Here is a 72089-nt window from a genome sequence, read left to right on the forward strand (position 1 = left end):
TATAACCTCAAGCGGTCTATTCCTCTAGTCTCACTTGCCTAACCACTCTCGCACGGGGCTTTCCCACGGGTCTCAACCAACCATACTACTGAGCGATCCTGCTCCTAGCTCTCACCCATACTGCTCCCAGCATACGGGCCTCGCCCATGTGTCTCACCCAGCTACATCCTAGAGCGGCCTCTCCCAAGGTCTCACCTCTCTAGGGATTTACAGGGTAACTACATACTAATCTCAACAAACTACCCTTCCTGATCTCTACCTTGATCACTAGGAGGTAAGGGCCTCACCCAAATTCCGCTAACTAAAAGGTACAGGCCTCCGCCCAATCTCTGCTAACTAAGCTGCTAGGGAAAGATACGACTTACCCATAGTCTTACAATGCCTTCCTTGCTAACTAGCCGCTAGTGAATGCTACGTCTATCCCCGTAGTCTTACAACACTTTCTATACTACTGGCTGCTAGTTAATGTTACGGCTTACTCTCACACCCCCAAACTAGAATGGTGGAAACATTCGGAGGTGGATGACATCACGTACTATCATAACAATTGAATATCGTAAAGAAAGTAACACAACCATCATATATATAATAAAAACGTACATTGTTACGTTATACATGTTTCCAAAAGAATATTAGAATATGATGATTTAAAATGTTTGATAATAAATGCCTTAGCGTTCCTTCTTCAAAAGCTGGTAGTTACCTGTATTACTCATTCCCTGAGAAATACAAGTGGTTTCGAAAAAGTGTCAACAATAAAGTTGGTGATTTCATAAGTGTTTTTGTACTGACAAAGTATGTCTTTTTGGATGAAAATAGATGAACGTAGTTTTCAGAAAATCCAATATTTTTCACATATAGTTCGAAAAGTTGACAAAGTTGGAGGGCGTTAGTATCTTTCGTACTTAAATGATAAAGATAAGTTTTGTACTCAAAATAATGTAAACACTGAATGCATATATGAATCTCGTAAATCAAGCTTGTTTTTATACTTTTGTGTGAGTCTTATAACCATACTATTGATACAGACTGCCTGTAACAACATTCTTCAGGTGTTGTAGTGTTATGACATCTGTCACCCCTGACCTGCCGGTCTAACTGTAGCTAACAGTTTTGGTGCGGGGTTGTCAATCCCGTATAGATCTAAACACAAGTAACATGCTCTCCCTCCAAGAGATTATGGCTTATAATACAGGACTTGAAATGCATACATAAGAGTACGTTGAAGTTTGAATATCTCACATCACTTAGTATAAATAGATTTGCGATAAGAAAGTCTTTATTTCACTTTAGATGAAAGTATTTCGTTTTTCAAGATGTATACGTAAGAATGTATGAATAACTCTCAAACTATACCCATTATAGTTTTTCAGAAAGTAGGTTACATTTGGTGAAAATAACTTGGTGATATACTAAACTTCATACGTAAAGTAAGATGTTGGTATCGAATAATAATAAGATAGATGTTGCATTTATATTTATATAAAAGGATACGTTTTCTTGTATTGTACTTGTATCCCCCCCCCCCCCCTAAAACATGAAAAGGTTTGAAAAGTATGGTTATGAACTCACTTGTTCGGTTTGAAGAGAGTGAGACTGAAGTCGAGCAGAACTTCAACCGCGGAAAGCTGCGTCTTCGAGCTTCTCGGGGATCTCGGCAGCGTAGAACCTTCGTCGGGGGCTCGGGTGTGGAATCAAGGGTGTCGGGACGGCCTCTGGTGCTTACAAGTGTGTGGAAGTGAGTGAGAGTTTGAGAAAAGTGTGCCAAAATCTGGAGTTCATGCCCTCTATTTATAGGGTGGAAGGTGTGAGTATGTTGGGCGTACTTCGGTTATGCTGGGCGTAACTTTGCATCATGGCTTACGACTTGGGTCTAGCTAGCCATAGAGCTTGCAGCCGATGGGACTCGACCCTGCACCTGAGTACGCAGGGCGTACTTTTGAATTACGTTGGGCATAAACCCAACTTCAATTTTCTAAATTCCATAACTTTCGCGCACGAGCTTTGTTTTTTGCGTTCTTTATATCCACGCGTAGGTGAGACTATGCTCTACAACTTTTATTTAAACTTCGTCGGCTAGTTTTGATTTATTTTTAATAGGCCGGGACTGCTAAAATCCGTTAAAAATTCATAACTTCTTTATCCGACGTTTGTTTTCGTTTGTCTTTTTATCATCTTACTCCTATTGTGGAGACCTCCAACTCTCGTTTAGGTTGCGTTAGCTAAATATCGTTTGATCTTTAATTCGAGTTTTAGCTCTCTACCGCTGTTACGAAACTTAGAAAATTCGTAACTTCTTCATACAAGGTCCAATTTGGGCAATCTTTTTATGTACGTTTACAGTTTAACGAACTCTACGACTTTTGTTTAGATACTTAAGGCTAAAATGCATTTTATTGGAATTTCACTTTTTACGTTAAATAATGTTTTACCGGGTGTGTCGTGAATAATTGAGTGGTCTTAGTTTCTTCATTATAACCCGATTTCGAATGTTCTTTATGTTTTTGGAAACCTTGGTACGATATCTAACATTTGATGCATCCCAATTTAGATATTTGAACACTTTATTTTTAAGGAAGATTTCATTGATTCCAAATAGTTTCATTGTATTTGACTTTTGAGTGTTACATTGCTTTTGGAAAAATATAGGGTTGTCACGCTTACCCGTAATCTTACAACACTTTCCATACTAACTGGCTGCTGCTGGAAAATGCTGCGGCTCTCTCGCCGCTCTACCATGCTCTGCATGCTGTCTTTGCCACTGACTACTAACACAGAAGCATCTCTTGCTAGCCGTTCTTAAGATCCTCATTCTGACTCACTAGATCCCTACAGGCGGTTCCCCAACCTGGTTTCCCAACAAGTTACAACCATCTCGATTACATGAAATAACTGTGGGGAAGTTCCTCAAACTCCCAATCTTGAACTCCTCAATCCATCAATCGCTGTGCTACTTTCTTTTCTTCTTAGAGGTCGCATACTCATTGTGGATCTACGTACTCTTGCTCTTGTATACTCGGAGGGTTCTCCCCCACTTTGATCCAGCTTATACCTCACTACTCAAAGCTTGGCAAGAATTCCCAATCCTTACCACCATCCAATAACCAATCTGCTACACACCCTAGCTTACCACAACCAGGGATCTAACCGATCTCTCACTCAACCACACCTTCTTGAACTAGCGGGACACCTCTGAGCCCAACACAGATATGCTACAGTTACTGCACTCTATGTAACTTGCTCTAGAAAGGAGCATCCTTTAACTATCATTCTAAAGACCTCGGTATGCAGATGGCATAAATAATACTCACAAACATGTTACACAATTTACGAAATACAAATACCAATAACGATGCAGAACCATAACAATATAATCATAAATAAAAGTCAACAAGGAATAGAAGATACACACCTGCAACATCCGTCGCTGCTCACGTCTCCATGGTTGTCATCTGGAAAGCCCTGCCTCCTACCACAGACGCCTCTACTCGGCCCCGACGGCCGTCCGTGACCCTCAATGTCGCAGGGGCAGGTGCTATCACCCATCCTGCTGAAAGTAAACTCGAACACTAGGCCTTCTTGTGGCCCCGCTGACTGCAGTGAAAACATATCACGTCTGAACTCTAAGTGGTGGTCGTAGTAGAATCTCTGCTAAAATGACCAGTCCGGCTGCACTTGAAGCAGCCAGAATCACCACTACTACCACTCCCGCACGCACCCTCGTGCGTCCTACCACACTGTAACGTCCCAAAAATACGACCCAAAAATTTTTGTTTTTATAATACTAAAATCATAACACTGAATGCTATAACATAAAACCATACGTCAAAAATCTCAAAACATAATAAAAATGTCGTATCAAGACTATATCAAATCATATATAAATGTTTGAACAAACCTCCCAGGAAATAAGCTGAAGCTGTGGTGTGTGCGATACCTTCATGTCTCGCTCTTCCATTGGCTTGCGGAAGTACCTGAAACCAAAACTGAAACTGTAAACACGAAGCTTAGTGAGCTCCACCAAACTACTGGGCCTTGCCCACTGCATATGATACAAACATATAACAACTACTGGGCCTTGCCCACTGCATCAGACCAAAGTCTGGAAACTACATCGGACCGAAGTCCGGAACTAACCAGGGCCTTGCCCTCTACATCGGACCGAAGTCCAGAAACTGCATCAGACCGAAGTCCGGAACTAACTGGGGCCTTGCCCCTGCATCGGACCGATGTCCGGAAACTGCGTCGGACTGAAGTCCGAAACTAACTGGGGCCTTGCCCCTGCATCGGACCGAAGTCCGGAAACTGCATCGGACCGAAGTTTCGAACTAACAGGGGCCTTGCCCTCTGCATCTGACCGAAGTCCGGAAACTGCATCAGACCAAAGTCCGGAACTAACTGAACATAGGATAGCATAAACACCGATACTACATACTGCATCAGACCGAAGTCCGGGACATGTAACACAAAAACCCTGCCTGAATCACGGAGACCTCAGGCAGACTAACTACTGCATCGGACTAAAGTCCAAAAACTACTGCTAACTAAACGGGCCGACATTGTGGCCTTAAACCCGTTCCTACTGGAATGAAACTGACCTCGTAATCTGGCTGCTGAACGAACTGCTCGGGAAACTCTCTGCTAATGCTCCGGTATCCCCCCGACTATAATTTCCCATAAATACAATCAATCAAATGCTAATAACTATAATGAGGGTAACATGACTATTTTACCCCTGGTCAAAGTCAACATACAGTTGACCCGACTCGTCGAGTTGGGCTGCCAACTCGTCGAGTCCCTACTCTCATTTCTCATTCCTACCCGCTACTACGCGTCGAGTTTGGCATAGACTCGACGAGTTCCTCTTCGATACTAACACTCAGTAAATCCTCATCTGATTCGCTGAGTTGTATGAACAACTCGTCAAGTTCTCCTTCATCATATGAACACTCTGGCTGTGACTCGTCGAGTTGTATGAACAACTCGCCGAGTCTGTTCTTGAGGTATGAAGATTGTCTTGGACTCGCCGAGTCAGGGCATTGACTCGCTGAGTCTCCCCAAGAATGAGTCTGTCCTTCAACTCACTGAGTCCACCTCTCACTCATTGGCTCCACTCGGCATAACTCAAAAGGGGAAAAATCAGGGACTCACGACTGAACTCACCGAGTCGGTTGCATGTATATCCTATACAACTGATTCTGCTCAAATCCATTGCGTACAACTTATAGATCTGGGTTCCTAAGGTGGGTTTTACACGTAAAGTTTGTAACTTCATGTGTATATATGCAGAAAAAGGAGATTAAAAGGGTTAACTAGAACTAAAAGAGTAGATCTAGGTCTTTCATGCAAAATGGTTCAATAAAGACAATAGATCTGAGCTTCTGAAGCTCAAACCCAGCTAGATTCAATGGCTATTCAACTCAATATGATCTCTATACTACCATCAAGCTAGGAAGTGGATAAAAATGGCTTTAATGGGATTTTTAATAGTAGATCAACATGGAAACATAAGAGATTCGAATTATACCTCAATAATCTATGGATTGGGCTCTAGATCTTTACTCTTCTCCTTCCCCTTTAGTCCTTCCTTCTTTCTTTTCTTCAAACTTCAAAAGTTACACAAGAATTGCTCAAAATACTCAAAGAATAGCTAGGGTTTGCTAAATGATGCTCTGAGGGTGAAGGAGGCGAGTTTGGGGCTCATAAGAGGGTTTAAATAGGGTGCAAACCCTTGAAATTAGGGTTTCATCCACACTGGCGGACTCGCCGAGTCCGAGCATATGGACTCGTCGAGTCGCCTACTTACACGTGCTCGAAATCCCTTCTCTACTCGGCGATTCAGGCTACGGACTCCTCGAGTTCCTTTTGAAAATTGAATAAAACATAATTAAATAACATACCAGAATTTGGGGTGCTACAACTCTCTCCCACATGTCTCAGACTTCGTCCTCGAAGTCTGCTGCTGTTGAATCTGGAAACAACTCTAGGTAGTTCTCCCTCATCTCCTCCTCTGCCTCCCACGTCCACTCAGACCCCTTCCGGTGCTACTACTGCATCTTCACCAACTGAACCACCTTGTTCCTCAAGGTCTTCGTCTTCCGATCCAAGATCGCCACAGATCTCTCAATATAATTTAGGCTGTTATCAACCTGATTGTCCTCTAAGGGTACAACTGCTGACTCGTCTAGCAAACACTTACATAACTAAGAAACATGGAAACTGTTGTGGATCTTGCTAAGCTCTGCCGGAAGGTCCAACCGATAAGCTACCCGACCCACCCGGGCCAAAACCCTCAAAGGACTGCTGAAACTGGGGCCCAACTTGCCCCTCTTTCGGAACCTGATTACACCCTTCTAGGGTGATACCTTCAAGAGGACCATGTCGCTCACCTGAAACTTCAAGTCCAAACGCCTCTTGTCGGCGTAACTCTTCTGCCGACTCTGCCCAGTCTGCAGTCTCCTACGAACCTGTTGGATCAACTCTGTCGTCTTGAGCACCACTTCGGTGCTCCCAATGACTCGTTGACCGACCTCGCCCCAACAAGTCGGGGTACTACACTTCCTCCCATAAAGCATCTCGAAGGGGGGGGCGGTCAATAATCGCGTGGTAATTATTGTTCTACGAAAATTCCGCTTACAGAAGATACGTATCCCAACTGCCACATAAATCTAGGACACATGCCCGGAGCATGTCCTCAAGAGTCTGGATCGTCCTCTCGCTCTGCCCGTCCATCTGAGTGTGGAAGGCGGTGCTGAAATGCAGACGAGTACCCAACTCATCATGAAACTGCTTCCAGAATCTAGAAGTAAAACGGACGTCTCGGTCTGACACCTCCGAAAAAGGCACTCCATGCCGTGCCTCGACCTCTCACACATAAATATCGACTAGCTTCTCAGCCGATATGGTCTCCTGGATCGGTATAAAATAAGCAATCTTGGTCAACCGATCCACTATAACCCAAATCGAATCCACTCCACGCGCAGTCTTGGGAAGCTTAGTGATAAAATCCATGGTGATATCCTCCCATTTCCACACTGGAATGTCTAACGGCTGCATCTTGTCGTGAGGCCTCTGGTGCTCCGCCTTAACCTTCCTGCAGGTCAGGCACCTCTCCAAATACCAGGCAACATCCCGCTTCATGCAGGGCCACCAATAATCGAGTCGAAGATCTCTATACATCTTCGTTTCCCCCAGGTCGATTAGCACTTGCCGTACTCCGCCTTAGTACGGTACCCAAAATCTCCCATGAAGGGTCAACAAGCCTCAACTATCATTGTCAAAGGAAGCTACTCGGCCCACGATCCTCTCACACTTATGCCTCTCATCCTTGAGGCCCTTGACCTGTGCCTCTCTGATCTGCTCCAACAATGGAGTAATCACTGTCATCCTCAGACATATATTCCTGATCGGGGCTGCTGCCGCCTTGCGTCTCAGGGCGTCGGCCACTACGTTGGCCTTCCTCGGATGATAAAGAATATCACAGTTATAATCCTTCAACACATCTAATTAACCATCGTCTCTGCCTCATGTTAAGATTCGGCTGATGCATGATGTACCTCAAACTCTTGTGATCCGTGTAAACAGTATAACGGACCCCATAGAGGTAATGTCTCCAAATCTTGAGGGCAAACACCACTGCCCCCATCTCTAAATCATGCGTAGGATAGTTAGCCTCGTGAGGCTTCAACTGTCTAGAGGCGTAAGCTATCAGACGGCCTCGCTGCATCAACACTGCTCCCATACATGTGAACGAAGCATCACAGTAGACTACAAAAGCCTCTACTCCCTCTGGCAGGGTAAGGATCGGTGCCTCGCACAATCTCTGCCTGAGAGTCTCAAATGCTGCCTACTGCTTAGATGTCATCTATGAATACTATCACCGACCGATCCAGCATCGGCCTGCATACGCGGTTAATGAGATCCATGAACGCGGCTGGGGTGTTAGTGAGCCCAAACGACATCACCACAAACTCATAATGACCATAGCGGGTCCTAAAAGCAGTCTTCTGCACATCCTCATCTCTGACCCGCATTTGATGATATCCAGAGCGCAAATCGATCTTGGAAAACCATGTCGCTCCCTGAAGTTGATCAAACAAATAATCTACCCTCGGAAGTGGGTAACGGTTCTTCACCGTTACCTTGTTCAACTCCCGGTAATCTATACACATACGGTGCAACCCATCCTTCTTCTTCAAGAACAAAATCAGTGCTCCCCAGGGCGAACTAGTCGGCTTGATAAAACCCTTGTCTAGTAGCTCTTGCAGCTGCGTAGACAACTCCTGCATCTCTGGGGGAGCCAACCGATATGGTGCCTTCGTTATCGGAGCTGCACCAGGAATCAAGTCAATCCTGAACTTGACCTGTCTCTCGAGAGGTATTCCAGTAAAATCCTCTGGAAATACATCCGGGTAGTCTCGTACTATCAGAACATCATCAACTGTCGTCTCGCCCTTCTCCCAGGCATCTAACACATAGGCAATACACCCGACGCAACCCTGTTGAAAGTAGTGCCTCGCTCTCGCTGCTGAACAAAGAACTGGTCCGCGCTATGGCTTGTCGCCCTGAATCACTAACTCTCCCCACTGGGAGTGCGAAACCTAACTAAATGTAGCTCACAATCTATCACTGCCCCATTGGAGGTTCAGCCAATCCATGCCTACTATGACCTTATTCCCTCACAGGGGAATATGGACCAAGTCCATCGGAAACTGCTCATCGAACAACTGTAGAGAACATCCTCTGTTTACTCTCGCGACCCTAACAGTCCTGTCATCTGCTATCTCGACCTCAAGTGGACAATCCAACCCCCCTGGAGCTCTGCTAAACCTCTTGCTAAGCGCAAGTGAGACGAATGATCAGGTAGCCCCTAAATCAAACAATATTGTGGCTGAAATGTCGTTCACTAAGAACGACCCTATACAAAAAATATAACCATAAGAAACAATCAATATTAAATGTAGAGATAAGGGAAAAAGACATACCCGTCACCACATCAGGAGTCGCTCGCGCCTCCTCTGCTGTCAGCTGAAAAGCCCTACTCTTCGCCACCAGCGTCTCAACTCGGCCCTAACGGCCGTCTGTAATCCTCATGGTAGCAGGGGCAGGTGCTGCCACCTTCCCTGTAGCAGCTAAGCTCGGACACTGGGACTTTTTATGTCCCCTCTGATTGCAGTGAAAGCAAATCAGATCTGATGTCGCAATGGCGCTAGTAGTGGTTGTACAATCTCTGCTCATATGCCCAGTCTGACTGCACATGTAGCAGCCGACACTCCCTACCTTGCAATCCCCATCACGCAATCTCCCGCACTTGCCACACCGACCGTGGCTCTGCTGACTCTGGGATCTGTGATCTGAAACCTTGGGCTTTTTTCCCGAACTCCCTGTACCCGAAGCCACCCCTGGTTTCCTCTTCCTCTCCATCTCAAGGTCAATATCTCTCTCTCTCTCTCTCTCTCTCTCTCTCTCTCTCGCCTTAGCAATCATGTCATCCAACGTTTTACAGTTGGACGGGCTCACAAACTTGCGGATATCACTCTGCAACATCTCATGATAACAAGCCTTCTTCATTTCCTTATTCGCTGCGCACTGAGGAACGAGAAATGCCCTCTCCCTGAACTTGGCAGTGATCTCCACCACAATCTCAGTAGTCTGTGTCAAATCCTAAAACTCTCGTGCCAACTGTTGCACCTCAATAACCGTTGCAAACTCAGCCCTAAACCTGGAAGTAAAGTCAGCCCAGGTCATAGCATCCGAACCTGCGTCATCCCTGATGACATGTCCATTCTCCTCCCACCAATCCCGTGCCCTGTCCTTCAAAATACAGGACGCCAATCTGACCTTGTCCCCCTCGGGACACCTGCTCGTGCAGAATGCGTTGGCCACATCCGCCAACCACCTAGTGCTCGCAATGGGGTCCCGCGCCCTGTGATAATTTCGAGCTCCACATGCTCGGAACTCCCTAAAAGTGAGCGTGCGCGACCCCATCATGGCCGCCACCTCTGCATGGAAAGTGCCCAATATATCATCTATCAGCTCTAGGATACCCTCCTTGATCGAACCGAAGATCACAGGAGTCTTCTCAAGTATGATGCAAGTAATCTTTGAAGAGAGAAACTCCTTAGTCTGCTCATCTAGACGCTTGGCTCCTGAGCCTGATCCTGATCCTTCTCTGGCACCTGAACTGCCGGCTACTGGTCCAGGTCGCAAAACCACCATTCTGAAAACACATCATGACAAACGTCAGAATACTGAAACATCTCAAGGGATCGCTACTACTACAAGTTTCCTGGTCTCATCTCAGCCTTCCTTGATTCGAGTACGGATGCTCTGCTTTTAGTAGTACGGGCCCATACTACCTCCTACATCTATCCGTACTTTCTTCAAGAACTGCCATGACTCCACCAAGTCCCTTCTACTACTACTGATCTCTGCTACTCTCATCCTAGGCTTTCCTTAGGGTGTCACACCCCAAAACCGGAACGGCGGAAACGTTCTGGGGTGGATGACGTCATGTCAACTATCACAACATATGCAGTATAGTAATCAAAGTACAACAACCATTTCATTAATAGTAATAGTTTTACATAGTTACATTATATAGAGACATCAAAGTAATACTGAAACTAGTATAGATGCAGCTCGGTACTAAACTGTCTTCAACAAAAGCTCCTGGGATGTACCTGTCTATTCCTTACATTAGAATACAAGTTATTTTGAAAGCGAGTATCAGCATTTTTATAAATGTTGGTGAGTTCATATGTTTTTAGTGTCATTTGTGTAAGCAAGCATTTTATCCAAAATAACTTTATAAAAAGTAGTAATTTAGAGTCTACAGTGTATTAGAGTCCTTTCCAGAAAATCCTATATTTTCTACATAAAAGCAGTCTTCTACCAAGACTCGACAGAGTTATGTTTTAAAGAGTAATTTTCCCTGAAATACTATCATTACAAAAATACGGTATTAGATTTTAAAGGAAGTAGGAGAATATCACAACTAAAAACATTAGGGAAAATAAGATATGCCTCAGCAGGAAAATACTGCTGACTAAGGCAAAAGAAATCATAGACTCCAGGAGAGTATCAAATGAATGATACGCCTGGCTTAGTCTAATATAAGGAAACACAGACCCTAGACGGTATCAAATGTAGAATACGGCTAGCAAGGTCTAAAACAAAGAAATATAGACCCCAAACAATATCAAATGAAAGATACAACTTGCAAGGTCTAAAACGAAAAACACAGACCCCAGACAGTATCAAATGAAAGATACAACTAGCAAGGTCTAAAACAAAGAGTGATCCTAAGAGTGTTGTTTCAGAAATACAGTGTTAATTCTCGTTACCTTAAGGTCATGAATTATAAGGCAAACGTGGAGATACTCGTAACCATATTGATTGCAAATAGAGTACTTGACGCCCTGCAAGCGTCGGAATAAATGTGACATTTGTCACCCGTTGGCTTGGTAAGTCGTGGAATGTAGCTAGCAGTCAGGGTGCGGGAGTGTTAGTCGCATATAGATCTATACACACAATGCCCACTCTCCCTACATGAGACTCTTGTTACCAACTCGACAACGGGGAGATCTGTGTCTTGAAGATGCGTCTCAGATTCTGAATTCTATTAGAGGCACTAGAGAAATGATATAGACTCGCGTGAGAACCGAATCCTGTTGAATTCTCGTACTAGAAAGAGTGAATAGAGCTTCCTAACTATTCCTATAATAGATACTAGTGTCTCTGATCTATGAGTGACGAGTGGGAGGATGCCCTTGCTACCCAAGGGAAATGAACTGATCGATGTAACCTTTATGTCTATAAATGTATACATGATATATAATTAATGATTAAACGACCTTCGGACGGATATCCGATCCTACCAGACCACATCCAAATGAGGAAAAGGAAATAAGGCGAACTAGCCTTCCTAAGTCCTTTAAACATTATTTATATAACTATACAAGTACAGTCATGCGTTTAACAAAGTAGAAGCGTTTAACGAAGTAGAAGCGTTTAATGAAGTATTTGCGTTTAATGAAGTAGAAGCGTTTAACGAAGTAGAAGCGTTTAACGAAGTAGAAGCGTTTAATGAAATAGAAACGTTTAACGAAGTAGAAGCGTTTAACGAAGTAGAAGCGTTTAATGAAGTAGAAGCGTTTAACGAAGTATAAGCGTTTAACGAAGTAGTAGCATCTAAAGAAGTAGAAGCATAACGAAGTAGTAGCATCTAACGAAGTAGAAGCATTTAACGAAGTAGAAGCATATAAGCATGGAAGAAAACTTTGACGAAAACTTTGTAAAACCTTTACACTTAAGAAAATCATGACTTGATATCCTTTTGTAAAATAAGTTTGAAGACCTTTCGAAATCCTTGAAAATCTTTCATAAACAGGTTTTGAATATAACTTTGATAAAAAAATATAAGTAAAGAAAAACCTTTGTTTAAAAATACTGTTATAACTGGTTTTGAAGTAAAACATACATCACGAGAGATAATTTGAGAAGAAATCTAAACAAGTAAAAACGTTTTGGAAAACCATTTATGGCATCATATTTTGTAAAACAGCTGAAAGTGTAATAAATCCTTGTGCATGCGGGTTATTAATCACATATGATTGATATGATAACTCGCATGTTTTAGGTTGTATTCGCCCCCCCCCCATAAAAGCATGTAAAAACATTTAAAAAGTTAATTCATGGGTATGAACTCACCTGATGTTGGCGTTTCGGATGAATGCACGATATAGGATGCTAAGTGTCAAGTGAGGACTTGACTACCCACGCAAATTCTATTTAACATGTAATGATACATTTAAGTATCTAATTAGTCATTTAATAACTAATTAAGCAAGTAAGGATGTCTTACTACATAAAAATACTTTGCTACAAGTGCTAGAAGTACCAAGGGTTGCATAAAAGGTGTGCATGGACTCACATTGGAGTTTACTCTTCAAATAAAGGCCCTTATGGGTGTTTACGGTTTCAAGACCTTTTCCCCCATGAGTTTACGGCCGTAAACTCATGGTAGTGGTGTCATGGGATGTTTAAAGGTCTTAACTCACTCATGGAATCATGCTAGAGTTGAATCAAGGGCTAAGGAAGTGAGTGGGGCTCAAAATGGACACAATAGGGAGTTTACGGTCCATTGACCACTCCTTGAGGAGTTTACGGCCATAAACACATGACTTTACGGTAGTAAAGTCATGTTAGTCCATTTCTTTTGTTGTTTGGTGGTTCTAACTCATGCATGCAAGGTTCTAGTCACTTATACGAGCATAGGAAGGTGTTTTGGGGAGTTTACTACCTTAAGCACACGAGTTTATGGCAGGTAAACTCATGTTAGTCCATGAATCATGTGTTTTGGTGGTTGTAGGTTAAGCATACAAAGTTCTAGGTCCAATTCTAAGCCATACAAACTGTTAAGGGCACTTTAACACCCTTTCGGGTTTATGGTCTAACAGGAGGTGTTTACGGTGCAAGAACCTCCTTGGGCCATAAACTCAAGTGTGACATACTTGTGTATGGTTTGGTGCATCTCAAGAAGGAATATAAGGTTCTATGCACTCAAGGAAGTTCATAGAAGTTCTTCGAGGTGTTTAAAGGGAAGTTGAACACCTTAAAAGGTGTTTATGGTCCTTGAAGATGGGTTTATGGTATAAGGATGTTCTTAGACCGTAAAATCATGTTTCCTCCCCTTTTGCTACGATTTTGGTGTTCTAGGTCCTTTCATGCAAGCCTCTAAGTCATTGCTAAGCACTAGAAGTGGTTTGGAGGGGTTTTTGGGCATTAAAACCCCATTTATGAGTGTTTACGGTCCATGAAGGTGTTCTTGGACTGTAAACTCATGTTATTGAGGGTTTTAGGTAATTTAAACATGAATTTGTAAGCTAGATAAGATAAACAACAAGCTAGGAAGGTTAACTTACCGATTTGAAGCTCGAAGGGCGATTTTTGACCAAAACCCGTTTTGTAGAGAGAGAAAGTAGAAAGAGAGAGTGTATAAGGTGGGAAAAAGTTGGGAATGAAACCCAATCCACCCTTATATAGGGTGGAGTTTATGGCCTGGTTAGGGTTCACCTGGCACTAACCGCGAACGGGGTTTTTCACGACTATCCTTAATCACGGCAAAATTTAAAATTATACCACCTTAATTTTGGTTCGCTTGACGAATATTATTTAGAATATTCCAACGGGTTTAAATCCGGTCAAAAATATTTTCGGGATAAATATGGCTAATTTTTGACGTAATTAATTTCGACATTAAAACCAACGGAAATTTTTGGGTTGTCACATCATCCCCCCGTTAGAGGGAATTTCGTCCCAAAATTCTAGTTTAAGCAAGGAAGTAGGTATGAATGATCGAGTAGAGGTATGAGAGCACTTCCTATTCGGTTGGTGTTTGCACTCCCAAGTGAACTCTAGCCATTGCTTGGTGTTCTAACAACCTTCTCTTACGGGATGCAGATTTTGATTCGTGCAGTTAGCGATTCCTACTGGTTCGTCTACAAAGTTAGGGTTCCCAATGGTTTCTATCAAGATGAGTGGGATACAAAGAGTGACGTCGGGCAAACACTTATCAAGTCTAAGAAGTGGATTGATTTGGGGTGAAACTTGTGGAATTTCTGAACGTAGTAGTGGTCTGATGAGGGTTGGACCAATCTTCGTAAAGAATCCCGGATGGTCCTAAGCTCTTGGAAGGGTAGAGTGTAACAACCCGTTATTTCCGGGCATTATAAATCGAGTCTTGTAACCTCTTTGGAATGTAATAGGAATATCATCGATAAATGAATTATTCAAAAGCTCTGATTGGAGTACACTATGTAGTAGATATCGTCTTAAGGTTTTCAAATATATAAAGAACACTAAAATCCGAGTTATGACGAACAAGTTATGAATTTTCAAAGAAATTCCTTAAACACGTTGAGTTATAAAATAAATAATAAAAATAATTTCAGAATTTGCCAACGGAGTCTAAACGAAAGTTGTAGAGCGTAGTCTCACCTACGCGTGGATATAAAGACCATCGAAAACGGAGTTCGTATGAAGAAGATATGAATTTTTGAAGTTTATTAAATAAATTATATATTTATTTAAATCAAAATTTCAGACCTTATCCGAAGAGGAGTGAGCGTCCTCATCCGGGTACGCGCTGCGTACCCCTGTACGCCCCGCGTACCCGAGAGACTTGGCCTCTGATCGTCCACGTCGCCCTATCCGAGCCATCCGACCCGTCCGACCCGCTGTCCCGTCCGACCCGCCGTCCCATCCGACCCGCGTACCCAGCAACCCGTCCCATCCGAAGCCGAGGCAGTCGAGGCTTCGGTCATGCATGACGTATGCGTACGCGCTGCGTACGGGCGTACGCCCCGCATTCGGAGGCGGTTCAGCCTTCCTATAAATAGGATGCGAGGGCTTCCGAGAAAAATGCTCATTTCTCTCCTCTCTCTCACAATCTTGCCTCGTTTTCTATGCCCGTTCAAACCCGAAGCTCTGGTCTTTTTGCTCGAGTCCCGAGGGTCGATTTTACTCCCGAGATTCCCGAGATTCCCGAGAATCCCGAGGAAAATCCGTTTCCCAAGACGAAACTCTGTCCGGTTTTCCATCTCGCTATCTTCAAACTATCAGGTAAGTTCATACCCCTGCAAGCACACTTTAAATGCGTTTTTAAATGCTTTTTATACTCTTTTAGGGGGGGGGGGATACAAGTAAACACACGACTAAAATCGTGTGAAACATCGATCTTTTTATATACTTTTCATACTGTTGTTTTAACTCTCTTATGAAGTCATTATCATGCAAAACGCCTCACAACACAACTTTACCCTCTTGGGATACAATATGTTTATAAATAAAAGTATGTTTTATTTATACGTTTGCATACAAATACATCATATCAAGGGTAACATTCTTTACTAAATCATTTTATGCATTCAAAGAACTTATGATTTATGCTTTGTCAAACATTGTGAAAAAGGATAAACTTTGCATACAAACTACTACTTAAATACAGACTTAGTTGAGAATCCATGAGACGTGTACATCTTCAAACACTGCCTTTTTGATAAAAGGTATCGGTACAAGTCCTGTCTATAACCAGAGTCTCCCGTTTGGAGAACGTGTCAAATGTGTATAGATCTATACGGGAAGTCATGATCCCGCGCCCTGACTGTTAGCTACAGTCCGTCTTTTGGGGTGACAGTTGTCATAACGCTACGACGCCTGAAGAACGTCGCTACAGGCATATTATGTTTAGTATGGTTATAAAACTCATCGGATATACAATTATTATGGTATTATGCTTTTATGAACGAGTAGCTATTAAAACTATTCTTCATCTAACAAGTGCGATCTTCGTATAACTTTACTATGTAAAACTATGACACATCTTACAAGCACGTCGTTTGCTTGCGATTTTCGGTCTTGGAGACTGCCAGTTATGTCAGGAAAATAAGGGTTTTTCCTGTATACAAACCAAACAACTAATAGGAAAATAAGGGATTTTCTCGGTACAATTAGTTGCAACTTATATCACGAAGATTCATATGCATTTCATACTTTTATAAGAAAATAAGGGTTTTTCTTGGAAAACACAACAAATCATATCTCAACTATTAGGGAAAATATGGGATTTTCTGGATCTAATACATTCATTTTCAACACACGAATCATAACTCATTACAATTGAAATACTACATTTTCTGGAAAATAAACAAACACTTTCGAATGGCATACATTTTCTCAAAACACCACTTATGAACTCACCAACTTAAATGTTGACACTTTTTCTTTGAAATAACTTGTATTCTCAGGAAACCGCTAGACCAGGTAGCAACTACTTGTGAAGACTAACGCGCTGGCGTTAGTAATATATTTTGGATCACCATTTTGTATTTGATTTCTTTTGCAAACATGTAACATATACAATCATGTAAACTTTTCAAATATATTTATATTATGGTGGTGTGTACTTTCCTTTCTATGAACTGTTATGATACTGAATATGACGTCCTCCGCACCCGAACGTTTCCGCCGTTCTGGTTTGGGGGTGTGACATAGAGCTTTTCAGTACTTAGAACATAGTGTACTTCTATGGCGAGATCATCACTGGCGTGATCGCCATTCTGATGTTCCAAACGTTCTCTCTCATACTGGAAGTGTAGTCCTTCAGGTTGGTTCTTAGAAAGCTTGGGTTGTCCTTGGATTCGTGTTTCCTACTGATTGGCTTTTAGGGGTTTTCTGGACCATCGGATGTATTGGCCACACACTGGCATGTAATTGGTTTTGTGGAATCTATCTCAACTTAGTGAAAAATGGACCTGTCCTTCTGATTTCTTGAGACGTTCTATCAGAAACTCTCAGGGTCGGGGAGATAGGGTTTCAGCAGACGAGTGCTTAGAAAGTTTTTAAACTTTACATTATCGTCTAGTTAGCGCTTCCACAATATGATCCTCAACGGGAATGGATCATGCTCTTACTTGTCTTGCTGTTTCATGAATAGCAGGCTCTGCTCCGGGCTAACTCAGTCCTTAGAGATTTTCTGAAGTGTTGGAATATCTCGGGAGGTGGTTCTACCATTTCTATGTGAGATAGTATTCTTGGAACATCTATTAGTCCAGTGAATCTCTAAGACATGCCCTATTGTCTAAGGCGTTGGTTTATTTCGGTTGCAGAAAGCGCGTCATCTTGTATAACCCATCGACTAACACCTAGACTGGTGTCAAGTCTATAATCTCTTCGGGATATGGGTTATAAGGCTTAAGACAACCTACTTTCGCACTTTATTTCGGTATTCTTGGCTGCGGAGGTTATCTTGTGGTTCTCGGTATTCTAGTGTTCACTTCGGAGAATGCAATCTAGCATCTACTGGGCGATGGTGACTTCTTCCACGTAAGGGGTGGAGTGTCCTAGGAACTTCTCTTCGGTAACGGGGTGGACGAAGTGCCTGAGTAGTGCGAACATCTTCTACAACTACTCTCCCGAAGGTTCTGAGTTTTCTCGATCTAGGTCAAATCTAGTGAGTATAGGGTTCCATCACTCGGAACTTTTAATCTCCTCATCCACTCTTCTCAGAGTTTAACTTATCGTAGCTTCCAGGGTTTCGTGATATTCGCTGAGATGCTTAATTCGTGGGATTAAGCGTGAATGGATGGTCGTAGTCAATGTCCTTGACTCTTACTACTCAGATTTCTTTACCAATCGAGGGTGTTAGCTACTATGTTGGCTTAACCGGGATGACAACAAATTTTGGATTTGTGGTCACTATAGTAGCTCAACCCGCCATAGTTCTCTTGACTTTAGCTCCTATTCTATGGAATAGGATGAAGGGTTTTACAATGAGGTTCTTGGTAGAGCTCATACTTGGCTTAACTACTAATACTTGCTGTATGCAAGCCGTATATAATTGAAGTCGGCAGGATGTTCAGTTGTGCTACTCCACCCCAGACCCACAACCCAACAAGGAATAGGGAGTAGGGAGGAAGCACACATTTTAAATCTTTTTCATCTCAATTATATACCACCTTTTTGCATATACTCAGTTATAGTAGTCAGTCCCATGAGTTCTATCCTCTTGATTCACGAACCTGATTGCGAGGTGCGAAGGGTCTTTCTGGGGGACCTATGGAGTGTGCTTCGGGTGGTTATCGTCTTCTGGAAAACCTGCAGTGTCTTTCGCTTCGGTTTCTATCTTTCTAAGAAGGGTTGGTTAACAGCGTGCGGTACCCTTCTCCTGGGTACTTTAGAAGGTTTGAAATAAGAGTGACGACTAACGGATCGCATTAGTCTTTATTATTTTTGTTATGTTTAGGTTCGGAAGAACCTTTATTTGCCGAAATGGCTATGGTGAAAGTTCTTTTTAAACAGCACTAGCGATTTGCACATGGTTGCACGAAGTCGAACCATGATTGATAGAGGCGTAGAAGTTGGCATACTTCGACATGATATAGAATGAGGATCGACAGGGTCATGTGCTGAACGGGCACACCAGTTCTTGGCGTCTCGAGTTTTGTCCCGTGTATCACTGTCACGGATACTTGGACCGATAGAGTCGACGCGAAACTATAGAGGGTCCTGAGTGTTTCTGAGTAGAGTACCTTTCATGAATGGATTCTCACGAGGCCTTTCTATAATCGTCTAACATATACTAGTCATGTATAATTTAGATGGGGAGGACTGTTGACTGAGCGACTCCGCCCTAAATCCACAACCAAACGAGGAACACGAAATGAGGCGGCATTCACTCACTCTAGGTCTATCCATCTCAATTATACATGGTCGTAACGTATATATCTAGCCATTATAGTTTTACCTGATGAAATTTTAAATTTTATAACAGTGCTGCGACTTTCGCCTTAACGGGAGAGTATTTACATTTTGAATTAGCCTTTTAATGTTTTCAATTAGTTATCTGAGATTGAGAGACGATGGTTAACCCTGGACATATTTGTCCTTATTATATTAGGCATAAATTTTTCCCGTGCCTCGGATATTGGTTGTCTGAGTGTCGACCTACATCTCTATGATGTAGTCCGGGTATTTAAGGTAGGAGTATAAGTATCGGAAAAAGCCATAAGATGGGAGTCCTTCTTACTAAGTTACCTTTATACTGGGAAAGGTTCACTCTCCGGTTTGGAAAGATCGGAGAAGAGTTCGGAACGAAGACCGCCGGAAGAGGGGCTCATGAAGACTTATGGCTAAACACCCTCAATAGAGGTGTGGGGAGCCGCTCTAATCGTATTACTCACAACGGGAAAAAGGCGATTTACCTAACACATAGCGTGAGTAGTGTAATAACTAACTCACTAAATTGTATTATTTTATGGGTGTATTAGCTTGACGAACACGAGGAAAAGACACTTCTCGGGTTCCATGTACTGGCTCCCTCTGCCTACCTCGTATCTTTGTCTGGGACCGGTGTTGGTTTCCTTCAGGTAGTTACCTAGGGTTCTCTTCTCCTATAGACATATTGAATTTCTACTCCGTCTTACTTCTGATTCCGACTCTAAGTTTCATCACTTCATTATGGATGACTGGAAATCTCAGAGGTTTAGGCAAATTTCCCACCATGTCCCTAAAAAGATATAGGCACTTGGTGATTTCAATAGTCTCGGCCTAGATCATTTATTTCCGAACTGGAAATCATCTCAATGACCCTCTTCTGGGTTTGAACCAACTCTTCTGTCGAATACTGAAATGGATAGGGTTTTCTATAGGGTTCGTGCGAGAAAGGAAATGTTTAAAGAATCCTAAGAGATTATTAACATTTCACTGGGTGATCCATATTGAGTCCTGCTACAATTATGTAGGGTACACAAATCATATACAGCTTAGATCCGATAGGCCTTAGCCTACGGGATCCTTATTACATATAACCTTGGGAGTATACCCTCTATAATTGTAGGTATATCAATAAGGATCTTTTTAGTTCTTCACAGAAGGTTATCTATGGTTCCTAAAATACCCCTATGGTACTTTAATTTCTTTTTTTTTTCTTATCTTCTGAATTTGATTCTGGGATTAATGTGAGTCTTTTAGTATTCCAAAATACTCCCATAGTATTTTTAAACTTTATGTTTGGCTCTAGCATTCCTAGTTGGTAAGTTTTAGACCTGTTGCAACACCACTATCACTCCCAAGCACACGTTCATCGCATCTCGAATAAATGTAGTTGATCAGGTTACATTTATTCCAGCTTACGATTACATAACTGCCCAGGTTTGACGGTAATGCTCAACATCCAAAGACTTTTATTCTTGTTCTTCTTGTGATATTTGTGCTCGAGTGTTTAGATTGTGGATGTTCTTATACTTTGGTAAAATATGGTTATATTTTAAAGTATAATTTTTGGTCAGAGTGTTTTATCCCTATGTATTTATAGGCTGTATAAGTTTTATGAATTGATATACTGAGCTCACTATAAACAATGCTCTGATACCAATCTGTCACACCCCAAAACCGGAACGGCGGAAACGTTCTTTGGTGGATGACGTCATGTCAAGTATCACAACATATGCAGTATAGTAATCAAAGTACAACAACCATTTCATTAATAGTAATAGTTTACGTAGTTACATTTTATAGAGACATCAAAGTAATACATAAACTAGTATAGACGCAGCTCGGTACTAAATTGTCTTCAACAAAAGTTCCTGGGATGTACCTATCTATTGCTTACCTGAGAATACAAGTTATTTTGAAAGCGAGTATCAACATTTTTATAAATACTGGTGAGTTCATACATTTTTAGTGTCATTTGTGTAAGCAAGCATTTTATCCAAAATAACTTTATAAAAAGTTGTAGTTTAGAGTCTATGGTGTATTAGAGTCCTTTCCAGAAAATCCTATATTTTCTACATAAAAGCAGACTTCTACCAAGACTCGACAGAGTTATGTTTCAAAGAGTAATTTTCCCTGAAATACTATCATTACCAAAATACGGTATTAGATTTTAAAGGAAGTAGGAGAATATCACTAGTAAAAACATTAGGCAAAATAACATATGCCTCGGCAGGAAAATACTGCTGACTAAGGCAAAAGAAATCATAGACTCCAGGAGAGTATCGAATGAATGATACGCATGGCTCAGTCTAACATAAGGAAACACATACCCCAGACGGTATCAAATGTATGATATGGCTAGCAAGGTCTGAAACAAAGAAACACAGACCCAGACAGTATCAAATGAAGGATACAACTAGCAAGGTCTAAAACGAAGAAACACAGACCCCAAATAGTATCAAATGAAAGATACAGCTAGCAAGGTCTAAAACAAAGAGTGATCCTAACAGTGTTGTTTCAGAAATACAGTGTAAATTCTCGTTACCTTAAGGCCATGAATTATAAGGTAAACGTGGAGATACTCGTAACCATACTGATTGACACTAGAGTACTTGACGCCCTGCAAGTGTCGGAATAAATGTGACATTTGTCACCCCTTTGCTTGGTAGGCCGTGGACAGTAGCTAGCAGTCAGGGTGCGGGAGTGTCAGTCCCGTATAGATCTATACACCCAATGCCCGCTCTCCCTACAGGAGACTCTAGTTACTAACTCGACAATGGGGAGATCCATGTCTTGAAGATGCGTCTCGGATTCTGAATTCTATTAGAGGCGCTGGAGAAATGATATAGACTCGCATGAGAACTGACTCTTGTGGAATTCTTGTACTAGAAAGAGTGAATAGAGCTTCTTAAATATTCCTATAATAGTTACTAGTGTCTCTTATCTATGAGTGACGAGTGGGAGGATGCCCTTGCTACCCAAGGGAAATTTACTGATCGATGTAACCTTTATGTCTATACATGTATACATGATATATAATTAATGATTAAACAACCTTTGGATGGATATCCGATCCCACCAGACCACAACCAAACGAGGAAAATGAAATAGGGCGAACTAGCCTTCCTAAGTCCTATAAACATTATTTATATAACTATGCAAGTACAGGCATGCATTTAACGAAGTAGAAGCGTTTAACGAAGTAGAAGCGTTTAACGAAGTAGAATCGTTTAACGGAGTAGAAGCGTTTAATGAAATAGAATCGTTTAACGAAGTAGAAGCGTTTAACGATGTAGAAGCGTTTCACGAAGTAGAAGCGTTTAACGAAGTATAAGCGTTTAACGAAGTAGAAGCATTTAATGAAGTAGTAGCATCTATGAAGTAGAAGCATAACGAAATAGTAGCATCTAATGAAGTGAAAGCATTTAACGAAGTAGAAGCATAGAAGCCTGGAAGAAAACATTGACAAAAAATTTGTAAAACCTTTACACTTAAGAAAATCATGACTTGATATCCTTTTGTAAAATAAGTTTGAAGACCTTTAGAAATCCTTGAAAATCTTTCATAAACAGGTTTTGAATATAACTTTGATAAAACAATATAAGTAAGGAAAAACCTTTGTTTAAAATATTGCTGTAACTGGTTTTGAAGTAAAACTTACAGCACGAGAGATAATTTGAGAAGAGATCTAAACATGTAAAAACGTTTTGGAAAACCATCTATGGCATCATATTTGGTAAAACAGCTGAAAGTGTAATAAATCCTTGTGCATGCGGGTTATTAATCACATATGATTGATATGGTAACTGGCATGTTTTAACTTGTATTCCCCCCATAAAAGCATGTAAAAACATTTAATAAGTTAATTCATGGGTATGAACGCACCTGACGTTGGCGTTTCGGACGAATGCACGGTACAGGATGCTAAGTGTGAAGTGAGGACTTGACTACACATGCGAATCCTATTTAGCATGTAATGATACATTTAGGTATCTAATTAGTCATTTAATAACTAATTAAGCAAGTAAGGATGGCTTACTACATAAAAACACTTTGCTACAAGTGCTAGAAGTATCAAGGGTTGCATAGAAGGTGTGTATGGACTCACATTGGAGTTTACTCTTCAAATGAAGGCCCTTATGGGTGTTTACAGTTTCAAGACCTTTTACCCCATGAGTTTATGGCCATAAACTCATGGTAGTGGTGTCATGGGATGTTTAAAGGTCTTAACTCACTCATGGAATCATGCTAGAGTTGAATCAAGGGCTAAGGAAGTGATTGGGGCTCAAAATGGACACAATAGGGAGTTTACAGTCCATTGAGCACTCCTTGAGGGGTTTACGGCCGTAAACACATGAGTTTATGGTAGTTAACTCATGTTAGTCCATTTCTTTTGTTGTTTGGTGGTTCTAACTCATGCATGCAAGGTTCTAGTCACTTATACGAGCATAGGAAGGTGTTTAAGGCACTTAAACACCATGGAAAGGTGTTTACAGTCTATGAAGATGTCCTTGGGGAGTTTACTACCTTAAACACATGATTTTATGGCAGTAAGCTCATGTTAGTCCATGAATCATGTGTTTTGGTGGTTGTAGGTTAAGCATACAAAGTTCTAGGTCCAATTCTAAGCCATACAAACTGTTAAGGGCACTTTAACACCCTTTGGGGGTGTTTATGGTCTAAGAAGAGGTGTTTACGGTCCAAGAACGTCCTTGGGCCTTAAACTCAAGTGTGATATACTTGTGTATGCTTTGGTGCATCTCAAGAAGAAATATAAGGTTCTATGCACTCAAGGAAGTTAATAGAAGCTCTTGGAGGTGTTTAAGGGGTAGTTTAACACCTTAAAAGGTGTTTATGGTCTTGAGGACGGGTTTACGGTCTAAGGATGTTCTTAGACCGTAAACTCATGTTTACTCCCCTTTTTTTATGATTTTGGTGTTCTAAGTCCTTTCATGCAAGCCTCTAAGTCATTGCTAAGCACTAGAAGTGGTTTGGAAGGGTTTTTGGATGTTAAAACCCCATTTATGAGTGTTTGTGGTCCATGAAGGTGTTCTTGGACCGTAAACTCATGTTCTTGAGGGTTTTGGGTAATTTAAACACGAATTTGTAAGCTAGATAAGATAAAAAATAAGCTAGGAAGGTTAACTTACCGATTTGAAGCTCGAAGGCGCAATTTTTGACCGAACCCTGTTTTGTAGAGAGAAAGTAGAGAGAGAGTGTGTGTAAGGTGGGAAAAAGGTGGGAATGAAACCCACTCCATCCTCATATAGGGTGGAGTTTATCGCCTGGTTGGGGTTCACCTGACACCAACCACGAACGGGGTTTTTCATGACTATCATTAATCGTGGCAAATTTTAAAATTATACCGCCTTAATTTTGGTTCGCTTGATGAATATTATTTAAAATATTCCAACGGGTTTAAATCCGGTCAAAAATATTTTTGGGATAAATTTGACTATTTTTTGACGTAATTAATTTCGACGTTAAAACTAACAGAAATTTTTGGGTCGTCACATAGGGAAACCTCTGACTCGGATAATCCTTCGAGTAAGGGACTCATCCCTTCAACAGTTAAGACTCAAACGAGAGCTGCGAAATAGGGTCAAATCCAATCCTATAAGATTATTCAACCCTGATCGCATGAGACTTTAATGTATTCACCTAATAGCTAACTCCCATCACTCAAAGTCCCACAAGCACAAAGCAAGCAACATTCAGACAAAGGAACACATTCATGCAAAACTATTCTCATAACAAGAAAATGTACTAGCATACAATGCTAAGCTCATACTATCAGGCATAACCTACACATGCTATCCTACTACTGTCTACTCAATACTAGCATGCAATTCTCATAAAGCTGTAACACATAAAGCAGGCACATAAGGCATCCTCCTAGATCCTTAGTCGTATACTAGCATGCTGTTCTACTGAAACTGAAACTGAAACTGATACATAAACTTGTAGGGGTAATTTGGGAGTACTTACTTGAGCTCGGCTGAACGAGTGCACCACACCCTTTTCTATTTATCAAAACTCTTTTTCTGTCTAAGTTCTTTTTCAAAAATCCTTTTCGAAAATGTTTTTCTTTTGAAAATCTTTTACCATTTTCTTAGTTTGAGTTCAGAAACAACCGAAGTGTATTTGAATCCCTCAAACCAAGGCTAGGATACCAAGTTGTAACGTCCCAAAATACGACCTAATTTTTTTTTTATAATACTAAAATCATAACACTGAATGTTGTAACATAAAACCATACGTCATAAATCTTAAAACATAATAAAAATGTGGTATCAAGACTATATCAAATCATATATGAATGTCTGAACAAAACTCCCAGGAAATAAGCTAAAGCTGTGGTGTGTGCGATGCCATCATCCCGAGCTCTTCCCTTTGCTTGCGGAAGTACCTGAAACCAAAACTGAAACTGTAAGCACGGAGCTTATTGAGCTCCCCCAAACTACCACATACCATACAAACATATAACAACTACTGGGCCTTGCCCGCTGCATCGGACCGATGTCCGGAAACTACATCAGACCGATGTCCGGAACTAACCAGGGCCTTGCCCTCTGCATCGGACCGATGTCCGGAAACTGCATTGGACTGAAGTCCGGAACTAACTGGGGCCTTGCCCCTGCATCGGACCGAAGTCCGGGAAATGCATCGTACTGAAGTCCGGAACTAACTGGGGCCTTGCCCCCTGCATCGGACCAAAGTCTGGAAACTGCATCGGACCGAAGTCTGGAACTAACGGGGGCCTTGCCCCTTGCATCGAACCGAAGTCCGGAAACTGCATCGGACCGAAGTCCGGAACTAACTGAACATAGCATAGCTTAAACACAACAAATAGTATAAACACTGATACTGCATACTTCATCGGACTGAGGTCCGGGACATGTAACAGAAAAACCCCGCCTGAATCGTGAAGACCTCAGGCAGACTAACTACTGCATAACACCGAAGTCCGAAAACTACTACTAACTAAACAGGCCGACATTGTGGCCTTAGACCCATTCCTACTGGAAGGAAACTCTCCTCGTAATTTGGTTGCTGAATGAACTGCTCGGGAAACTGTCTGCTACTGCTCCGGTATCTCCCCGGCTATAATTTCCCATAAATACACTCAATCAAATACTGATAACTATACTGAGGGTAACAAGACTATTTTACCCCTGTTCAAAGTCAACCTCCTGGTCAAAGTCAACATACAATTAACCTGACTCGTCGAATTGCGCCGCCAACTCGTCGAGTCCCTACTGTCATTTCTCATTCTTGCCTGCTACTACTCGTCGAGTTTGGCATAGACTCGACGAGTTCCTCTTCGATACAAACACTAAGTAAATCTTCATCTGACTCGCCGAGTTGTATGAACAACTCGTCGAGTTCTCCTTCATCATATGAACACTCTGGCTGATACTCGCCGAGTTGTATGAACAACTCGCCGAGTCTGTTCTTTAGGTATGAAGATTGCCTTGGACTCGCCGAGTCAGGGCATTGACTTTCCGAGTCCCTCCATGAATGAGTCTATCCTTCAACTGACTGAGTCCACCTCTCACTCACTGGTTCCACTCGGCATAACTCAAAAGGGGAAAAATCAGGGACTCGCGACTCGAATCGCCGTGTCCGAAGAACGACTCGCCGAGTCTATTGCATGCGAATCCTATACAACCGATTCTGCTCAAATCCATTGCATACAACTTATAGATCTGGGTTCCTCAGGTGGGTTTCACACGTGAAGTTTCCAACTTTATGTGTATACATGCAGAAAAAAGGGATTAAAAGGCTTAATAAGAACTAAAAGAGTAGATTTAGGGCTTTCATGCAAAATGGTTCCATAAAGACAATATATCTAAGATTCTGAAGCTCAATATGATCTCTATACTACCATCAAGCTAGGAAGTGGATAAAAATTGCTTTAATGGAATTTTTAATTGTAGATCAACATGGAAACAGAAGAGATTCAAATTATACCTCAATAATCTCTGGAATGGGCTCTAGGTCTTTGCTCTTCTCCTTCCCCTTTAGTCCTTCTTTCTTTCTTTTCTCCAAACTTCAAAAGTTACAGAAGAATTGCTCAAAATGCTCAAAGAATGGCTAGGGTTTTCTAAATGATGCTCTACGGGTGAAGGAGGCGAGTTTGGGGCTCATAAGAGGGTTTAAATAGGGTGCAAACCCTTGAAATTAGGGTTTCTTCCAGACTGGCGGACTCGCCGAGTCCACACATATGGACTCGTCGAGTCGCCTACTTACAAGTGCTCGAAATCCCGTCTCTACTCGACAAGTCGGGCTACGGACTAGTCGAGTTCCTTTTGAAAATTGAATAAAACATAATTAAATAACATACCAGAATTTGGGGTGTTACACACACTTCCCGCATTGACTGCGGCTTTGGTAGTTTCTCGATCTCGAATATGACCCCTTGGGCCTCTTGCCCGAACCTGCGGCTACCTGAATCTCATTTAGCTTCCTCTTCTGGATCTGCTCCAAATCGTTCTCCCTCTCCCTGTTCTGCGAGATCATGTCCTCCAGCGTCTTGCAGGCGGACCTGCTCACAAACTTCATAATGTCACTTCTCAGCATCTCGTGGTATCGGGCCTTCTTCATCTCCTCATCCGCGACATACTGCGGTACAAGAAGAGCCCTCTCCCTGAACTTGGCGGTGATCTCTGCCACAGTCTCAGTGGTCTTTGTCAAATCCTAAAACTCCCGTGCCAACTGTTGCACCTCAATAGTCGGTGAGAACTTGTCACACCCCAAAAACCAAACGCGGAAACATTTCCGGGGTTGACTCCACGTTGAGTATCAAATCCAATGTACATAGTAATCACAGTAAACAACCATTACATTACATATATTTGAAAGTTTACATTTGTTTCAAAAGTAAATTGTACAAGTGTTATACATATATCATATGAACAAAAGTTGAGACGAGTCTTCTGAGCAATCCGTCTTCACCAAAAGATATCACCGAGTACCTATTTAACGTGGACCTGAGAATACAAGCGGTTTGAAAATCAGAATAAAGCTAGTGAGTTCATAAGATGTTTGTTTTCTGAAAAATGTACCAGTTTCCTTTAGTTTTCTGAAAAAGGTTTGTTATCCAAGAAAAATCCCATATTTTCTTATGTTAAACAGTTTAGTTATCCTTCATTACAGTTCAATTACGCGTTATATGTTAACCCATGAAAATCCCATATTTTCCTAAATGCAAGACCGATTGAATAACACAGAGTATAGCTTAATACACAAAACTATATATTGAGAATCATGGGATTACTATCCCGAATTAGATAAAAAATACTTTAATATACACAAACTGTAGATATAAAGTAGTTTGAAAACCTTGGGACTAACATCCCAAACTAGATACAAGATAGTTTGATATACTTGAAAATATAGACTGAAAACCATGGGATTGCTATCCCGGACTAGATACAAAATAGTTTGATAAAACCATGGGATTACTATCCCGAAATATATATAAGACAGTTTGATAAAACCATGGGATCACTATCTCGAACTAGATATAAGATAGTTTTGTTAAAACCATCGGATTACTATCCCGAACTAGATATAGATTCTAACCATAGGAATAACATCCTGCAATAGATATGAACCCTATTGACTATAAACCATGGGATTACCATCCCGTACTAGATATAAGATCTAAAAATAGAAGATTGATATAAAATCAAATCTAAAACCAAAGTCGTGAATAAACTTATATTAATACATATTGTGAATCAGGTAACCATGCTGATACGACAACGAGACCTCCTTGACGCTTGTCAGACGTCGGACGATATCCAAAATTTGCCACCCCAGGCGTGCGCGCCTAACTGTAGCTAGCAGTTAAGGTGTGGGAATATCAGCCCATAATAGATCTATTCACAAATTCCTCGCTCTCCCTTCAGGAGACTCTGGTTACACTTCCGGGGAGGATTTACTGATAATCCATAAAGGGTAGTGACGAACTCACAAACTAATACTAAACTATTCACAGGGTTCTCATACGATATCATACATTCAAAAGATTATGAAGCATAATACATAGAATATAGATACATACAATGAAACTATTTGACAATACATTCAAATGATATGGAGATAAACTGAATCAAACATAGTTTATCTAATAACTCAATATACATATCAGTACATGATAAAATGAACACTAAAGAACCCCAAATTATTCCCATAATAATTTGATTAGTTTGGTTATTTTCTTAACTAAAATCCATTTATTTGCAGTTGATAAATCATCCCTTATGCTCAGCATAATACATAAGGGGCTAAAGTGTTTATAAGCTTGTCAGATATTATTTGAAACATATCAATCTATAATTCAAAAACAGTTATAGTTTGCTTGTATTCCCCCCCCCCCCCCCCCCCGAAAACATTGAAAAACACGGAAAAAGCGTAGGGGTATGAACTCACCGGACGAGAAACGTGACGATTTAGGATGCTAAACATTGGTTCGAGGCTTGCAAACGCACGAGGTTCCTATGTATAATGAAAAGAGACACATTTGCATCTAATTAGGACTTATATTATCTATTAGTTAGGGACAAACACTTCTAGTTGTGGGAACACTCCATTACAAGTGTTTGGAAGGACCCGGTTGGCATTTAAGGACATATAAAGCTTAGATATGTAGTTTACTCTTCAAGAGTGAACTTGCAAGAGGGTTTTCGGCCCTAATGACCATTCCCCATTAGTTTACGGTCGTAAACTCATGGGTGGTATGTTATTGGATGCCAAATGGCCTTACCTTACTTGGGAAGATTAGCAAGGATCAAAACTAAGGAATCGGGATGGATTAAACTTACATATGGACCATATAATGGAGTTTACGGCCTAAGAAGATGTTCTTGGGAGGTTTATGGCCGTAAATATCCAAGGGGGTAGTGTTGGCATGATTTAAGGTCCTTTACTTGATTGAGGTTGCTTCTAGACTCATTTCTAAGGCTCATGGTGTGATTAAGTAGCATCTTAACACACAAAAATGAGTTTAAGGCCTAAGGAGATGAGTTTACTCCCTAAGGAGGTGTTTTTACAGTCCAAGCATGTTCTTGTACCGTAAACTCATGTTCATGCCCTAAATCATGAGTTTAAGGTATTCATGCAAGTCCTTTAAGCAAATGTAGGCTCCAAAAGATGTTTGAAAGGGTTTTAAGGCTAAAACCCCACATTTTATGTGTTTGCGGCCTAAGGAGATCTTAAGGACGTGAACACATGTTCATGGTTCCAAATCCTCATATATTTTATGAATTTGAATGCTAAAAATGCTAAACTAAAGGCTAGGGTAGTTACCTTAGAGATTTGGAGCTTGATTTGGATGTTATGGCTTGATTTCGAGTTCTAGAGACAGAAAGTTAGAGAGAGAGTAGAGAGAGTGGAAAAGATTCAAATGAGGCTCCCTCAACTTTATATATGCTCAAAGTTTAGGACACGGAGGAATTCTACTCGATACCGACGCTATATGATGCTTTTGGTCGCACCCGACAAAGTTGCCACATTTATGATTTATATAAAATTAAATATTTTCTAAATGAAAATAGAAAATATTTTAAAGAATCTAAAATATATCCCAAAAATTATTTAATTTAATAAAAGTCAAAATAAATTAAATTAAATTAAATCAAAGTTAATGGAAAAATTTGGGACGACACGGCTTAACTAACGGAATCCGGTTAAAAGCGATGGAATAAATTTACGGGGAGTTACATTATCCCCCCGTTAGAGAGAATTTCGTCCCGAAATATAAAATTTAGATGCGACTCACGGATTGAAAGGAGAATACGGATACTTCCGTCCTTTTGGATCATCACACTACTAAGTGAAATCAGATCCTCTCACGGCATTCGGGGAACCATTCGCTTATCAGAATACGGCTTGATCAAACGTTTGACTTCTTGATCTATGAATTCGATCGATTCTACAGTGATGCTCAAATCTTCCTTCATTCTTATCTCATCAAGGGGATTACCAGAGTTTCTTCAGGTGGTACTTCTTAAAGACAGAGACGTGATGTACCGGATAGATGTTACCAAGCTCTAAGGGCATCCGAAATTTGAAGATTGGAGAATCGATTTCTACGAAGATCTCGAAAGGTCTGATGTCGGACTAAGCTAGACGTTTGGAAGAAATCCTATGGAATCCTTCAGAAAAGAAATTTAGAGGAAAGAGCTGCTAACTTCCCGTTTCTCGATGATCATAGAAACGAGGGATGCGTGGTAATTCATATCGGGAAAAACTTTTGAGCTTTAAGGCATGGAATGATATGAAGGTTTGATGCCGAAGATCACGAGAGTCGGGTCGGGAAAAGATCTAGACGAGCGACCCTTTCGAAACCAAGGATAACAACATGAATGAGACTCAGTCATTTCATGTCAAACCTAGCATCAAAATATTTCGTGAAGAGTTTCTCCCATTTAAATCGAATGGAACAGAATAATCCTCCGGACTGAGGATACAATCTATAGGTATGAAGTTAGTGTTCTCTATCTCACTGGTTAGTCATCTCGACGGTGCACATTTCGATTACATACGAAGGATTAAGCTTAGAAAATGTTCGAATGGATGGGTAACAGGTTTCCCTTTTTGTTCTAATATTGAAAAGAATTGAAGGTATAAGAATTATCAAAGAGGAGTATACCTGCAGCGACAGAGGGATCAGTGGTTGAAGCTGCTTTTGGGGAATTCCTTTTGAAGTGCCCTACTTCGCCACAATTGTAGCAAGCCGGACTGATTCCCGCTCCAGATGATTGGTTTGTTGATTTGGCTGGTTTTCTGCAGGTTCGAGTAAGGTGGACCTTACTGCCACAGTTGTCACAAATTCTTTCGCGACATGGACCTGGAATACGGTGATGGTAGTTGCACTTACTACACCAAGGAAGAGTACCGGTATATCCACTGGTAGGAGTTTGGGCCGTGGACCCGACAGCTGAAACAGCAACAGGTGCAGTAGCAGCATGGACTGCTACTGTTTGCTATTTCTTACAAGACCCTTGCATACTCTAGGCCTTCCGCTTGTTCCAGAATTTCTTTTTGCTTTCACCTCCACTTGTGACTGGCTCGAGGGTGGTAGCCTCCAGATCAGAGTTGTCTTCGTGATCGATCAAGATTTTCGCAAGACATTTAGTGCTGTCATAGGTGTCTGGCTTCGCAGCTAAGACATTCCCTTTGGTTGGTTGGGTCAACCCGCACATGAACCTCTCAATCTTTTTACTCTCCAGGGTAACCATTCCCGGACAAAGTAACGCCAGATCATCGAATCTTGAAGTATAAGAGGCTATGTCGGAACCCTTCATCTTTAGGTTCCAGAGTTCGTGTTCTAGCTTCTGTATTTCGCCCCGAGGGCAATACTCTGCAAGCAGAAGCTCCTTCATAGCTTCCCAACCCATAGCATTTGCTACAGGTAGAGTCAAGGATTTGACTCGGCCGTTCCACCAAGTCAGGGCTTTGTCAAGGAAGGTGCAGGCGGCAAACTTTACTTTGTCAGACTCAGAACAGGCGCATATTTCAAAGATTGATTCGATTTTCTCGAACCATCGGGTGAGGGAAATGACACCTCCAGTGCCATCAAAGGATGTGGGCTTCGCATTCATGAAGTCTTTATAGGAACCCTCTTTTTGGTGTCCCTGGCTATCTTCTGGGTTTTGGGGCTGGGGACCACCTCCTGAATTACCGGAGTTCATTTGCGACATGGCTGCTACCATTGCAGCAGTCAGAACCGTCTGAAGCGATGCAAAATCAAATTGAGGAGGAGGTGGTGGCGGAGGAGGATTGTTGTTGTTCTTTGAGCTGGGTCTCTTTCTTGGAGGCATCTTGATCTAAAAATATCAGGAAAGAGAGGATCATAAATCCTCTGAATTGAATCAAGAGATATGGAACAGGGGATATCTCATCAAGACAGATAAGCATCATACTAAGCGATAAAGCAGGAAGGAGTTACCAAGACAGGACATTTTATCGCTTGAGGAATGATCAAGGAACAACGCGTATACGAGAACTTTCTACAAAGGATTGGCTTGAGAAATACTCCCACAGTATTTCATGGTTCGCTGCAGCGACGACTCGTTGTTTGGTATATTAGGTAAGTTTTAGGCATGCTGCGTACCACAGTCACTCCCAAGCACATGTTGGCCATGTCTCGAATGAATATAGTTGGCCAGGCTATATTGATCCTAGACACGACTACATAACTGCCCCGGTTTAACCGCAGCATACAACACCCATTTACTTATGTTTTGTTCTACTGGTAGTTACGAATCTTGATGGCTCGGTATACTTGTATACTTTTGAAAATACTTGTATTTTGAAGGATACTTTTAGTTTAGAGCAATTAGGCCCTTTAATGTTTATAGTTTTATACCATGTAAGGTTTGGTATACTCCGTTCACTATAAACAAGGGCTCTGATACCAATCTGTCACACCCCGAAAACCAAAGGCGGAAACATTTCCGGGGTTGACTCCACGTTGAGTATCAAATCCAATGTACATAGTAATCACAGTAAACAACCATTACATTACATATATTTGAAAGTTTACATTTGTTTCAAAAGTAAATTGTACAAGTGTCATACATATATCATATGAACAAAAGTTGAGACGAGTCTTCTGAGCACTCCGTCTTCACCAAAAGATATCACCGGGTACCTGTCTAACGTGGACCTGAGAATACAAGCGGTTTGAAAATCAGCATAAAGCTAGTGAGTTTATCAGATGTTTGTTTTCTGAAAAATGTACCAGTTTCCTTTAGTTTTCTGAAAAAGGTTTGTTATCCAAGAAAAATCCCATATTTTCTTATGTTAAACAGTTTAGTTATCCTTCATTACAGTTTAATTACGCGTTATATGTTAACCCAGGAAAATCCCATATTTTCCTAAATGCAATACCGATTGAATAACACAGAGTAAAGTTTAATACACAAAACTATATATTGAGAATCATGAGATTACTATCCCGAATTAGATACAAAATACTTTAATATACACGAACTTTAGATAGAAAGTAGCTTGAAAACCTTGGGACTAACATCCATAATTAGATATAAGATAGTTTGATATACTTGAAAATATAGACTGAAAACCATGGGATTGCTATCCCGGACTAGATACAAAATAGTTTGATAAAACCATGGGATTACTATCCCGAAATAGATATAAGATAGTTTGATAAAACCATGTGATCACTATCCCGAACTAGATATAAGATAGTTTTGGTAAAACCATGGGATTACTATCCCGAATTAGATATAGATTCTAACCATAGGAATAACATCCTGCAATAGATACGAACCCTATTGACTATAAACCATGGGATTACCATCCCGTACTAGATATAATATCTAAAAATAGAAGACTGATATAAAATCAAATCCAAAACCAAAGTCGTGAATAAACTTATATTAATACATATTGTGAGTCGGGTAACCATGCTGATACGACAACGAGACCTCCTTGACGCTTGTCAGACGTCGGATGATATCCAGAATTTGTCACCCCAGGCGTGCCCACCTAACTGTAGCTAGCAGTTAAGGTGTGGGATTGTCAGTCCCGAATAGATATATTCACAAATTCCTCGCTCTCCCTCCAGGAGACTCTGGTTACACTTCCGGGGAGGATTTACTGATCATCCATAAAGGGTAGTGACGAACTCACAAACTAGTACTAAACTATTCACAGGGTTCTCATACGATATCATATATACAAAAGATTATGAAGCATAATACAGTGAATATAGATACATACAATGAAACTATCTGGCAATACATTCAAATGATACGGAGATAAACTGAATCAGACATAGTTTATCTAATAACTCTATATACATATCAGTACATGATAAAACAAACACTAAAGAACCCCAAATTATTCCCATAATAATTTGATTAGTTTGGTTATTTTCTTAACTAAAATCCATTTATTTGCAGTTGATAAAACATCCCTTATGCTCAGCATAATACATAAGGGGCTAAAGTGTTTATAAGTTTGCCAGATATTATTTGAAACATATCAATGTTATAATTCAAAAACAGTTATAGTTTGCTTTTATCCCCCCCCCCCCCCCGAAAACATTGAAAAACACGGAAAAAGCGTAGGGGTATGAACTCACCGGACGAGAAACATGACGATTTAGGATGCTAAACGTTGGTTCGGGGCTTGCAAACGCACGAGGTTCCTATGTATAATGAAAAGATACACATTTGCATCTAATTAGGACTTGAATGAGCTATTAGATAGGGATAAACACTTCTAGTTGTGGGAACACTCAATTACCAGTCTTTGGAAGGACCCGGTTGGCATTTAAGGACATATGAAGCTTAGATATGTAGTTTACTCTTAAAGAGTGAAATTGCAAGAGGGTTTACGGCCCTAATGACCATTCCCCATGAGTTTACGGCCGTAAACTGATGGGTGGTAACTTACTGGATGCCAAATTGCCTTACCTTACTTGGGAAGATTAGCTAGGATCAAAACTAAGGTATCGGGATGGATTAAACTTACATATGGACCATATAATGGACTTTACGGCCTAAGAAGATGTTCTTGGGAGGTTTATGGCTGTAAACATCCAAGGGGGGTGGTGTTGGCATGATTTAAGGTCCTTTACTTGATTGAGGTTGCTTCTAGACTCATTTCTAAGGCTCATGGTGTGATTAAGTAGCATATTAACACACAAAAATGAGTTTAAGGCCTAAGGAGATGAGTTTACTCCCTAAGGAGGTGTGTTTACGGTCCAAGCATGTTCTTGGGCCATAAACTCATGTTCATGCCCTAAATCATGAGTTTAAGGTATTCACGAAAGTTCTTTAAGCACATATAGGCTCCAAAAGATGTTTGAAAGGGTTTTAAGTCTAAAACCCCAGATTTTATGTGTTTGTGGCCTAAGGAGATCTTAAGGCCGTGAACACATGTTCATGGTTGCAAATCCTCATATATTTCATGAATTTGAATGCCAAAAATGCTAAACTAAAGGCTAGGGTACTTACCTTAGAGATTTGGAGCTTGATTTGGATGTTTTGGCTTGATTTCGAGTTCTAGAGAGAGAAAGTTAGAGAGAGAGTAGAGAGAGAGTGGAAAAGATTCAAATGAGGCTCTCTCAACTTTATATATGCTCAAAGTTTAGGACACGGAGGAATTCTACTCGATACCGACGCTATATGATGCTTTTGGTCGCACCCGACAAAGTTGCCGCATTTATGATTTAAATAAAACTAAATATTTTCTAAATGAAAATAGAAAATATTTTAATGAATCTAAAATACGTCCCGAAACTTATTTAATTTAATAAAAGTCAAAATAAAATAAATTAAATTAAATCAAAGTTAATGGAAAAATTTGGGACGGCACAGCTTAACTAACGGAATCCGGTTAAAAGCGATGGAATAAATTTACGAGGTGTTACAGAACTCAGCCCTAAACCTGGCTGAAAAATCACTCCATGTGATCGCTTCCAACACGGTATCATCCCCCAAAGTATGACCAATCTCCTCCCATCGATCCCTCGCTCTGTCCTTCAGAAGACAGGAGGCGAGTCTGACCTTGTACCCGTAGGAACACCGGCTTGTACGAAATGCATTGGCGACATTGGCCAACCACCTGCTGCTAGCAATGGGGTCCCTAGCCCCATGATAATCTGGAGCTCCGCAAGCTCTAAACTCTCGGAATGTCAAAGTACGAGCTCCCATCAAATCCATCATATCTGTACGGAAGGCTCCCAGCCTCTCATCCAAAATCTTCAGTATATTCTCCTTGACCGTGCCAAAGATCATAGGAGTCTGATCTAGTATGATGCACGTAACCTCTGCTGATATAAACTCTCTCATATGCTCCTTGAGCTGCTCAGTCCCTTAACCCGAGCCTGATCCCTCTCCGGCGCCCGATCCGCCCACTGGTCTCTCACGCAATGTCACCATGCTGAAAGGCATAACACATAACTATTAGAATACTCCTCACTGCTAAGGGATCCCACACACACTACAAGTTCCCTAGTTTTACTTTGGCCCCTCGTGAATCGAGTACGGATCCTCTACTTTCAGTAGTACGGGCCCATACTACCTTCCACATCTATCCGTACTTCCTCAAGAGTTACCTCGGTTCCACCAAGTCCCTTTCACCACTACTATTTCCCCCAACACTAAACTCATCCTAGGCTTGCACTAGGGAAATCTCTGACCCAAATTAGTCCTCAGCTGCTGAAGGTCTCCTTGTAATGCCAATTAACCGTTACCTGAATACCATCACATGTAATGAGGCTCGGATAATCCTTCAACTAAGGGACTCATCCCTACAACGGCTAAGACTCAAAGAAGAGCTACGCAGTAGGGTCAAATCCAATACTCTGAGATTATTCAACCCTAATTACATGTGACTTAACGTATTCACCTAATAGCTAACTCCTATCACTCAGAATCCCACAATGCACAAAGCAAGCAGCATTCAGACAAAGGAAAATCTAACCATAACATACTCAAGCAATCATATCCACATAGCCAGAATATATACTAGCATGCAACATAATCTCATATACGCAGGCATAACTTAAATAGGCTATCCAACTACTGTCTATCCAGTACTATCATGCAGCTCAAAAGCACATATAATAGGCACATAAGGCATCCTCCCTAGATCCTTAGTCCTAATCTAGCATGCGGTTCTACTAACTGATAATCATAACATAAACTTGTATGGGTATTTTGGGGTACTTACTTGAGCTCAGTTGACTGCATGCACCACACCCCTTTCTGTTTTCAAATTCCTTTTCTTTTCTCAAGGTTCGTTTTGCTTTTCTAAAACTCTTTTCCTTTTTAAAATCCATTTTTCACAAAAACTGATTTCATTTTGAAAACTTTTATACCAATTCCTTAGTTTGAGTTCAGATACACCCGTACGCATGTTCGAACCCCTTAAACTAAGGCTCTGATACCAACTTGTAACGACCCAAAAATCACGACTAAAATTTTCTTTTAAAAACGTTACTGAAACCATATTTATAAAAACCATATCATAAGTCGTAACATAATTTCATAGCATTACTTCAAAACATAAACTGATTATCAGACTAAAACATCCCAGGCTATCTAATATATGGTGTATGCCATGCGATCACCCCGAGCTCTTCTCTCCGCTACCGACAGTAACTGAAACCAAGACTGAAAACCATTAGCACGAAGCTTAGTGAGTTCCCCAACCTGCCACAAACCAAACACATAGCTGCAAACCGCAAGTATTCGGCCCCACCCTCTACCTTGGGCCTCGCCCTCTACTTCGGGCCTCGCCCGCTACCTCGGGCCTCACCCGCTACAACAGGCTCCGCCTAGCCTGCTAACATATACTAACACATAAACATATCACAACTTATAAACTAAGCATATACTACTGAATCTTGTTCTAAGGCCTCGCCTGTCTTAGGCCTCGCCCTTGTCCTGCTACTGATGAGTCATGGAACCCTGTCCATGCTCCTACTGATAGTGAGATACGGGCCCGACCCAAACTCTCTCTTTCGCCCACTTGGGCATCGCCCCTTCTCTGCTACTAATGAGATATGGAACCACGTCCACACTCTACTATTCGTGAGACACGGGACCACGCTCACACTTACCTCCCTATCAGGCACATACAAGTATCACGCAGATAACAAGTATACTTTATCATGCAAACCATTCCTTAGGCATCCGCCCGCTACCAATAGACCTTGGTCCCGAATATCATACTGGCATACAGTGCCTAAGGCTAACCCCTTGGTCTTCCTACTCATATCTACATGGGCTGGCATTATGGCCTTAGACCCATCCACACAAAGGGAAACTCACCTCGAACTACTTAACTTCTGCTGCTACTTTCTGATTGTTGTCCGACAATTCTCGGAACTGCTGCTCCACTAGCTCCCCGAGCAACCAATATTAATATGACACTGAGTCTAACTGTCCTCCCAAAGGTCACCTAAGTCAACTTTGGTCAAAGTCAATGTCTTGGTCAAAGTCAACCTTCCATGTCAATCATACTCGCCAAGTTCATAGGCTTATAATCCTGTCATTAGCGACTCAACTTGCCGAGTCTACCGATTTTCGAGCCCTGTCCTGTCCAACTCACTGAGTCTCCCCTCAACTCACTAAGCTTCGTGCTTACGGTTTTCAGTTTTGGTTTCCGGTACTTTCGGTAGTGGAGGGAAGAGCTCGGGGTGATCGAATGGCACACACGATAGATTAGACAGCCTGGGATGTTTTACTCTGATAATTAGTTTATGTTTTGAAGTAATACTATGAAATTATGTTACGACTTATGATATGGTTTTTATAAATATGGTTTCAGTAACGTTTTTAAAAGAAAATTTTAGTCGGCATTTTTGGTTCGTTACAGATGGAGGCATAACCAAGAAATTCCACTCCTTTCCCATGTAGGATGGAGTGATTTTCATCCAAACCTAATTCCATATGGGTTCTGGAACATTCCTGATTAACCAACTATTAATTAATGAACATTCAACCCTTTAATTAATTAAACTATTAATTAATTCCCATAATATATTTCCAAATTATATTTCCAATTAGTTTCTAATTAATTATTAACCATAATAATTAATAAACCAATTTCTCCTTTATTTTTTCTACTCAGTTTGGGTCTTTAGTGCAACCCAAAAGGACCTTGTTAAATATTACCAATAGTTAATGACGTTGGACACTATTCCAAAAAGTACAACTCCCAAAGATCTCGTAATGCGGAAATTGTAGTTTGATGCGATGTGATTGTGTCGGCTCCTTTCCTTTTGAAAAAGAAGTATCTGAAACCAAAATGTAAACCGTAAGCATGAAGCTTATTCAGTTCCCCCATCATACCACATACCATATAAATAACATACTGCTAATCATACCGGGGTGCCCGTCCTACCCCTGCCAAGCATATCCAGGTGCCCGACCTACCCTGATGAGCATACATGGGTGCTCAACCTACCCATTTCAGGCATACCGTGGTGCCCGACCTACCCCTTGTAAGACATATCTGGGTGTCAGGCCTACCCTCCAGGTTATCTCAACTACTTACGGGGTCTATTTCACCCCTACTACTACCACATAATAACATATCTTAAACCATACTGTCAGACATATCTGGGTGCCGAGGTCTATTCTTGTGACAACCATAAATTTTTGGTCAAGCAAAGTCAACAAGGCAACAAAGAATGATGTGTGTCAACAAGGAATCAAAGGAGTCAACATAAGTCAAAAGATTAAAACCACAAAATCCATGGGATTTCGGTTGACACTAGACCGAAATCACATGTGATTTCGGTTGGACCAAGACCGAAATCACCATGTTGATTCCGTTTTGTGCCAAGACCAAAATCACAAATGATTTTGGTAAGTGTGGACCGAAATCACCCTTGTTTTGGGTCACACCTTGGCTAAAAACTCCATAATCTCCTAGACATTTTGAGATTTTATGCCACTTGATTGGTAGAATTATCTTCCTAATATGATATTTACACATACCAATGTAAAGGTCACGTCAGTTACATCTTATCCTCCTATATAATCACAATTTAGGACTCCTTCAACACCTTCATTAGTTAACATATTTCACATATTCTCTCAAAGATCAAGTTCTTAACATCTTCAAATCTTCATACACTTTTCCACATTCATCATCAAACTTCCCCAAATAGCTACACCTTAAGTTGATTCTTACGGAGCATTGTAAGTTTCCTTGTTTAATCAAGTGTCTTTAGTAACACTTTCTTGTTAGTTCAACTAATTTACACACAATATCGTGTGTTAAATAATGTAGGATACGAAAACATTAAAACGAAAACTTTCAAATACGTTTATTTACTATTTTTATGAAAAGTGATAAAAACATGAATTGGCATACTACCAAACTCCTATATTATTACATGCAAAGTTTTGATAAAAACGTAGTGGTATGAAAAATGATTACAAAACACACTGAATTATTCTTATAAACTATATATATATAACGATATATATATATATATATATATATATATATATATATATATATATATATATTGTTTACAAACTTGTTTTCCACAATAAACTATATAAGTATAGTTTACGAAGCTTTACTGCCTTTGTAACCCATTGAGCAAAGGGTATAATTATATAAAATACATATATAATTATTTTACATCATTTTCTCTATTATCTTGGAATAAGGGGATAAATACATATACAAACGTTTTCAGTACAAAAACACGTAAACTTGTTGAATAACTTTTTTAGACATTGTCTTCACCGTACATTCCAATGTACACACGAAAGTCCTGTTTTATAACCGAAGTCTCCTATGTGGAGTGCGTGATACTTGTGTATAGATCTATACGGGACTGGAAATCCCGCACCTTAATTGTTAGCTAAAGTTAAACCAACAGGTATTGGCTAACAAATGTCATAACATTCCGACGTGTGATGAACGTCGCGACAGGCCATCTAGGTAACTAGCACAGTTATAAAAACTCACATAAAGAAACAACGACACATTTAGTTTACTAAAAAACATTCTTCAAACGGTTTTATATATAAATAAAACTACATATCATTATTTTATGTATGAAAAATACATATACATTTCGGTCTTGGTACATTTAAGACTACATCTCATTTATGGAAAATATCGGATTTTCTGGAAACAAATACTAGTACATTTCAAAGAAAGGTTTACAATTAAGATTTTTTGGAAACAAATACTAATACATTTCAAAAAGAGGTTTACAATTACTCATACAAATGCTTATAAGCTCACCAACTTAATTGTTGACATTCTTTTCAAACAACTTGTATTCATAGGGAATCATTACAACAGCTAACTACCGGTTTTTGAGGATAGGATGCTAAGGCGTCTAAGAAATCTTTTAACAAGATTTTGTAATTGAATTTTGAAACATGTAACCCATACAAACGATGTAACGATTCCAAGTATATATATGTTGGTTTTGTTTGCTTTGATCATTCATATTCATTGTTATGATACTATACATGATACTCACCCGCCCCCAAACGTTTCCGCCATCCTGGTCCGAGGGTGTGACAGATTGGTATCTGAGCATTGTTTATAGTGAGCTAAGTATATCAAACCACATAAGACATACAAACTGTAAATAAAATGGGACTAAAGCTCTCTAAAGTAACATTTTCATACAAGTATAGTTTAAAATATTACGATAGATCTATACACAAGTATCACGAGGAGGATCTTGAAGAGATTTTTTCTGTGCTTCTTACCCATATTCTTGCATAGACATTATGGCAAGATCCAGAGGAGGATCTTGAAGAGATTTCAGAAAAAAAAAAAGAGGATGAAGAATTCGAGGAAGACACTGACTCGGAACCCGAAGTTAACAATCCACCACATGTCGCCCACCCTATGGTATGGAATGAGGCTTCTTTAACCTCGAAAAAGGAGGTTCAAAAGACCGGGATCTCCCTATCATGGTTCGTCGCATCGCCCGCCATGGTGAACAAGAAAGGGAATCCACCAACCAGATTATGGAGGTTGGTGCTACCACCGAAGTTATTGCAGTCTGTCTTCGTCGTCTAGACGAAGATCATGATCAAACACAGGATCATACTGAGGCCCTTCAGAAGGAAGTTACCACGACCTGAGCTAAGATGAGAGTGTTTTGGGAATGTTAGTCGATAATGGAGAGACGTGTTGTCGAGGCTGAGCACCAAGTGAAGGAGATGTAGACCATCATGACTTCATCTAATGGCTCACTGGATACCATGCACCGCGAGTAGTTCTTGTGCTACTCATGTTTTGTTATAGACTAGGTATTTCGAGTAAGCATTAGTGCTACTCTTTCCTGTATGTTGGTTTGACCCTACGGATAAGTGACTACACTATTCAGGAGTCGTAATGCTATGAAAAATTTCCCTTACATTGATGTACTCTAGACCTTTATCAAGGTCAATTTTCCGGAACAATGTACCAAAATATATTATCAATGAAATTGGCATGCATTTGTATTTCTCTAGATATTACCATTAAGTTCATAAATTGTTAAGAAATCATTTACTTATTATAGTAGATTTCCTATTTTATGAATGACTTACAAATACATTAAAGTCGGGACACAAAACGTATATCACTGAGAATTTCCATAACCATTGTTGAAGACTTATCATCATTTCATCTTTGAGATTACAGCCGAAGTATGCCACCACGAAGAATTCTCAGATGTCTGAACACTACAGCAACACCACCACCCCCACTGCCACCACCTACACCGATGGACTTTGTTGTCTTTTAGGCTGCTATAACAGCCGTTGTGAGTGCATCCATGGCACAGATTAGTACCAATGGCACCAACGGGGCAGAAACTGGTACAAATAGTTCTATCCAAGGTGAAAGCCATGGACGCACCAGAGTATGCTCCTACAAGGACTTCTCAAACTGCAAACCCAAAACTTTCTACAAAAACGGAGGCGTCTTTGCCCTAACAAGATGGTTTGAGAAGACGGAGTCAGTGTTCGAAATATGTGCATGTACGGAGGAGAGCAAGGTCAAATTCATGGCCTACACTTTTGTCACACCCCTGAACCAGACAGCAGAAACGTCCGAGGGCTCACGTGACTAAATTTGAATATCATCACAATGAATATACATGAATCATAACATAAACATCAGGATGCATCAAAATAATACAACTGACATTGTTCACATCAAGTACATTATTTTAACATTAAAATACATAACATAAAGTGTTTGATAGTTTTCAAAAGCACAACACACTAACATACTTGGTACTACTCCTCAGCTTACCTGTTACCTGAGAATACGAGTTATTTTGAAAACGGTCAACATATGGAATGTTGGTGAGTTCATAAGCAGTTTGATATGAAAAATGTTTTGTGTAGTTTGCAAGAAAACAACCCATAAAATCCGATATTTTCTGAAAAGACCATTGTTTATATAAATGTGTGAAGATCCGTAAATATATGCATGATGATTTCTTGACGTGTATAGTTGAAAAGCTTCGTATTAAAAGTACCAGTGAAAAATGTTGAACTTCCCTGGAAAACCTGATGTTTTCCAATAATAAAAATATCATATAACTGTTTGAATTGTTATTCCATCACGTGAATGATTTTGATTTACCTTCATTACTTGATTATTATTGGATTTATTTGTGTGAGTTGTTATAACCATGCATGATAATGACTAATTCGTCTGTCTTGGCACTCTGGTGAACGCCAGAATTGATCTTAAGATTTTGTCACCCTTGATTGGCCGAGTCTAACTGTAGCGAACAGCTGAGGTGTGCGGGAGTCACCCCTGTATAGATCTATACACAAACTCTCTCTCTCTCTCTCTCCCTCCAGGAGACTTTGGTTATAACTACAGACTACGACCGACACATGTTGGTTCCACCTTTTATTACTCACTAAATTCCAATTGACTTTGATTACTATTGATTATCAACATGTATTTGTTTACTTGGATTGACGATAGGCCTAATAAACGAGGAGAAGAAGATTACAAGGTCCTACTAATCCCACGTATTATTTATGGCTATTGGATATACGAAGGAGACGCTGGACCATTTCGCATTTGATTTACTTGGACCTTACTAGCAATTCTAATGGGTTAGTAAGGCCCAATAGTACTTAAAAGCCAGTAAGGGTCCCTTAAATATGAAATTGGGTCATAGAAGGCCCAATAACATTTATTATTATCCCTTAGGCCCAAAAATCATGTTAATGGGTCACAAACGGCCAACAAGCATGATTGGGACTTTCGAGCCCAAATATTTGAATGTTTACTTGTTTTAGGTATAGTTTAATTGTTGGAAAGTTTGATTGGATGATTGTTAATTTCACACTGGAACATGGCCGGTCGGTTATTTTTAACGACGTTTGGATTTATACGTATTTTCATCCTTCCATTTCTTAAAAATAAAATAATTGACTCAAAAATCTTGCTTTGAACCCTTTTCAGCCCTTCTTTGGTAAAATTGACAATTTTAGTCCTTTATATATAAAAAAAGACATTTAATCCCTTAAATCATTTTCTTGACACTTTTGACCCAAAGAATTCTTCAAGTGATATTTTAGCTCAAAACTTATTCTTTGGAAGTCTCAGCCCTTCCAGAAAAGTAATTCTCGGTTAAAGCCCATACTTTTTGCAACTTTTACAATTTTGGCCCAAAATCTAAAAAGTTTACAATTTTGATCCTTGTTTGGTAATTACATCATTTTAACCCCTGAATTTGTTTTATTCACCCTTTTTACCCCCTTTTTTGAGAAGTTTATCATTTTAACACCTTGAAATTTGTAATTTTCGCAAGTTTTGGCTTAATGGGCCGAAAAGCCCAGGATTTAGCCCATTAAGCCGTAAATTTTATTTCTAACCTTCAAAAGAGTATGATATTTATAAAAACACTTATTTTTTACTATTTTGACTATTTTATTCCTTAAGAAAACCGTAAATAACGATTTTTCCACTCAACCTTTGTTTTTTGACAATTATAGCCCAAAAATGAGTTTTATATTGCAATATATTTGTTTTAGTCTTAGAGGGTAATTTTTATTAACTTGTTTAGTGTAAGATGTCTTAGATCATGTTTATCTTCGTATTAGATCCATAGATCTCAAGATTTCCATTCTTTTGGTCACACATTTACCACATAAACACATGAAATAACACATAACATACACATACACATATATCTACACATTTTACTTGTATTCTGCCCCATAAAACATATGAAAACCGAAAATAGAGGGGTATGAAATCACCTTGAGTTTGTGGGTTCGGTTTTGAAGAGAAATTGAATAATTTGATGTTATTTTCGGCTTTAGCAAGCCCTCCTTGGATAGATCTCAAACTTATGGAGGTTTTCTAAGAGTATGATCACAAAATCCTTAGAATGAATGATCTTAGCATAAAAATGAAGTTATACAACTTAGAGGTGTAAGGACTTACCAAGGGAAGATGAGTTTTTGGTGGAAACCTTCTTGATCCACCTTAGATCTTCGAAAATTTGAGAAGGAGATGAAAACTTTCTAGAGAGAGTGAGGTTGAAAGAAGTTGGTGAAATGTGTGTGTGTGTTGTGAACTTCGGCCGAGACGGATAAAGAGAGAGGAGAAGAGAAGTTTCATAGGAACATGAGATGACATAAATGCATGTGATGCATTATGCCTTGATAACCTTGGAATAATAATGATGTGTCAACATAAATTTCAACTCCCTCAAGCTCTCTTTTTTTTCTTTTGATTTCCTGTTAGGTAGAGAAAGTGGGTAGAAAGAATAGAATTTTGGGCCTTTTGTGTTTAAATCCATTTTCTGGCCCAATTTGATGGTTTTTCGGCCCATTGGGCTCCTATGATGGTTTACGTCCCAATTTGTCAAAAATAATGGGTTTCATAGCCCATTAAAGCTAATTAGGTTAGTTATGGCCCAATAAGACCCATTAGGGTATTTTATTTCATTCTAGGCCCATTAATGCCCAAAATGTTAAAATAAATGAAAGTGGGTCCAATTAGGGCTCATATAAGAGTTCTAAGCCCAAAATAGTAAAATTGGGAGCTTATTGGTCCATTAGGCCCAATAAGGAAATCCTAGTCCATAATGGACTTAAACTGGGATTTCTAGGGTTTCCAATTCTTTATTGACTATTTGAAGTGCTTGTATAGAGTGTTTGATGGAAGTTTTGTTGTTATTGAATAAGCATCATACATGCTTTCACATTTTTGGTTCATATTGTTATCATTGTTGTTGTTACAAAGTATAGAATTCCGAGTTGTGACAACTTTTGCTGACATGGCTCTTACCTGGTGAAATGGGCACGTCAAAAGTCACTGTCAACTCTAACCTAGTCAGTCACACATCCTTTAGATAAGGGATCATATAGTCATCAATTCTCAAGATATCTATGCAGACAAATACATGGAACATAGTCATACTCATTGCTCTGCAGTTTGTTTCCCAATTTCCGTTTTGTCTGACATAGAACATAACTGAATCCATCAATTTAGTTCTGACCGGGCCCGGCACATAAGTCAAAAAAGAATCATCGAGGGGCCCAAGATATAGCTTTTAATTATCTTAGGAGTAAAAGGAATATATAAACTTCGACATTATATGCTTGTACTCACTGCTCATCAAATCATGCACAACGACATGTTTTAAACATCAAGTTACCGATGCGTTTTCATGCCATAAATGCACAACCAACTTGTAGTCAACAACTCATATATCTTGGTTGGAAGATTATATGATATTATCGTCTCACAATCACTCCTGATAAATTCCATGAAGTGATTCAGGTGAGCGCCGGTTGATCGAATACTCAAATCTTATTTCATAAGTACTCATGAATGGTGTAGCAAAACTGTTGCTATGCCTAATTCCTTAGACAATCTACATGCCAACTCATGATAGTGTTATTTCATACCTACTTCCAAAGTATGATCGAATGTAGATAGTTTGAATAATTCTTATTATTCGGGAAGTCAAAACATGCAAAGTTAAACAATAGTAAATAATTCACACAAGACAGTAACTTTACTTATAAATAAAACTGCTTTTATTCATCATCAAATTCCAATTACAATTTAGCTATTAAAAGTTTCAGTTTATCTAATCACTAAAACTAATAGCGTCAATTAGCCCAATGCCCCTCGCATGTTGCAAGTGATTAATTCTAGTCAGACCCTTTGTGAGGGGATCTATTGGGTTGTCCTTTGACGATATCCTCTTCACCACGAGGTGTCCTTCTTCTACTTGATGTCTTATTAAGTGGTACTTTATGTCGATATGTCTGGATCTACCATGGTCTCTCGGTTCCTTTGTTAAGGCAACCACCCTTTCATTATCGCAGAAAATTTCCACAGGCTCCTTTATTGATGGAATTAATCCAAGGTCTCCGATGAAGTATTTCAACCATATCGCCTCCTTCGCTGCTTCTCTTGCTGATATGTACTCTGATTCAAATGTTGAATCTACTACAATCTCCTTCTTGGAACTTTTCCATGTTATTGCTCCTCCATTCAGGTTAAATATCCAGCCCGAATGACAGCGGAAATTATCTCCGTCGGTTTGAAAGTTGGCATTACTATACCCTGTCACTCTGAAGTCATCACTCCTACTGAGGGTAAGGACCCAATCCTTAGTCCTCCACAGGTACTTAATAATGTTCTTAATCACAATCCAATGAGCTTTACCAGGGTTCCCTTGATATCTGCAGACCACGCTCAAAGCAAACGTCACATCGGGGCGAGTACAATTCATAGCATACATGATCAAACCAACTGTAGAAGCATATGCTATATGACTCATTTCTGCTATCTCGGCCTCTGTACTCAAACTTTGAGTCTTACTAAGTTTGGTATTGCCTTGGATAGGTAAGCCACCTGCCTTGGAGTTCTCCATGCTAAAACGTTTCAACACCTTTTCCAAGTAGGTACTTTGACTAAGTCCTATTAGTCTTTTACTCGTTTATCAATATCCTTATCCCTAGGATATTGTCACAACTAGAAATTTTGTGTCTTGTAATCACAACACTCAAGTAAAATGTTGAATCAAAAACTTAAGAGCATGTATGATGCTTACTCTATGACAACAAAATTTCAATCTAATACACCATACAAGTATTACAAATGGTCAATAAGCAATTGGAAACCGTAAAAGTCCTTGCTTAGGTCCATTTTGGACTAGGACTTCCTTATTGGGCCCAACGGACCAATAAGCTTCCAATTTGACCATCTTGGGTTTAGAACTGTTAAATGAACTCTAATTGGACCCATTTCCATTTAATTCAATATTTTAGGCCATATTGGGCTTAGAATGAAATAAAACACCCTGATGGACCTTATTGGGTCACAACAAACTTATATAGCCCTAATGGATCATAAAAATTATTCCTTGATTTATTTGGGCCGAAAAATTACATAATTAAGTCATAATATGGGCTTAAACATAAGAAGCCCAATATTCATCCTTCCTTTCTCCACATCTCGGCCCAACAACCCAACATGGAAGAGGGTTGACATTCAATTGCCACCTCTTTATTACCTTTTGGATCTCCATGCACTAACTCATGTTTCCTTGCACACATCACCTCACTCACTTCTCTTCCCCCTCCCTCTTTTTCCTTCGGCCGAGAGACTCCCAAACACACACACTTCACCACAAAACTCTCTCTAAATCACTCAAGACTCATCTCTTCTTCTTCATCCAAAAATATCGGAATTTTGCTTGTGTTTCAAGAGGATTACACAAGATAATCATCATCCTTTGGTAAGTTTTCACATGTCTAAGTTACAAAACTCCTCTCTCACGTAAGATCACTTATTCTAAACAAGTTTTGGTGATCATACTCATAGAAAACTCCTTATGTTCGAGATGTTCCAAGGAGGCTTGCTAGGATCAAGTTTTCTTCATTTCTTCCTTCTAAGCCAAAAACAACAAGCAAAGGTGAGCTTCATACCCCCTATTTTTCGGTTTCTATAAGTTTTGTGGGGGGAGAATACAAGCAAATGTGTAGATCTATGAGTATATGTATGCTTTGTGTGATTTCTATGTTTATTCACATGTTCTTATGTGATTATGGTGTTGGATCTAGTCAAAAAGAACTCAAAACCGAGTTCTACATTATGTTGAAGGAAATAAGTATAAATCATGTTATTTCATACAAATAAACTCTAGAAACATAACCAAGTTGGTTAATATGAACCTCTTTGGACTAAAATCCCATTTTTGGACTTTAAATGTTAAAAATATAAAGTTAAAGGGCCCAAAATGACAAAATACAAATTCTGATGGTTGAGATGAGTTAAAATAGTTTCAAAAATGTATTTTCTTGAAATTTACTCTTTTGATGGGCTAAAATGGAAATTTTTAAACCTAATGGGCCAAAAATGCACTTTTCGGCCCAACAAGGCCCAAATTGCGAGATTTTGAAACTAGAGGGGCTGAATCTGTAATTTTCTTTAAAACAGAGGACTACTAGTGCTCCAAGTCCATTTCTAGGGTCAAAAATACTTTTCATATTCAAAAGGGACTAAAGATGCAAAAAAATTCTATTTTAGGCCGAAAATGTAAAAATTCCGAAAAACGGGGTTTCAGCCGAGAAAACTTTATCTTGAGGGACTAAAATTGTTTTTCAATTAGACTTGAGCTGAAAAATACCCTTTCAATAAGTTTTGATACTAAAGTGTCAAGAAAAATGGTTTAAGGACTAAAACAGAAAATTCTTTTATACAAAGGGCAAAAATTGTAAATTTATCCAAAAGAAAGGGGCTGCAAAAGAAAATTTTTAGTGATTCTAAACAATGAATCTGTTAGGATGGAATACTAGTGCCACGACTATCGACAAAATATAATACACCTACAACACCAAAAATCGTTATCAAACGAACTGATTCGGTCTCGAATCAATAACGAATCCGAACTTAATAACACGACGCTATTTCAATACACACGCAGAAACACTACTAGAAAACAGCCCTTTAATGACGCGCAAACAATGACACGCAATGATTTACGATACGCAAAAGCGTGTGCCCTAAAAATAATGTTATCTCTTCTAAAATTTGAAGGATAGTGGACACGCTTTTATGCGTGCCCTAAAATTAATGTCGAACAAAAAAAAAAAAAAAACACGGAGGGCACTTATTTAAAAACGGGTGTCGTCTGGAAATGTCGCTTTATATTTTTTTAATGAAAAGCGCGTTCTCTTCCTTTGCAGCGGGGGAAACGAAAATCCCAAAAGTTTGAAAGGCCGCCATTGTTACCCTCTGCCTTATTTCCATCGTTCTTCTCTCTCTCTCTCTCTCTCTCTCTCTCTCTCTCTCTCTTTCTCTCTTTCTCTATCTCTCTGACTCTAATACCCAAAAAAACCCTAATAACATCACCAATCCTCTTTTTTCCCACAACAAAATCGCAATATGATCCCGTCTTTTGAACAGATCAAACCCATAGGGGTTCTCGACGGAAGAGATACAGCTTCATATGAGCCCTAATTTCTCATCTAAATTCGTTAACTTCTTCAAATGGTTCTCATACTTTTTTTTTCTCTCTCTACATTTTCTTCTCCTTCATTTATCGATCCCCAGAAGGTCAGGAGAACATTGCGTCTACAATCGGATTGCTAGGTCGTAATCCTGAGAGCATTGAACGCCGGTGTATGCTTGGTGTTTGTTAAAATTCTGAAAGAAGGTCCCATGAAAGAGCAAGCAGTTGTCGCCTGGGCTGTATCGTTCGATTAACACAATTCATCAAACCCTAGAATCATAAAGGAAACCTAGCCCCCATAGCTTTCTTCACACTTCACCTCCTCAAAGATCTATCGGTAATAAATCAAATTATTCTTTGATTTATACTATTTGTATGCGATCTTATAATCTATTTGATCCAAGTTCTATTTAGGCACCATATGGAGGAAGTATCTTCGTATGCGACATTCTAATCTCTTTCATCTTTTTTTACATCTAAACGTGTTTCTCGGAAGCATCATTATTGGAACCGTGCTTTAGCAACTAAAAGAGTTCTTGTATCAGTCGCCATCTTGGAGAAGACAGAGGAAACCATGGATCTTGGTTCATTGCTTTGGCCTGTAACCGAGCCTCGATTACAGTTGTACTTCTTGCTTGGACTCGTGTACTCAACCATCACCCTTATTCTCCTTCCATTTATCATTGTCTTTTTGAGTTTGCTTATATGTTTATTCATCATCAGGTAACTCGATTTTGCTTATATCTGAAACAGAATATAAAGTTTGAATTTGTGAGTAATATTTGAATTGTGGAATTTTCGTTCTGTGGTGTTAGATTATCAAAGTGTAGCACGAGAAATATGAGAGTGCAACATCATTTTGTACAGATGTTCGTAGGCTAATTATTATTGGTTTTGATGCAGTTGTTTCTTTATCACCTAGCAGATTATGTTTTTCGTGTAATGAGCATTTCTCCATTCAGATACTATTGTGATATGATATTTGAAGTCATGAAAAATGGTTACTATGTTGTTAATTTTATAATAGGAATCATCTTTAGTCAAAGATTGGAAACCTTTCATTTTATTTTTAAAAAAAGAATCTTATTTTTATATTATCTGCAGAGCAATCTTACGATAGCATTCCAAATTTTAGCGTACCAGATGCCCTTTGACTCACTGGTATAGGAAGAAACGAATTCATTGATATCATGAACAAATGTAGATCAAAGGTATAAACTTGATTCAATGTATTGTTGCTTGTTGGTGAAATTACATTAATACCCTTTTGCAATTAAATTAAATTATCTTATCTTTATTTTTAGCTTATATATTTAAACAAATATGTCTTTTAGGAAGACCAACATTCAGCTAGCTCACATGTAAACAAGATGGTTAAGTCACTCAAATTTATGGCTGCTCAGGTTGATCATTAATTTACTCTCACATTTCTGTTATTATTTTATCAATCTCACCTTGTATTTATTTATACTTATAATTTGGTTGATTTCATGGATTTGTAGTTGCAAATTTACAATGGAAGAGAACCTGTTCTTGTCTTTGCAATCTTTCAGAGCTTTCTTGTTTTTAAGGTATGCTTCAACTCAGAAGTTATTATAAAAATTAAAAAACATACATTTGAGATTAAATCTTTGTTGATCATTTGCATTTATTTATGGAATTCTTAGGGGGGTTAAGTGATGGATACAAGAATTATATCTTAGAGAAGGAACTTCCGGATGAAACTCATAAAGAATATGGGGTTGCACTATTTAGAGTTCAAGGGTATGGACCAGAAAACATGCAACCAATCCAAGTTGAACCTGTAAGTCCTTTGCTTCTTTGATTTTTGTGTTTACTTTATAAGATTTTGTTAGTTATTCATTGTTTAATTTACTTTCTAATTGGCTTGGGTGGCGTCATCATTGAACTCCTCCTATTGTTACACACTACACAGTGGTTTTTCTCTCTTCACATGGATTGGAAATCATACAACTCCTGAGCTCCAGGAACTTGTTGAGAGGCAACTGGTTGTTATTAAGGTTTGAAAACCTCTTGATTTTTTTGTTCTCTTTGCAGTAAAAAATAAGTTTTAATGATTTTTACAATGTATTAAACTGTTCATGTTTTCTTATTATGATTTACTTTTATGCGTAATACTCACAGCCAAATATGCAATCCAAATTACAAAAGGAGGGTTCAGAGTCCAATGGAATGATTATTTGTGGGTCAACCACTTTTAATCTGGAATTTGGATGCACATCAATCATGTGGGTCGGGTATTCTAGCTGATGGATGGCATGCTGATCTAATATGAAGAGATCTGTTTTTGGGATGGTACTCATGAAGCTCGACCTCTATCAGGTTTGTTGATCAACATATAAATTAAAAACAAATTAAAATTAAAATATGATTTTTAATCACAATTCAATTCATAGGAATCTGGCATACACTCGGAGACTCTTGTACACGTTGTGCGTTATCTTTTGCATTAGTCTTATAATGGTTTGTGTTTCTATTCATATTAACTGACTATATTATCCTTGTGGTAGTTAGCTTTTGTATCATTAATGAACTAAACTTTGTTCTCTGTAATGTGCAGACAAGGCAAACTGCTCTTTTTTCTGCAACTCAAACAAAGAAGGTAAAACCTTTTTCATATAAAAGTTTGTGTTTCTATTCATATTCACTGACTATATTACCCTTTAGTCTTATAATAGTTTGTGTTTCTATTAATAATAATTGTTGAATTTTTTGATTTATTAGGTGTCTTGATTGAAATGCAGGGGTAGTGGGTGTTGGTATTCAACATTAAGACTCTTGTAGAGTACAAACAGTCAACAACATAATTGAATAAGACAAAAAAAGGAATGGAGGTTCTTTAGTACCCCCTCCCCCTATCGGTTTGTTTTTGATGAGATTGGATTTGGGTATTGTTGTGCAACACGTTCTAGAAAACAGAGGAATGGGTAGCTTGGGTATAGAACACATAGTGGTTATCCCATGGTGAATCCCAATGTGAAAACAGGTTGCACTACTGGGGCACAAATGGTGAATCCCATGGTGTTCAATAAAAGGAACCAACACCCTTCCGTGTAGTATGCTCTTTTATTCCTATAGACTGTTATTTATCAACAAAAAAAATTCTTTTTGACTTTTCTTTATAACAAAAATGTTTTTCTTTCACATTAATAATGTCATAGATTTAGGTAAATGATGCAATCTTAGAATAGTAACTTCATTGTATTCTATTAGGATGCATTTAAAGATATGAGAAGGGATTGCTTCCACAATTTGGCTGAGAAACCTCAGTTTATTCTCTTATATTTCAGGTTCTAATTTCTATATTCTTCAGTAATTTTCCTTTTATACCCCTGGCTGAGATAAAGGGACTAATTCCAAAGGTTTTATTGAGCAGCATTTGGAGTTGTAACATTGGCAACTGTGAGTATGTGCTTGCTATGGCTAGGGATAGTTGATGGAATTGAATATCAACCAAGTGGAACTGCATTAGAAGTTAGAAATTTACCTATAGTTGTTGGACTACTTGGTTTTTTCTATGGATTCTATTTTTTGTATGACATTAAATTTATGCAATGTATTCTATTTTTTGTATGACATTAAATTTATGCAATGGATTCTATTTTTTGTATATAATATTTTATTTACTATTATGAAACATTAAATACAAATTTAATTTGAAAATAAGTAAATCTATAAATAATATTTTTTTTAAACATTTAAAATTATGATACGCAAAAAAGTGTGTCATCTTCATTTATGACATGGCCTTTCTTGACAGGTGCTTTCTTGATACGCATTGCGTGTCATTAACACGCGCGTCGTAAGGTAACGACACGCGAATGCGTGTCGTCTTCCTTTATGACAGGGCCTTCCTTGATACGCATTGCGTGTCGTAAACGTGCGTCGTAATTGCGCGTCGTAAATGAGCGTCGTAAATGCGCGTCGTCTATAGACGACGCGCAAAAGCGTGTCGTCTCTCTTTATGACATGGCCTTCCTTGACGCGCATTTGCGCGTCGTCTGAGCCTTTTACGACGCGCAATGAGCGTCGTAAAAGGCTGTTTTTCTAGTAGTGAAATTTCGGGAAGTCAATACACACGTGGGAAATACACCAGACGTCGATACACCATCTTTGGGCTCGAAAGTTTCAAATCGTGCTTGTTGTGCCTAGCTAGCCCAATGACATGATCTTTAGGCCCGAAGGAAACTCGCTTACATGTAGTTGGGTCTTATATGACCTAATTCCGTGTAAAAGGACTTTCAATGGCTTTTGTGCTATTGGGCCCCAAGGGTCCTTTGGTACTGCTAGCGAAGTCGAGAATTCACCAATGCGAGTCGGGCTAAGGACCCTTCACATTCACGATAGCCTTGAACGACTTTTGGAAATATCGGGGGCTTCGCACCCTCTTTTCCTCCTCGGTCGTGGGGCTATGAGAAGTCAGGGTGATTGGATTAAGTAAATAGTGCGAACGACGCCTAAGGGATCATTTGTATAGTTGTAAACTAGTCATTTTCATTAATGTGTGTTTACAACAATTCACAATCCATAATTAATCCAATGTCACCGGGACTCAACGAATACACCCGTCGCAACGAAATAACAAAGTATAAAACGCTTAATTCAAAGTATTAGGAAAAGATCGGGTTTTCCTAGGGTTTTCAATTCATACACCTATGAGATGCATACCAAGTTTAACAAATTGTATTTTTACATTTATAAAAAGAAACAAGCATACTTACGGATCTTCACACTTTTTATACTATGCTCTTTTCAGAAAATATCGGATTTTCTGGTGGTTTTCAAAACAATACAAACCATTATATTTCAAACATTACTTATGAACTCACCAACATTTCATATGTTGACGTTTTTGAAAATACTTGTATTCTCAGGTAACAGGTAAATCGAAAAGGAAAAATGTATTCTGTAACGTCTTGCTGTTTGTTTAAGTAGTATCGAACAATTTACTTTTGGGCATGTAATATTATGAATCGATGTACTGAATGTAAACACTACCAGTTGTAATATTTCAATGCTTGGTGATGTATAATGTTATGTTTCATGTATATTCATTGTGATGGTATTCAATTGAGTCACAATAGCCCTCGGACGTTTCCGCCGTCTGGTTCGGGGGTGTGACAGGTTGGTATCAGAGCTCTGTTTATAGTGAACCAGCATATCTAACCATACATTGATATGCAACTATAAACCAAAAGAGGGACTAACACAACTCTGAACAAAACAAGTAAAACACAACAGTAAAACACCCTTGCTTGCATTAGGAATAAGAAACATAATGCCGAACCAAACAAGATAATGCTAGTATCTAGGTTAATTCAGGACCGTTCTTAGTGGTACCAAGAAGTGGATGTTGCCTGATCAACTACATTCTCTCCAAAGTATAACTAACACACGTTCTGATGAGATCGTGATAGCTAGGGAACCTAAAACTATACCCCTTTAGCACCAAAAAGAGAATGTCTATTTAGTATATATCATAGTCATGGGAGTGACGATAGTTTATACATTCCCCCAGTCGTCATGGAGGGAGATCAGCCGGGTATCCAGTTTCATCAAGTCCTAGTAGCTCACGGGATGCTTGAAGATGAACCAGAAGGGAATCCAGAGGAAGCAAATGACGTCGAACCTGACGAATACATAGACACTGACTACGAGTTTGGAGAGACCGACGATGACGTCGAGGAAGGGCAAGATCGGGACAAGGATCACGTCACGTCGTGTGTGGACGAGGCGCAATCAGATCACCCCGCTCCACCAATGAACCCTCCAAGGGAGAACCGTTCTCTCGAAGCTGAGATTGCCGCACTGCGACAACAATTGTACGCTATGGAGGCCCGGGCAGTGCGAGCTGAGCATGAGAGGGATGAGGTTATTAGAGACATGACGGAGATGGCTCAGTTGCTGGCACAACATTTCGGCATATGACCTTACCACGACCCAGCTCATCGCGGTTAGGGATAGACTTATCTTACTAGGTCATTAGGAACTATTCTGTGCACCCCGACTCTATGTTTAAGTGACTACACTACTCATAGAGCCATTATGCTGTCGAACTAGTGTCACTCATGTATGCTCCTACGAGCAAAATTTTCATGTATTAACATGCGGATAATATTAGTGAACTTTTGCGTGTTTTATTATGACATTACAAATTGCTGTGTGTTAAGAATCTATGACTGTATGCTAAATGGTAGAAGTGTTTATGTTCGTACCATGCACCTAGTCAGTAGGATCACAACCTCACAGAAACCCCAAACACTCAACATCTTTCCGTTTCATGACACAAAGATGCCTCGCCGACCTACTTGCGGAAACCCTGGACCAACCCCACCCGAAGTTGACTCCACTGCATTCCAGGCGGCCGTATCTGCTGCGGTCACCGCAGCTATGGCACAAATTCACCAAGGGAACAACGGAGGAGGCAACGGGCAAGGGGTCGGGATTTCGAACAACGGGATGAATCAAGGACCGACCAAAACATGTACCTATAAGGACTTCACCAACGCCAAACCACGAACTATTAACGGCACTGGAGGGGTGATCACTCTGAAGCGATGGATCGAGAAGGTGGATCGGTATTCGAGATAAGCGATTGTTCTGAGGAAATGAACGTGAAGATTGCAGCCTGCACTTTTGTTGATCAAGCGCTCATTTGGTAGAACGGACACGTGGAAGCCATGACACTCCCTGTAGCCAACTCCATGCCGTGGTTGGAAATGAAAGAAATGCTGATGGCTGAATACTGCCCACGAGGTGAGATTCAGAAAATGGAGCAAGAGCTGTGGAACCTCACTGTGTAGAATGCGAATATCGATGCCTACATATCGAGATTTAGTGAACTATCTCTGTTATGCCTGGGTATGATCACCTCGGAAGGAAAGAAGATTGAGCGATTCATCTGGGGACTAACATCACCAATCCAAGGAAATGCGATAGCTGCAAACCCCGAAACATTTGATAGTGCAAAAAGATTGGCAAAGAAGCTGTATGACCATAACAACAAAAATGGGGAGAAGCCAGCGGAGGCTGAAGGCAAGAAGGAAGGTGATGGCAAGAAAGGGAAGAACAATAAGAGGAAGGGGCGTCAGGGCCCCGAGACCTCTATGTAGCAGCAGATAGTGGCAGTTAATGCTGCCACCGCACCAGTTCCAACCACACCACATGCTCCAGCCTCAGCTGCTTCAAATGCTCCCAGACCTTATTCCGACAATCTTCCCAAGTGCAACAAGTGCGGTTTCCACCATAATGGAGAACGCAAGGAGTTGTAGTGCACCAGTTGCCATCAAAGGGGACACACGGCGAGGTACTGCAGGACTTACCCTCCCCAGAACCAACAACAAGGAAACAACAACAACAACAACAACAATCGCAACAACAACAACATCACCACCGGCGGCAACAATGCAGGGCCTAGCCACACCTGCTATGGGTGTGGGAGGACTGGGCATTTCCGCCGAGATTGCCCTAACAACAACAATCACAGAAATGGAGGAACAGGAAGGATGCTGACCATGGGTCAGGGAGAGGCGATTCAGGACCCGGCTGTTGTTACCAGTATGTTTCTCCTAAACCACACTTATGCATGCATTCTATTTGACACCGGAGCAGAGCGAAGTTTCGTGAACAATAGATTTAAGCATTTATTAAAACAACCCCAGAAGCTCAATGAAACCTTTACGGTGGAAATGGCCAATGGGAAAACCGAATCCACTAGGGAAATCTACACCGGATGTACCCCAACCTTAGATCAGCACGTCTTTCAAATAGACTTAATGCCGGTTTCCATTAGGAGTTTCGGCGTGATTATCGGCATGGACTGGTTAAGCCCCCACCATGCTGAAATTATGTGCCACGAGAAGGCCGTTTGCCTTCACCTTCCCAATCACGAAACCCTAGTAATTTAGGGAGACAAACCTAGCATGAACCTTCGCCTCATCTCGTGCATCCAGGCATGGAAACATCTACGAAAGAACAATTTGGCGTTCCTGGCTCACATAGTGGATAAAACCAAGGAAGAGGTTAACGTTAAAGACATTCCCATAGCACGTGAGTTCCCAGACGTGTTTCCTGAAGATCTTCCTGGAGTACCCCCAGAGAGACAAGTGGAGTTCCGAATTGACCTCATTCCAGGAGCAACCCCTCTCGCTAAATCACCCTATCGGCTAGCTCCTGCTGAAATGCAGGAATTGTCCAGCCAACTTAGTGAACTCTTGGACAAGGGATTCATCCGACCTAGTTACTCGCCATGGGGGGCTCCATTCCTCTTTGTCAAAAAGAAGGACGAATCTTTTAGAATGTGCATCGATTACAGAGAGTTAAAAAATAAACTCACTGTTAAAAATCGCTATCCACTCCCACGAATCGACGATCTATTTGACCAGCTCCAAGGAGCTAGTTACTTTTCTAAGATAGATCTACGGTCCGGATACCATCAACTCAAAGTCCAGGAAGAGGATATTCCTAAAACCGCTTTCCGAACTCGTTACGGACATTATGAATTTGTCGTAATGCCCATCGGTCTAATAAATGCCCCAGCCGCATTTATGGATCTGATGAACCGCGTCTGTCGACCATTCCTCGACAACTTTGTCATTGTCTTCATCGACAACATTCTCGTCTATTCCGAAGCGAAGAAGAGCATGGCCAACATCTCCAACAAATACTAGAAACCCTGCGATCGGAAAAGTTATACGCAAAACTCACCAAGTCTGAGTTCTGGCTCCGTAGTGTGAACTTCCTAGGTCATGTTATTAGCCAAGATGGAATTCATGTGGATCCCTCTAAGGTCAAGGATGTTGAAGGATGGGCAGTCCAGACAACACCCATGGAAATCCGTCAATTCTTGGGTCTAGCAGGCTACTATAAGAGATTCATTCAAAACTTCTCTAAGATCGCCAAGCCACTTACCTCGCTTACACAAAAGGGCTTTCCATTCAAATGGACGGACAAACAAGAAGTCGCATTCCGAACCCTGAAACAAGCTCTCTGTAGTGCCCCAGTACTATCACTACCGGAGGGAACGGAAGATTTCGTGGTCTACTGTGACGCATCAAATCAGGGCTTAGGTTGCGTTCTCATGCAGCGTGGAAGGGTGATAGCTTACGCATCCCGCCAACTAAAGACGCACGAAGTGAATAATACGACCCATGACCTAGAATTGGGAGCTGTGGTCTTTGCCCTGGAGATTTGGAGGCATTACCTTTATGGTACGAAGTGCACCATCTTCATAGACCACAAGAGTCTCCAGCACATCTTTGTGACAACCCGAAAAACTTCGTACAATACACTCTTCAATCGTTTTCAATATTGGACTTATTTTACTATATAGTAGTACCTTGTAAAGTCTAATGAAGCATTTTAAATGTGATATAATCAAGGTAGGAGTGTTAAAAAGGGTTAACTCAAAGTGTAGGGATCAAAACTGGGCCAAACACTCCAATACATGGAGTGTGCGGCCATACACTTGAGTGTGCGGCCACACACTCTTGTTTGCGGCCTCACACCTCCCCAACTGCACACTCCCCTCATATATACCACCCTTGAATCATTTTTACACATTTCCTTCATTTCCTCAAACATAGAACACGAAAATCCTCTCAAGTATCATCCATCCTCCTTGAAGATCTTCATAAAAGGTACCAAGAACACAAAGAACACCAAGATCTTCATCTGGCAGCACACATGGCAGCACACACCACCTGGCAGCACACATGGCCGCACACAGGGCCGCACACATGTGCTGGCAGCACACTAGGCCGCACACCTGGCCGCACACACACATATAGTGTGTATTTTGGCCATACACTCTCTTGTATAGCCTTATAAACCCTTATACAATCATATGGGATTATAACACTTCATTATAAGTGTTCACTAGTCCCTAAGGTGGTCCCAAATCATCAATTAGTTGTTCATAACACTAATTAAATCCATATATGTCCCTATATATGCTAAATAGGATTCGCGCGTGTACTCAAGTCACCACTTGGCACCTAGCGTCTAATCCAACATTGTCACCAAAACCACTCACTACAGGTGAGTTCATACCCCTTTAATTAACCTTTGAAATGCTTTTAAATGTTTTAAATACTTTTATGGGGGGGGGGGGGGGGGGGGGAATACAAGTTGAATACTTATAGTTATTACATCAATCACATGTGATTAATAACTAGAAAACCAATGATTTTATCACTGTTCAAACTATTTATCAAACTACTTTACTTCAAAATGTTTTACAAACTCTTTTACTTATCAAATAATTTTATTTAAACTTTCTTATACTTCTTATAAATTACATGTCCATGTATGAATAGATATATTAGAAATGTTTAAAAGGCTTAGGAAGGCCATCCGCCCTATTTCCTTTTCCTTGATTTGGATGTGGTCTGGTGGGATGTCGGGTAGCCGTTCGAGGGTCATTTCAATATTAATTATATATCATATGTGCATATATAGACATAAAAGTACATCCATATTCATGCGTATCAGTTACATCATTAGTAAGTTACCATCGGGGTAACGCAGGATTACTCTTACACTATTGCTAGATTAATGAGTCAGTTTATTCATGAGTCAATAGTTATTACTATGAGAACATATACATTATACTATTACGAGAACATATACAATACCTTACTATGAGAACATATACATTACATTACTATGAGAACATATACATTACATTACTATGAGAACATATACATTACATTAGTATGAGTACATATACGACTATACTAAGGAAGAGAACATATACAACGATACTAGAACAAGAACAATACATATACATATACATACATATACTTTCATAAATGTGATCCACTGTATCGGAGCATGCCTTTATTGTCATGGCCCGAGTTGTAACCAGAATCTCTTGGAGGTAGAGCGTGAGTTTGCGTATAGATCTATACTGGATTAACTATCCTACACCTTGCTGCTAGCTACAGCCGGACCTGCAGGTCTGTGGGTGCCAAACGTCATACCTTTTTACGACCTACATTTGTCGTTGATACGCAATCGATAGTATGGTACAATTAAATCACATGATACCTTAATATAAATCCGGTTTAAGGTAGTTAGTACAATAGTAGTTCCTATAATACAACACTATAGTACTACAATGATCTACCCATTACATATATTTAGTGATTATCTCACTTAAACATTAATGTACAAACTATATTCTGTTAAATGATAGTTACACTTGGGATATGTTCAAACGTGTTGATAACAAATACCGACACTAAAATACTTATGAACTCACCAGCTTAATGCTGATAAACTCTTTCAAAATAACTTGTATTGTCAGGTCATCCATAGACAGGTACCGAGACCAGCTTTTGAGAAGATGGAGCGCATTCAGGACTCATCTCTTTATTTTGACTTACATTAATTTTGGTGTCTATACCGTACAGAACACACTTGTATTAAAATTATATATTTAATGCAATGGATGATGTTGTTTGATTGTTTACTATTGTTGTGTTGTGATACATTACATGACGTCCTCCGCCCCAGAACGTTTCCGCCGTTCTCGGTTTTGGGGTGTGATAGATTGGTATCATAGCATTGTTTATAGTGAATTGAGTATATCAACCCATAAAAGATATACTAACTATAAACCAATTTTGGATTAAAACACTCTGACCAAGAGTATATACATTAAATACCAAAATATTTAATTATGTATACTAGGTTACATTCGTACTAAAATCAGTGTCACAACGACAAGAACAAAACTATTACGATCGTTAAATATCACAAGTAAGCTCGGGGATGTATGGTCAGTCTTGGGAATAGCATAGCCTGATCAACTATGCTGGTCCGAGGAGTGATTAGCATATGCCCTAGAATGGTTGTGATATGTTAACAAGTCTAAAAACTTACCAACACTACTATAATAGGAACACAAGAACAGAGCATAGGCTTAAAATACTATAGGTGTATTTTGTAATACCAGCTACACATATACTATATTCTTATATCCCTTTTCTCGCGTAGATTTCATGGCTGGATTCCATTACGGCAACCCGTACTTTCCAAATGAAGGCAACGCAGGATGGCTCGAAGCAGAGTCCGATGATGAGCATCAAATCCCGTTGTATGATCATCAAGCTGAAGGCTTCTCAGATGGATCTGACTCTGAGCCAGAAGTCAACAATCTACCTCCCATAGGTCAAGCCCCGAACAACAATCCCCGACCAACATTTCCAGGTCCCACTCCTATGTGGGTAAACAACTTAAATCGCTGGAGCGATGAGCAGGGTCAACCTTTACCTTACTTTGGGAACCGAACCTTTTACAACGTTAGCGAAGGTGGTTCTGCGGATAGAGCTCTGCCTATCATGGTTCGTAGAATTGCTCGAAATGTCGAACAAGGTCGAGCAACCATCGATCGACTCATGGAAATTGATGCCAACTCAGGCGTTAATACAGTCCGCATTCGACATCTAGAAGAAGCACTCGAATGGACGAGGAGAACCAATGACGCACTGCGAGAGCAATTAACCACCGAAATCGCAGAAATTCGAGTTCGCCAAAGAGCTCACGAACGACACCTTCAAGAAGTGGTTCGCCAGCTGGCAGATATGAAGATTCGCCCTAGGAATTCTCGTCGTCGTTAGAAGATGTCCAATACATCCTTGTCTTTTGATTAAGGAATAGCCTTTAGTATCTGGACTTTTAGTAACGCCAGTCTGCAAATTATTCCTAACTTTCAGTACGCTATCTAGGAATCTAGTAACTGTCAAACTTTTTCGTATGGTATGATGTAAGACCTACTGATAGGTCAATTTTCCCTAAACCCATTACATCAATAATACCAGTAATATTGACAGCTAACTAATCTATGAGAGTATCTTTATACTTACGTTTTCCTGCTATTCGTCCCTATTGTGAATTCAATTCGTACACTCATTCAACTGTTGGACTATGGCCATTTAGTCCATGTGTCACTCTCAACTTGCTTACAATTGATTCTTACCATTGTATCTATCTTTATAAACTTATAGCTGAAAGATGCCTCCTCGCAAATCTCCCCGGAATAACCCTGCACCCCCACCACCTGCTCCTCCTGTTATCAATACTGCAGCCCTGAATGTTGCGGTAGCTGCGGCAGTGGCAACTGCCATGGCTCAATATCACTCAACTAACAACAGCCAAGGTGGAACCCTTATTGAATCCACTCATGCTGAAATCCATGTGCGCACGAAAGAATGCTCCTACAAGGATTTCACCAACTATAAGCCGAAGTCCTTTTATGGAACCGGCGGAGTCATTACCCTCTCGCAATGGTTCGAGAAGACTGAATCGGTCTTCGAAATTTGTTCATGCCCTGCTGCAAGCAAGGTTAAATATGCCACATGCACCTTTGAAGGAAAAGACCTGACGTGGTGGAATGGCCACGTTAAAGCTCTAACTCTCGTTGGAGCCAACGACATGGGCTGGGAAACAATGAAAGACCTCATGATTGAGGAGTATTGCCCGAGGGGCAAAATCCAGAAATTGGAGCAGGAACTTTGGAGCCTGACCATGAATGGTACCGACGTGGTCGCTTACACCGCCAGATTTAGTGAACTGGTGGCTCTCTGCCCCAATATGGTTCCCACAGAAGGGAAAAAGATCGAAAGGTACATATGGGGGCTAGTGCCTCCGTACCAAGGAAATGTTCTATCATCAAACCCTACTACTTTCGACAGTGCCAAGCGGCTGGCACATCGACTCATTGACCATGGAATTCAATCCCCAACAGCGACAACAACCCAAGCCGTCTCAGAACCCTCCAAACCCGCTGACTCTAAGCGGAAGTCCTGTGATGACAAGAAGAAGCAATGAGCTGCCAAAAAGCAGCAAATTGTAGTTGTGCATGCTGCAATAACCCCTACTGCTGCTACTGCTCCGGTGAAGTAGTATGCAGGAAGTTTGCCTAAGTGCAACAAATGTAACTTCCACCACAACGTCCCCTGCCGTGAAATGCAGTGTTCCAACTGTGACAAGAAAGGACACACTGTCCATTTCTGTAGGTCTCCGGCAAGACCGATCACTCAAGTCTCTGGCTCAGGCGCGCGCCCAACCTGCTATGGATGTGGTGAAGCAGGTCACTTCAAGAGGGAGTGTCCCAAAGAGAAGAATGCAGGTGGGTCGGGGAGAGTACTGGCAATAAGCCATGGGGAAGCAGTTGCTGACCCGACGGTGGTGACTAGTATGTTTCTTCTTGATAACTCCTATGCATGCGTTCTGTTCGATAGTGGAGCGGAGCGAAGCTTCGTGAACCATAAATTTGCTCACATACTTAAACATCAACCACACGCACTTAAAGAACAATTGACGGTAGAAATGGCTAATGGGAAGACTGAAAGCACCAAGAGCATATACTCAGGTTGTACCTTAACTCTAGATAACCATACATTTCCAATCGATCTCATGCTGATTTCAATTGAAAGCTTCGACGTCATCATCGGCATGGATTGGTTGAGTCTTCATCGCGCCGACATCATGTGCTTCGAGAAAGCAATCCGTCTAAACCTCCCGTCTAACGAAACTCTCATTGTCTACGGTGACAAACCCAATACAAGTCATCGTATTATCTCCAGTATTCAAGCACAGAAATACCTACATAAGGAATATCGCGCATTCCTTGCTCACGCTGTCGATACAAGCCTCGAAACGAAAGAACTAAAGAGCATCCCAGTAGTGAGCGACTTCCCCGACATTTTCCCAGAAGAGTTACCAGGTTTACCTCCGTAACGACAGGTCGAGTTCATAATCGACTTAATTCCAGGAGCTACCCCAGTAGGTAAGTCACCATATCGGTTAGCACCAGCAGAGATGCAGGAATTATCAGGTCAGCTTAACGAACTGCTCAGCAAGGGCTTCATAAGACCAAGCTTCTCGCCTTGGGGAGCACCAGTCTTGTTTGTTAAGAAGAAAGACGGAACATTCCGTATGTGTATCGACTATAGGGAACTCAACAAACTGACGGTCAAAAATCGTTACCCTCTGCCTCGCACAGATGATCTATTTGACCAACTGCAAGGGGCGAGCTATTTTTCCAAAATTGATCTGAGATCCGGATATCACCAGTTACGAGTATTAGAGGAGGATGTTCCAAAGACAGCCTTCCTAACTCGTTACGGACATTACGAGTTCATGGTGATGCCATTCGGACTGACTAATGAGCCCGCAGTCTTCATGGATCTGATGAATAGAGTATGCTGACCTTACTTGGATCAGTTCGTCATCGTTTACATTGATGACATCCTGATCTACTCCCGAAGTAAAGAAGAGCATGGCGATCACCTGCGACAAGTTCTAGGAACATTACGAAAGGAGAAACTTTATGCGAAGTTCTTGAAATGTGAATTTTGGATCCGAAGAGTCGAATTCTTAGGACACGTGGTAAGCGAAGAGAGAATCCACGTGGACCCGTCCAAAATTAAAGCCATAAAGAACTGGTCAGCACCGAAGACGCCTACTGAAATTCGTCAATTTCTAGGCCTTGCTGGCTACTACCGCAGATTCATACAGAACTTCTCCCGAATAGTGAAACCTCTGACAACCCTGACCCAGAAAGGCGTGGCCTTTGACTGGGAAGAGAAACAAGAAAGAGCGTTCCAAACGCTCAAGGGATCCTTGTGCACTACGCCAATACTATCCCTTCCCAAAGGAATAGAAGACTTCATAGTCTATTGCGATGCATCGAATCAAGGGCTCGGGTGTGTTCTGATGCAGCGAGGTAAGGTTATCGCCTACGCCTCCACACAGTTGAAGACACACGAAGTTAACTACACGACCCACGATCTTGAACTAGGAGCAGTGGTGTTTGCTTTGAAGATTTGGAGACATTACTTGTACGGTACGAAAAGCACTATCTTTACCGACCACAAGAGCTTACAACACATTTTCGATCAGAAGGAGCTCAACATGAGACAACGACGGTGGGTCGAGCTACTCAATGACTACGAATGCGACATTCGTTATTATCCGGGTAAAGCCAATGTAGTAGCAGACGCCCTAAGTCGGAAGGAATATTCTGGTCGAAGAGTCAAGTCGTTGACAATGACTATCCATTCACACTTGTCTAAACAAATTCAGGCGGCTCAACTCGAAGCTATGAAACCTGAACATGTGGCGAGTGAATCCCTCAGAGGAATGGATAAGAACTTAGAAGACAAGGGTGGCGGAGCCCTATATTTCATGAACTGGATCTGGACCCCGAAGCACGGTGGTTTCCGAGACTTGGTTATAACCGAGGCGCACAACACTCGGTATTCCATCCACCCAGGTTCAGATAAGATGTATATGGATGTTAAAAACTATACTGGTGGCCTAATATGAAAGCAGAGATTGCTACCTTCGTAAGTAAATGCCTTACTTGCGCAAAGGTGAAAGTCGAGTACCAGAAACCCTCTGGTTTACTGCAACAACCAGAGATCCCAGAATGGAAGTGGGAGCGGATCACTATGGATTTCATAACCAAGTTGCCCAAGACAACGGGTGGACTTGATACCATATGGGTCATCGTCGATAGATTGACCAAGTCTGCACACTTCCTACCTATCAAAGAATCTGACAAGATGGAGAAACTTACAAGAACATACATTAGGGAAATCGTGCGACTACATGGTGTTCCTATATCTATTATTTCCGATAGAGATAGTAGGTTCACCTCAAGATTCTGGCAATCACTACAACATTCCATGGGAACAAGGCTAGACATGAGCACGGCCTACCACCCACAAACCGACGGACAAAGTGAGAGGACCATCCAAACACTGGAAGATATGTTGAGAGCCTGTGTGATCGACTTTGGAAAAGCATGGGATACTCATTTACCCCTTGTCGAGTTTTCCTAAAACAACAGTTATCACACGAGCATCAAGGCTGCTCCATTTGAAGCTCTCTACGGCCGAAAGTGAAGATCCCCTTTGTGCTGGGCTGAGGTGAGTGATACCCAATTAGCTAAGGGTCAAGATTCTGACAATACTCTCACAGGTCTGAAAATCATTCGGGAAACGACGGAGAAGATCGTTCAGATCCGTGAACGATTGTGATGAGATTAAAACTTAATCTTGAAGATCGATTAGATCTTAAACAGGTAAGTAAATATAAAACAGCAACAACACGAAAATAAGAACAAGTCAAGAATGAATCAAACGTGTCGAATGATTATAAAATAACCCTCAGAAGAGCTCGATCAAGAACATCAACTGTAGAGGGTTGGTAGGTTTACAGGAACGATAAAGAAAATCAAAGTAATCGTAATTCTCTATCTGTAATCTAGATCGTTAACCTAATATGCATGCAAGCATATACTTATATAATAAACCTAAAAGGCTCTCGGTTGGACAGGCCCAAACCGGAGTACAAAACAATTGGACTAATAGCCGAGCCCAATGACGCAATCCTATAGCGAATCTTCAACCCAACAATCTCCCCCTTTGCGTCAATTGGAGCGAGATCTTCACTTGTTACTTTGGCCAGCAGCGGTAGCAGGTACTTTCTTCTTCACAGTATTAAACAAACGCGAGATAAGAGCCAGTATCGTCTGCCTAAACCTGATGTACCATTGGATCATGTCATTGAAGTACTTAACATCATCCGCTATATTCTCTTTACACCTTCGGATGATCGACAACACATGCTCTAGACAAGCAGTGGTGTAAAGATGTTTGTCAGCTAAAGCAAAGAGACATTTCGGTCCTTCTGCTCTAGTGAACATGACCGAATTGCGTCTCGGGTCGATCTTGCCCATCTTCATTTGATTGAGATCACTGGCCGATCCCACAGGAGCTATCTTCGGCTTCTTCTTGAAGACAATGGCTACCTTCTGATCCATTAGGGCTACCTCCATGATGTAACATACTAACATCCTTTTGAGATGGTCTATAATCGGACCATATTCAGCTTCATTCGTCAAGAGGATGTTATGCAAAACGATCCAATCATGAGGATTTAGGTTCGGTAGATCTGCCAGGGATATAAGATGTTCAGTCTTTGCAGATCCTCGAATCACCCTGAACCGAACATTGATGAATCTTCCTTCGGTGTAAGGCTTCAATACCCGAACATTCACTATCTTTTGGGCGCTCCATGTTTGATACTGAGGACGAGCATCCTTCAGATAGAATTCGATCAACTCCCTATCAACCTCAGGGTTCGGATGAGGGACTTCAAAAATATTAGAGAAGGCGTGGAAGATAAACGCCTTTCGAGTCAACGGCATGTCGAACTGCGAATCGACAGAATTATAGCAGTCGAAGGAGATCACCGGCTCGAGCCATAGGATGCTGGCAGTATCTATGGCCTCCTTGATCATTCGCTCCCGAGTCCAGGCAGGGAAGAGAGTCTTCCTGCTCTCGAGGAGATCGTGGGCTTCTTTCTGCTTGCGTTCGGCTTCTTCAGCCTCTTGCGCCACACGATTGACATCATCATCAACATTGCGACTGTTTTTACGTTTCAACATGTCCGCAATGGTTTCTTTATCTTCATCTTCATCTTCTTCCTCAGCTATGTTCTTCCCTTTATCCTTCACACCCGAACCCGAAGCTTGACCAGTCGGAGGTGGTTCGGTTTTGTGAGTAGCTTTGGAGGAAGGAGGTGGTTTCGATCCGGACTTCTTCTCTTCTCCCCCTTGTTTCGGATTGGACACGAAACTAGGTAAGCCTTCTATTCTGCTGAGAAGGTCCATGGCAGGAGCAAGTTTTTCAGCAAGGGTTCGCCTCACCGAATGGTTTAGAATCAGATCGTGTGCTTCCAGGATGTTAGATACGGCAGCGTGTACATTCGAAACACAAGTTTTTATGACCTCCCGTTCGGATCGAAGAGCTTCATGTTGTTGTTGAGAGTTTGAAAGCTGCGTGCTCTTGACCTTGAGGGCGGTGGTTTTGCTTGCCAGAACGTCCATCAATGAGTTTTCAGCTGTGAGATCCTCCTGAAGCTTAGCGAGGTGCTCATCAATGGAGGCACGAAGGGCCGAGTTGTCGTCGCTTATGGATTGGCGAAGGGTAGCGAACGATGTCAACTCCGTTGAGACGAACTTTGCCAATTGCTGAACAATTGGTTCCAAAGTTGTCTTGGTGGCATCAGCGCTCTCCTGTAAGGACTTCAACAGGGTAGAAGCGTCTGAGAATAGTTTATCGACTTTTGTGGTCGCTGCCTCACAGGCTTTTGTGGAGGCGTCTATGGCGGCTGAGGCTGAAGCTACAGAATCATGCTGAGCCCTGGAGAAGGCATCAACAATCATCTGAAGAGCGGCTTCAGAGAGAGAGCACTGGTGGTTGGAAGATGAAGCAAGAAGTAAGTCAACCTTCTCGTTGAGCTCCTTAAGATGCTTCTTTGTCACTGGAGCATCATCCTCTTCATCACTTTGAACCTGAAACGGACTAAAGTAGACCGAATCGAAGGTCATGTTGTCACCACGAAGGAACGGGTTATCTCCATCAGAGGCATGATCTGGAGATGGTGGTGGTGGTGAAGCTGGGGGTGTGGTGGTTTTTGTGGGTTCAGGTTGAGTGTGGGTTGGGGTAGTTTCGGGTGGTGGTTGAGTGTGAGTAGGTTCGGTTACGGGTGGGGTTTCGGTTGCACTGGTATGAACCCCCGTATCAGATACGTTGGTTGTAACCTTTGCAGTGGTTGTCGTTGTTTCTGTGAAAATCGGTGGTGGTATAGGGAAAGAGGTTGGTGAAATAGTGGTAGTGGGGGTTATGGTGGGAATGGAAGTAGGGATTGTTTGAGTGGGTGAAGGGATGGGTGAATTATGGATTTCCATGTCTGGGGTAGGAGATCGGGGTGGGGTGTTGCCTCTGGGAGGGGTTTCGCCTCTTTGAGAGCCGTCTGAATCCGAACTCTCGCCTTCTGAGTCACTAGAAGAGGAAGGGATTACAAGCTTTCGTTTCGGTTGAGTCTTCCTTCTCTTCGGCTGCGGTGACTGGGTAGGTTTCGTTTGTTTCCTCTTCCGGGGAGAAGGACCTTTAGGAGCTTTGGTCACTTGCTTCCCTTGTTCCTCCTTTTTGCCCCTGTTCACCGGTTTGTCAGCATCATGGATGGACTTTAGCATTTTCGGTGTAAGTTGCCTAGGTCCAGTCGCTTTGAACTCCTTGATCATCCGGATGAGCCTGCTGTCAGAAGGAACATCGCCATACATTGTCTGAAAAGTACCGACCGAAGACATCGATGCACCTGCAGCAGTGGGAATATCCAACTTGTCCATCGCCCATTTGGTGATAAGAATCCAGAACCGGGAAAACGACACCTCAGAATGTCGTGATGAAGAAGAAAGGCTCTGGATGAGCTGTTGCCAGAGGACCAACCCAAAGTCGAGGTTGACTCCGTTGTAAATAGCATACATAATCGACAGGAACAGTCGACTCGAACCATCGGATCCTGAGCTCCGTTCAGACAAGCCCTTGAAGAGGACTGTGAACATGCCGTTCCACTGCGGCGGCAGGCAGGATTTCTTGAACTTCGCAACGGAGATGAGCACCTCCGTGTACCCCATATTGTAAAACATGTTGTAAAGATGGCCCAATGGAATCGTCTCCGGATTTATTCTCGATGGGTCAGAAGCCAAACCTAGCAAAGTACCAAATCGTTGTCGAGAAATGGAGGTCTTGTGATCAGCAACCTCGAAGAATACCCGCTCGACTGCTTTGTCGTAATAGGCAGTCGCATACACCTGCGAGAGAATCACCATTGGCACAGACTCAATCCTGGAGAGAGCTGGAGCGATTTGGGAGTACTTCAGACACTCGATGATCGGCGACATATAAGAGTCGTACGCCAGAGGGTTTAGGTGGATCACCAAGCATTGTTG

Source organism: Lactuca sativa, chromosome 4 (assembly GCF_002870075.4).
Source record: "Lactuca sativa cultivar Salinas chromosome 4, Lsat_Salinas_v11, whole genome shotgun sequence".
In the NCBI taxonomy this organism is placed as follows: Eukaryota; Viridiplantae; Streptophyta; class Magnoliopsida; order Asterales; family Asteraceae; genus Lactuca; species Lactuca sativa.